We start from the raw sequence: 72,089 nt of genomic DNA, 5'->3' as shown, positions 1-72,089 counted from the left end.
CCTCTTAAAATGTCAATCAGAATGTCATCCCTAGGAGATCAGAATGTTTTGCCAAAGAGCGTTGAAATATCACTGTCCACCACTCTATTAAATGATGGGTTCTTCGTTAAAACAAAATCTTGCCCTCACAAATACAAGAGGTCAGAATAAGAAGACAATGGAGTCCAAATGAGTGGACACAGTGATGTTCACAGAACAAGCACTATCATTGTGGTCCACTGAAGAGTATTTTCTAAGTGCTAGGTCCATGGCAGTGGCAGTCAGATAAGGATAGATTTGCCTCTGAGGGCATATTTGGCAATATACAGAGACCACTTTGATGGTCAGAACTGAAAAACTGGTGCTACTGGCATCTAGCAGGTGAGGCCAGGGATGCTGCTAAACATTCTACAATGCCCGTGACAGCCTCCACAATGAAGAAAGAACTGAGCCAAAATGTCAATAGTGCTGAAATTAAGAAACTCTGGTCTCTAGCAAGGGGCAGGCAAAGGCAATATTTAAGACACAACTCCTGCCCCTGATAAAGGCATATCTAATTAGAGGGTAAGATAATGAGCTCACTGTGTAATATGTAAGTGCTAATAACAAGTCCTTCGCCAAGTGTGCCTTGAATGGCATCATGTGCTCTAGAAGGAAAAGCTACTGCTGGGTTCTCCATCAGAGCACCCTTCATGTTAGTAGCAAGGTGAATGTAAAGATTGAAAGATTTGGACAAGCAACCAGAAAAGAATTTTTCGTGTAGAAGGAGGCAGAAATCCAGGGATGAGGAAGAGCAGTATCTTTTCTTTGAGTAACCAGTCTGGCTACAGGTGTGTGTGGGGAGCAAGTCTTAAGAAAAACATGCTTTCACCTGTCACTGGGATAATGTGGCCAGTGGAGTCATGGCTTTGCCTAGGGTTAGCTGGGCCGACACCGGTGTGCAAGCTGTAAAATTAGGATATCCCTTACCTAACAGTTATTGCTGCAAAAAGCAGGTACTGCTACATAGTAGAGTTCAAAGGGTGGCAGCTCCTAGAACAAATATTAAGAGACAGGTTGAGATATATTCCTAGGAGTATATCCCAAGAAATCAGAAACACCGATCAGAAAGGACATATGCACCCCTATGTTCATAGCAACACAATTTACAATAGCTAAGATTTGGAAACAGCCTAAGTGCCCATCAGCAGGTGAGTGGATTAAAAAACTGTGGTACAACTACACAATGGAATAATACGCTGCTTAAAAAAAATAAAAAAGAAGGAATTCTTACCATTTGCAGCAGCAAGGATGGGACTGGAGAACATTATGCTAAGTGAAATAAGCCAGTCAGTAAAAGAAAAATACCACATGATCTCACTTATTTATGGATAATAAAGAACATTATAACCCGATGAACAAAAAGATAGATACAGAGGCAGAGAAGCATCAAACAGACTGTCAAACTACAGCGGGAAGGCTGGGGGTAGGGGTGGGGTGGGGAGGTAAGAGATCAACCGAAGGATTTGTATGCATGCATATAAGCATAACCAATGGAAGCAAGACACTGGGGATGTGAGGGCATGTATGGGAGTGGGGTTGGGGGGGGGCAATGGAGGGATATGGACACATATGTAATACCTTAATCAGAGGGAGGAAGATAACGGCGATATAGGCAGACACGTCCCAGGTCGTGTCCCGGAGCAAATGGAGTGAGCAGCTGAAACTAATAACACCCACCCCGAATTGGCGAAATTGCTTAGCTGGTGAGACGGTTTGCAGCCGGGAAGGGCAGAACTCCCCTGGAAAGGTAAAAAAAAAAAAAAAACCCAGGGATTTGGGCAGGAAAGTTTGCCAGACCTCTGAGCCCAGAGGGTCGGAGGGAGACCGCGTGGCAGACAGCCACGTCCCTTGGGACAGGCACAGCCCCTGATGGGGGGAAAGGAGATCTGCAGGATTCCTGGCGCTGCCGGGGGATTTGAGAGCTGGGTTCTGTGATCACGGAGGACTGAGCCTAAAGGGGGCAGCCTGAAGAGCTGACCAGACCATGCAGTGCCGGTAAGAGAAGAGCTTACAGAAACCAAGCCTTCCGCATTTCCGCGGCCGGCGTTTGTTTGTTTGTTTTCACTGAATCCTGTTCATGGGACATTTCGGATACAGACACTCACCTGTGCTGAAGAGAGGGAGAGTGTGCGGAGGAGTGGAATCTGGGGAGAGACTGGGGAGAGAGGGGGAGTCGGGAGAGGTGGCAGCGAATTGAGTGCTGAGACACCCCTGAGCCCAGGACTGGGGCAGCCATTCTCTCCAGAGAGTGAGACTCCTCCCCTCAGCCCCCAGGCAAGGAGCACAGCCACACACAGATTCCACCCTGAACGAGACCAAGGATTAAAATAATCTGATCAGTCCCTGGGAGTTAACAGGGTCTGGCCTATAGAGGGATTTTCAATCCCAGCAACAACACAGAGCAGGTAACTATTAAGGAACCAGCTCTGGATAGTTGACCTCTCCAAATCAGTTTTAAGTGCGATAGAGAAGCCGTATAGCCTCAGAGGCCAACCCCAGAACACTGCCACCCAGAGGCTGACCCACAAACTGACTCTTTGCTAAACACAAAATAAGGCAGTCTGGGAAACAAATGCGGCCTGCTTTAAAATAAGGACTGTGGTTTACAACACAGAGGAACAGTGTATCGCAGGGAAACGCAACACTCTCCTGAATACCTGGCAGGTCTAAGGCGAGCCACACTGAAGAATAGAAGAACCGAAGGACCTTCACTACTGCAATTTTTTTTTTCTTTTTTCACCTTTTAACTAAGAAACCAATTTTTTTTTCTTTCTTCTTTTTTTTTTCCTTCTTTTTCCATCTCTTGATTTTACCCTTTTAATTACTACCTTCTTATTTTTAACCAGTATTATTACTGCTACCATTTTACCATTTTTTAAAGTGCCATTTTATTTTCTCTTTATTTTATTTTGGGATTAGTGTTCTCCATTCTATTTTCATTGTTATATTATTGGTTGTTTCTAGTTTGCATCCATCTCCAGGGAGCTGTTGCTGGAATTTGTTGGGATTAGTGGCGGTTCTATAGGAGTATTCTCCTCATATAAAAAGTCTCTTCCCCTCTTCCACTTCATTCTCTCTTTTCGCTCATTTTTTTCATTTCTTTTCTCGCTTTTATTTTCCCCCCTCCTTTTTCCCAATTTCATTTTTGCACTCCTTTTTTTGGTCCCTACTTTTCTTTTCCTTTTTCTCTTTTATCTTTTTCTCTTCCTTCTTCCTTATCCCCTAATTCTCTTAATTCGGGTGGTCACCTTTATTTGGGGTTATTAATATCGTGAATATATTTGTGTTTAGTGCCTGGTAGGTGGTGCCTTGTTGTGTTGTATTTTGTGCCTTTAAATCAACGCAGCAGATCCAAGCAACAGCAGCCTCCTGAGCACCACACCCTCTGCTGAGGAACAGCAGCTGTATGTGAAACCTCCCTCCACCAGCCAGAAGAGCCACCACAGCTGTGAACAGCACCCACCAGAGGAGCTGCTGCCAACTGAAGAGCAGCTGCAACCGCAACCGCCCGAAGAGCAACCACAGCCCAAGGAGTCACTGCCACCCAGAGAGCAGCCACTGAACGACTCAACGTCTAGATATGTCAGTGAGATCAAACATGAGTAGACAAAGAAACCCCCAAAGGAAAGAGAAAGAGGACTCTCCAGAAAAGCAGCTAAGTAATACAGAGGCATGCAACATGACAGAAAAAGAATTCAGAATAAGGGTCCTAGAGTGCATAAACCGGATGGAGGAAAAAATCAACAACTTCTGCAAGAAGCAAGAAGAAACAGATGAAAAAGTCAACTACCTATGCAAGAAGCCAGAAGAAACAGATGAAAAAATCAATAACATATGGAAGAAGCTAGAAGAAACAGATGAAAAAATCAACAACTTAAGTAAGACCCAAGAAGAAATGAAGAGTGATATAGCTGCAATAAAAAACACCATTGAAAGTATCAACAGTAGACTAGGAGAAGCGGAGGACCGAATTAGTGAATTAGAAGACAAGGAAGCAAAACACACCCAAAATGTACTGCAATTGGAGAAAAAAATTAAAAGACAGGAGGAGAGCCTAAGGGAGCTTTGGGACAACATGAAACGAAACAACATACGAATAATAGGGGTGCCAGAACAACAGAAGGATGAACAAGGATTAGAAAACCTATTCGAAGAAATAATATCAGAAAACTTCCCTGAGGTGGGGAAGAAAAAAGTCACACAAGTCCAGAGAGTCCCAAACAAGGTGAACCCGAAAAGATCCACACCAAGACACATCATAATTACCATGGCAAATGTTCAGGACAAAGAGAGAATCTTACAGTCTGCAAGAGAGAGACGGAAAGTTACATACAAGGGATCTCCCATTAGATTATCAAATGATTTCTCAACAGAAACACATCAGGCCAGAAAAGAATGGACGGAAATTTACAAAGTGATGCAAAGCAAAGGACTGAATCCAAGAATACTCTATCCAGAAAGGCTATCATTCAAACTTGAAGGGGAAATAAGAAGCTTCACAGACAAATAAAGGCTAAGGGAATTTATCACCACCAAGCCAGCAATGCAAGGAATGCTAAAGGGACTGGTATAAAAAGAAGAAATAAAAAGCTCAGAAAGAAAACAGCCACACAAAAAAAGAAATGGCTACAAACAAATACCTTTCAATAATAACTTTAAACGTAAACGGACTAAATGCTCCAACAAAAGACATCGAGTGGCTGAATGGATAAAAAAACATGACCCATACATCTGCTGTCTACAAGAGACCCACCTCTTTAGAAGGGACTCACACAGACTGAAAGTGAAAGGATGGAAAAATATCTTTCAGGCAAATGGAAAGGAAAAGAAAGCTGGGGTAGCAATACTTATATCGGACAAAACAGACCTCAAAGTGAAGGCCATAATAAGAGATAAGGAAGGCCACTTCATAATACTAAAGGGATCAATACAACAAGAAGATATAACCCTGGTAAACATATATGCACCCAATGCAGGAGCACCCAAATTCATAAAAAAACTCCTGGAAGATATCAAAGGAGAGATCGACAACAATACAATCATAGTAGGGGACTTTAATACACCACTGACAGCACTGGATAAGTCCTCTAGACAAACAATCAGCAAAGATACAGCAATCCTAAATGACTCACTAGATCAGATGGACTTAATAGACATCTTCAGAACACTTCACCCCAATGCCACGGAATATACATTCTACTCAAGTGCTCATAACACATATTCAAAAATAGACCATATATTGGGTCACAAGCAAAGTATCCCCAAATTCAAGAAGATTGAAATCATAAAAAGCGTCTTCGCAGACCACGATGGCATAATATTATAAATAAACTACAATAAAAACAACCCAAAATACTCAAACACCTGGAAGCTGAACAGCATGCTATTAAATATTGATTGGGTTACCAATGAGATCAAAGAAGAAATTAAAAACATCCTGGAAACTAATGACAATGAAAACACAACAATCCAAAACCTATGGGACACAATGAAAGCAGTCCTGAGAGGGAAGTTTATAGCTCTACAGGCCTATCTCAAAAAACAAGAAAAAATGGTAGTAAATCATCTAACTCTACAACTCAAAGAATTAGAAAGACAGCAACAAGAAAACCCCAGAGTGAGCAGAAGGAAGGAGATAATAAAGATTAGAGCAGAAATAAATGACATAGAGACCAAAAAAACAATACAGAAAATCAATGAAACCAAGAGCTGGTTCTTTGAAAGGATAAACAAGATTGATAAACCCCTAGCCAGACTCACCAAGAAGCAAAGATAGAGGACCCAAATAAACAAAATCAGAAACGATAGAGGCGAAATAACAACAGACCCCACAGAAATACAAATGATTGTTAAAAAATACTATGGACAGCTCTACTCCAACAAACTAGACAACCTGGAGGAAATGGACAAATTCCTAGAAAAATACAACATTTCAAAACTCAATCAGGAAGAATCTAAAAATCTCAACAGGCCAATAACTATGGAAGAAATTGAAGCAGTCATCAAAAAGCTTCCAGCAAACAAAAGCCCAGGCCCAGATGGCTTCACAGGGGAGTTTTACCAAACATTCAAGGAAGAACTAAAACCTATCCTCCTCAGACTACTACAAAAAATTCAAGAGGAAGGAACACTTCCAAGCTCATTCTATGAAGCCAGCATCACCCTAATACCAAAACCAGGTAAAGACAACACAATGAAAGAGAATTACAGGCCAATATCCCTCGTGAACATAGATGCCAAAATCCTCAACAAAATCTTAGCAAATCGGATCCAGCAGTACATCAGAAAGATCATACACAATGACCAAGTAGGATTTATCCCAGGGATGCAAGGATGGTACAATATCCGCAAATCAATAAACGTGATACATCACATAAACAAATTGAAAGCAAAAAACCACATGGTCATATCAATTGATGCAGAAAAAGCATTTGACAAAATTCAACACCCATTTTTGATAAAAACTCTCAGTAAGGCGGGAGTAGAAGGATCATACCTCAACATAATAAAAGCCATATATGACAGGCCCACAGCCAACATCATACTCAATGGACAAAAACTAACACCATTTCCCCTAAGAACAGGAACAAGACAGGGATGCCCCCTCACACCACTCCTGTTCAACATAGTACTGGAAGTGTTAGCCATTGCAATTCGACAAGAAGAAGAAATAAAAAGCATCCAAATTGGAAAAGAGGAAGTAAAACTGTCCTTATTTGCAGATGACATGATATTATACATACAAAACCCTAGAGACTCCATCAAAAAGCTACTAGACTTAATACATGAATTTGGCAATGTAGCAGGATACAAAATTAACCCCAAGAAATCTGAGGCATTTCTATACACCAATAGTGAACTTTCAGAAAGAGAGATTATAAAAACAATCCTGTTTACCATCGCACCAAAAAAATTAAGCTACCTAGGAATAAACTTAACTAAAGAGGTAAAAGACCTCTACTCAGAAAACTGCAGGACGTTGAAAAAAGATATAGAGGAAGACATAAACAGATGGAAGAACATACCGTGTTCATGGATTGGTAGAATCAACATCATTAAAATGTCCATACTACCCAAAGCAATCTATAAATTCAACGCACTTCCCATTAAAATACCAACGGCATACTTCAGAGGTCTAAAACGAACTCTCCAAAAATTCATCTGGAATAAAAAAAGACCCCGAATAGCTGCAGCAATCCTGAAAAAGAACAAAGTAGGTGGGATCTCAATACCAGATATCAAGATGTATTACAAAGCCACTGTTCTCAAAACTGCCTGGTACTGGCACAAGAATAGGCATATAGATCAATGGAATAGAATAGAGAGCCCAGAAATCGGCCCGAACCAATATGCTCAATTAATATTTGACAAAGGAGGCAAGAACATACAATGGAGCCAAGATAGTCTCTTCAATAAATGGTGCTGGGAAAATTGGACAGATATATGCAAGAAAATGAAACTAGACCACCAACTTACACCAAACACAAAAATAAACTCAAAATGGATAAAGGACTTAAATGTATGACAGGAAACCATAAAAATTCTAGAAGAATCCAATGGCAACAAAATCTCAGACGTATGCCGAAGCAATTTCTTCACTGATACAGCTCCTAGGGCACTTGAAACTAAAGAGAAAATGAACAAATGGGACTACATCAAAATAAAAAGCTTCTGCACAGCAAAAGAAACCATCAAAAAAACAACGAGAAAACCCACTGTGTGGGAAAACATATTTGCCAATGTCATATCTGATAAGGGCCTAATCTCCAAAATTTATAGGGAACTCATACAACTTAACAAAAGGAAGATAAACAATCCAATCAAAAAATGGGCAAAGGACCTAAATAGACACCTTTCAAAAGAGGACATTCAGAAAACCAAGAGACATATGAAAACATGTTCAAAGTCACTAATCATCCGAGAGATGCAAATCAAAACAACAATGAGGTACCATCTCACACCTGTCAGACTGGCTATCATCAACAAATCAACAAACGACAAGTGCTGGAGAGGATGTGGAGAAAAAGGAACACTTGTGCACTGCTGGTGGGAATGCAGACTGGTGCAGCCACTATGGAAGACAGTATGGAGTTTCCTCAAAAAACTGAAAATGGAACTCCCATTTGACCCTGTGATCTCACTTCTAGGAATATATCCCAAGAAACCAGAAACACCAATCAGAAAGGATATATGCACCCCTATGTTCATAGCAGCACAATTCACCATAGCTAAGATCTGGAAACAGCCTAAGTGCCCATCAGTAGATGAATGGATTAGAAAACTGTGGTACATCTACACGATGGAATACTATGCTGCTCTAAAAAGGAAGGAACTCTTACCATTTGCAACATCATGGATGGAACTGGAGAGCATTATGCTAAGTGAAATAAGCCAGTCAATGAAGGAAAAATACCACATGATCTCACTCACTCATGGATAATAGAGACCATTATAAACTCTTGAAGAATAATAGATACAGAGGCAGAGCTGCCTCAAACAGATTGTCAAATTGCAGCGGGAAGGCTGGGGAGGGTTGGGGGGCAGGAAGTAGGGGGGTAAGAGATCAACTAAAGGACTTGTATGCATGCATATAAGCATAACCAATGGACATAAGACACTGGGGGATAGGGGAGGCTAGGGGACTGTCTAGGGCAGGGGGTAAAAAATGTACATATATGTAATACCCTTTGTAATACTTTAAGCAATCAAACAATTAAAAAAAAAAAAGAAAATCTCAACAACAAAAAATACCTTAATCAATAAAAAATTGAAAAAAATAAATTAAAAAAATAAAAACTGATAGCTAAAAAAAAATAAAAGAATTTAAAAAATAAAAAACCGGTACATTTACACAATGGAATACAATGCTGCTGTAAAAAAGAAAGAACTCTTACCGTTCACAGCATCAATCTCCTGAAAACTAGGCAGATACATCAACCTTCAGCTCTTTCCTATAGGCACAACTGGACAGAGCTGAGCAACTCCTGCTGCCTTTAAATGACTCCAGTTCACTACCCACTTGGATTTGTCTCATTTGTTTTATCCACCAGGCCCCTCTAGGTATTTGAGCTTGCAATTCCTGGTCTACTGGTACTATATCTGCTTTAATGACAATAACAATAAAAGCAGTAAGAAAAAATAATAGCACACTGAGCACTTAGTCCCAGGCCATTCTAAGTAAGCCACAACCAACTCACTATTTGAGGAAGTTACTACTGTTATACCATTTTACATATTAAAGGGCCTGCCCAAAAGTCAATAGCCAGCAAGTGGGATAGGTAAGATAACCCATACATAAATGTGCAGTTAGCCAAAAATATCCCAAATTAAACAGTAAGATTCTCTATGAACCTCTTTTTCTAAAAATAAGCCCCTCCACTTCAGCCACAAAGACTTGCGCTTTTCTGCAGTGGATGCACACACACACACCCCTGTGCGACTCTGTGTACCTATGCGAAACTAAGGCAACTCGAGTTTCCTCTCTCCACAAGGCATGTGGTAGTGGTAGACTAGTCCTTACCTTTATCTGCAGAAAACATAAAATGCACAGAAAGGACTAATTGCAAGAAATGTATGTTCTGACTGGAGAGAGGCAAGGCATTCAAAGGTGTTTTAAGATTTAAAAAGAAACAAGTGGATGGGTATAAATGAAAGTTGTAGAGCATATCCAAGGCTGAGGGGATGCAAGGAGCAGGACAAGGAGAGCCAGGAAAACATTTGTTGCAGGAAGGGTTTGGAGGTGTGCTAAGATGTGTCTGTTAAGCAAACAGAGGTTTCCCAGAGGTCACCCTGGGCACTCTGGGATATCTTCTAAATCATCACTGGCGTGAAAGTTGACTTGGCTGAAGAAACATTCAGTGGAATAAACAGAATGAGAGAATTTGAAAGATCAGAGAGTTATCTGACTACCTTGGAAAAAGCGAGGATTAAGGGGGAAGAAGCATGTGGGTCCTAAAGATGTTGATGCATGAAAGCATAAAAGTACGAGGCAATCATGAAATAGGAAAAAAATACTTGAGTCAAGATGGAACTGGCACAAAGTATTAAAGTCAAGAATGTGGCACTTACAGGCGAGATTTCAGAGGTGGTAGGGACGGTGAAGTCACCGTAAAGGGGAGGACCATGGGAGCAGGTGGCTAGGGATATAGTAGACATAGAGAAACTTTAAAGGCAAGGAAGTCCAGAAACTGAAAAATGATGAGGAATGTATGCAAAATATTTAGAACTCAGCTAATCTTTTAGAAATGCCAATCATAAAAAGTAAAACTTGGGCCCTGACCGGTTTGGCTCAGTGGATAGTGCGTCGGCCTGCGGACTGAAGGGTCCCAGGTAAGATTCCGGTCAAGGGCATGTACCTTGGTTGCGGGCACATCCCCAGTAGGAGGTGTGCAGGAGGCAGCTGAATCTATGTTTCTCTCTCATCGATGTTTCTAACTCTCTATCCCTCTCCCTTCCTCTCTGTAAAAAATCAATAAAAATATATTAAAAAAAAAAAAAGTAAAACTTGGAAATGTAGGCAACATATTTGTTGTCTGCATATTAGAAGGATCCAGGTGAAATTCTGCCTGACTGGCAGGCAGTGCACACGAACACATCGTATTAAATGCTGCAGAAACACGGCACAAAGGCAGATGGCAGTTCTGCACCCTCCCTTCACCATGCCCATAGGAGTTACTTCTGCTTGAAGGTAGTTAGGTATCTTGTTAACTACTTTTGTTAAAAGTAAATAAAACAGTGAGGAGCAAAAAGATCCAAATAAGTAGAATAGGGGGGCAAAAGGATTGGAGGAGGAGAGGATATTTCTTTATTTACATGGACTTTATTTTTACTTATACTCAAGCTTTTAAACAACAAAAATAGAAAACATTTTGAATCAGAGTATGCCTGAAAGCTAAACATTAAGATGGTGGCCCCACTATTTTTGAGCCCAGACGTGGGTTAAAATGGATTTTATGAACTTTTAAAGGGAACAGTCACAAGTAATCTACTTAGTAAGTAGGGTTAAATGTCTGTCAACAAATCTAAAATTTCAGACGCAATATTTTATTTCAAAAGTAATAAATAATATGGTCACATAATAAATGGTGAATAACGATGGAAACTCTTAAAATTCTTATAAAAACTTGTAATTATTTCACAATTAGGCTGTTCACATTTCTTATGACTTTATGTTTTCCAATGACATATTAATGCAGATTAAAAATTAAAAACCTTAATTCACCAACAGTGACATAACTTCAAGGCTGAGAAAAAGCACTAGTCACAAAGAATTTCAAGTAAACATTAATCTAGCAGTCCAAAAGGAGCTATTATCAATGTGAGAAGTCCTAATTATAAATAATATAGCTGTGTATTTGTCTAAAGACCAATATAGACCTAACTTCAGCAAAACACTTGTGAAAAAAATTATATATACCTCTTTTGTTCAAGACACAATATAAAACTTGAAATAATTCCTCTATTTAATAAAAAAAGGAGACTCCTCAAGAATGTTCATAGCATCTCATTAACAATGCAAAAATGTTAAACTAAAATGGCTTATTTATTTTGGTCAGTAAAAATTATAACAGTTCTATGACAAATGGAAACATTATCAGAAAAAAATCTGTCAATGAAAAAAATCACTGATTCAGTAAGTATTTAATCATTTTATTAACAAAATATATGCCAGAAATACATTCCTCTCTGGTGAAACTTTTCAAATAATTTTATGTGGAGAGCCTTGAGATGTATCAATTATATAAACCATATTAAAATGAAAACATTTTTAAAATGTACAATACAAACCAGTACTTTGTACAATTCTCTATAAAGTTCAATAATCAATGTAAAAAATAATTTGTTTCAACTGAATATAAGGCATGTTCAGTTTCTGTAATTTTGTAGAATTACTTTTTTTGCTTTGTCGGAGACTTTTCTCTCCGCCGGTCCTGATTTTTCTTTGATTCTCTGGATTGTTCAGAGTGTCTGCTAGATTTTTCCCACCGCCTCTCAGCACCATTCTGATACCTATCTTCATCGCTTCTAGAGTCTGAATGTTTTCTATTCTTTTCTCTTGACTTTGATCTGTCTTTTCTTCTAAATTTTTCACTGTCCTTATTTCGGTATCTATACTCATTTTCAGAAAAAGAATTTCTTCTCTCTCCTCTCCTCTTTTTCAGATCACCATACTCATTTTCCAAATCTAGATGCATTTCTTGGTCTCTATCATTCATGACTCTACTGTAACTATTTCGTTCAGAAGGAACACCTCTGTCTGAAGTGTATTTTGTTACAGGATCTCTCCAATTTGGATCCCTTGAATTTTTATCTCTGAGTTTTTCTGATCTCCTTTCTCTTTCAGTCCTTGTTTCTTGGTGCCTTTGCTCTGATCTTCTTTCTTCTTGCTTCCTATCATTTATTTGTTGTTTCCTGATCAGTTTATCTACTTCTTTGCTTCTGGTGTTCCCTTGTCCTTTCTTTCTTATAGCTTTAGCTGCACATGTAAAATGAAATATAGTTAGTTTTAACTTGAATCTTAATTTCATGATTTAGCAATCACATTCATTAATATAATGTAGGTTTACTAATTCAGATAAACTGGATTCAAAGCTAAATTTATTGAATGAAAAGCCTAATGACAGAACATTTCACAAAATATGTGAGAGCATACGATATGTCATCATTAGTTACCAAAGTAATGTTTTGATGGTTAGACTCAAAATAGTGAACAGGAACTTTAATTACAGTAAACGTTGTAAAATCTTTTATGAAGTAACTAAAATAAAACATTTCCACTTACAAATTTTATTCAAAAACAGAAATTCCAGTCCATGTGAATTATTGATACAAAATATTATGTCAGATTTGGTACATAATCAAAATACTAATGATCGATCACACACACCAGCAACAATCACTTCCTAAGTGAGAGGAAGTGGGATGACTGGGTTGGCCTAACAGCATAAACATATGTATTTCAAATAAACTTCCTATAAAAACAAGTTTTGCTCTCCAGTGCTATTAGAGAAGCACCAGCTGTCCCAGTAGAAGAAGCCAGGGTAAGATATACAATCACAGGCTTCATATGAGCCACTATGGCTTGATTTCGAAAAAAAGCCTTGAACATCTTATTTTACTGATGTCATCACAAATATAAATGTTAAATAATTACAATAAAATAACTTGCCATTTTAAGCTATAAAACAAATTTAACTGCTTTATCTGTGTTACTTAGTTTGGGTACATAAATCAAAGATGCTGAGATGACCAAAATTTCTGTTGCATTCATATGTGTATAGAAAGAAGAAAACAGGGTGGAAGATCACCTACCCTTATCCTACTCCACCTAAATCTCTGTACCAACCTGTATTTCCTCGGCCAAATGCCTACCCTTGACAGTCAGTCGGTTTGCCACTAAGGATTTATTTCTCTGGTTCCTATCAAACAACTCAGCTGAGCTGCAGCTACCCAAGCAGAAACCATCTGGCTCTGTGCGAAATCATGTCCCTCTGACCCTACTCCACACTGCTCTCACTGCTTTGTTGACATTAAAACCTGTGCCATATAATAATGTGCAATTTCTTCTCTCTTTGGTGTCTGCTTTACAATTTTCCAATTTGGGGGCAGTTCATATTGCTTTTAGGCTATATAATATTTTATTAATAAAACTGGAAGCTCTCTACTGAAATTGTAGGATGAGGCAAATTAATTTTGAATCAGCAAGCTTCCTTATTGCAGAAATCCATGCTGTGTTATCATCTGTTCTCAAAACAGATATCATGAAATAACAAATTCTTTAGAATTAAAAGAGGTGAATGTTAAATGAACAATGTTAGCATATTTCAATTCAAGAAGACTTCCCGTGAGCAAATGGAATCTTGCTCTAATAATATAAAACACTGAGAGTCCCACAGTTCTTGCTGCCATATAATATGTAAAATACTTTGAAGTGTAATAAGCCAGGGAATGAGAATAAAAGACCAAGCTTCCAACCTTCTAAGGCTATAGGGAAAAGTGCTCCCTCTCTGAAACAGAGATGAAAATACTATATGAGAGAAGACAGCAGAGCTGACCCTGCAGAAAACAATACAGAACTTTTCAGAAAATAGCACATTTGAAAAAATCCTTTACTATAGCACTTCCAGTTCCAGGTAGAATGAAGAAGGCTGTAGACCAGTTGAAGAACAACTAGAAATGCTGGATATAAATTTAAAATCTCTGCTTAAAGGAGGTAAAGATCTTGAACTTGAGAGGCTATAAAGGAAGGCAGTGTCCTTAAGAAAAGGGATAGGGGTATGTCCCAGGAACACAGGAATCAACTTGAAGGAACTCCTAATTGCCAAGGCTGAAATGATTTTAACAGCAAATAAAATACAGTATTGGATTTTAACCCACAGAAAACAATAAACATCCATGAGTCCACAGTGATAAAATATAAAGTAAAATTATTAAGTAAATGGGGGAAAGGGACAACTCTTTCTTACAGAAGAAATTCAACTATTAAATGTAGAAAAGAGACAAGTAGAAAAATCATCATTTGGCAAACACCAAGTTCTTTACTTAAAAGCAATATTAAGTGTTCCAGACAAGATCCAAAGATGGATACTAAAAATGGAGAGTGAAAGTTAGAGATTTGCGTAGCATCAAATTATCTCCCTGCAAGATCTAATTTATAGAGAAAAATCTTTCCATGAAGAAATTCAACAGGCATCACCTTAACCAAGTCATCAAAGTCAATGTCACTAATAAGATACAGCAATATTATAAATTCCTCAATGAGATGCACTAAGAGCACATAATTTCTATGGTATTCTAGCCAAAAACGCACATTCTCTTTATATAGCTGTACACTTTTGAGATACACACTAAATGTGTGATACATATCAATAACTACCATAAAGTGTCACTATTAAAAATATTAAAATTTCTTAAAACATAAACGTCAGGAAGGCTCCTGTCAACTAGATTAGACATTATGAATGGTATTTCAGTCACCATTCAAATAAATATTTACCAATGAAACATCTTCATTTCTATGAAAAGGCTTCCAAAGGTAATCTTAGCACTGTAAATGTTAAAATTTACTATAGACTGCAACAATGGTCGATGATCATTTATATTAACTGTGGCTTTTAAACAACTGAACTCTAAAATAAATATAAAATGCAATTATTTACTTCTCTCATTGTAAACATCACCAGCAATATACTTGTTAGAAAAGAGCACGATGGGTGATGGGTTTCAATACCTGAGGCAGAGCTCTGACTGCTGGCGGATGAGGAGTCGCTGTCTTCGCTGGAAGACTCTGAGCTGCTGTCACTGCTGTCCGAACCAGAAGCAGAGGAGTCGGACTCTGCCGAGGAGGATGCGGAAGAGGAAGAGGAGGGGGAGGAATTATTTGGCTCGATTTCTGGTTTCTGTGCCACAATGACCTTTGGTGTATTTTTGAGATGCTCACGCAATTCATCCCTAATTAAAAATATAATGTTAGATTTTGCTTAGAAGGAAATTTTGAGATAATTTTGTAATTGAAAATAAAATTCTAAAAATAATCCTTACGTTAAACCTCCAAGACCTATAGAAGTAAAAAAGTTGATGGCAAAACGAGTGTTTCTGGGATTATCTCGGGGTAATAACCCTTCAAAGAATGGCTGTAGGGTTCTAAAAAAGAAAAGAAAAGAAAATGAACAAAAGAGAACAGATTGCTGAAAGATAAAGTTCTTTACTTAAAAGCAAAATTCTCATACAGTCACTTTTCAGAGTTTCTACGTATTAAATTAGTAAATAAAATACAACCAAGTAAATGATTTATATAACTTATTAGGTTAGGCTACATGGTATCTAATGAAATAAGTAAGGACACTCATTAATTTACTAAACTTGATTTCTATAATTATACAACAAAGGTTTAAAAAAACTTTTTCATATTTACACCAACACAGAGTAGATATATGTATGTAACATACAAACATATATCTATGTTCATATGTACATGTATATTTGTGAATGTATATACAGAACAGTAAAAAAATTCTCCATACACACACACACACACATACACACACACACACACAGCACTGTGCAAGGCACTGGGGGAAGAGAAAAAGTATCAACAAAAGGGAGAAATCATGTTTATTCAATGACCTATTGATAACATATCCTTATTATTTCTAGGAAGGGGCACGAACAAAAAATATTAACAATATGTGGTTTTGAGTACCATAGTGAATGAATAACCAGCAGGGCAGGAAAAAGTGTTTCATAAAAAAAGGTGACAAATAAGAATGAGAGTTTGCTGGACAGAACAAGGGAGGAATTCCCAGCTCTGGAAATCGAGGTAACGAGGCACGAATGAGCCAGACCTGCTTTACTCTCTGGGCAATGTTGGTGTGGCTGGAGCACAGTGCACTGCAATGGGCTTCACTAGGTGAGCCTGGGAAAGGAGGCAGGGACCAAGAAATGAGTATACAAAGCCCAGGAAAATGGATGGAATAACACAGAGAGCATGCAGAACCAGGACAGACCTATGGTGTACACTGGAGAGGCAGGCTGAGGATAAAGAGAGACTGAGAGGAGTAAGGTTGAATGGGAAGAAAATGAGGAGCCACAGTGAGCACGTGGTCAACTCTGTAAGTGAGGCTGAGAAGTCAAGGGACATGAGGACTGGGGAAGATGACTTGACTTGGCAAGCTGTCACTATAGAATTGAAAGGAGTGTGAATGGAGAAGCCAATGTGAGCAGCAATGGGCAACCTGCACAAATAGCAGATGAAGCTGGAATAGACGTTACATAATAGTCCTGGGACAAGACCCTAGTACAGTGTAATGATACATTACATATTCATCTGTATATATTCACAATTGTCAATGATAATAAAAAAGTTAATTATCATTCTAAGGCTCAAAATTAGGGTAAGAACTCTAAATACTCATTACTGAAGAACTCCAATGAGCATACGAAAGTAATTTTCTGGGTTTTAACTAAATTAAAAGAGGCATTAATTCTGTGTTTTTTCTACTGAACTAAAAACCATCATTAAAAACTGCATGTTGTCCTTGGCCACACATGAGATTCAGAATGGTAAGGAATGAAGAAAAGGCCTAGGGGCATAACTCTTGCTTTACCAGCCCAGGGCTGACATGTCACTGAAGTGAAGGAACACCCCGGAGGACAGTAAGAATAAAAAGTGCGTAATGATAAACTTACTCATCCTTTAATCTTGCATTAAGTTTAGGAAGACCCATGTATTCACACAGTTCTTGGAAAAATATTTTAACAAAAATCCTACTAGAGGACGTAGTGGTTTCTTCACTCAGTTTTATACATTCAAGAACCTGAAAATTAAATGAAATAGACAATTTAATTTTGTTTAAAAGATTATGACAAAGTGACCAATATTCATAGTCAAACTTTCTCTTGAAATGATGATTTAGTCTCATCTTCAATCAGAATTATCTCTGAATAACTTCTCTAGTGGTGATATGTACTGTTTCTTGGCAAAGTTTAAGACAATTTCTCTGTGCTAATTTTTAGAATGTTAAAATGCTACAGAAATAGAGTTCATTCTCTTTCTCGAGTACTGTGCTTTTTAGAGCAGGAATATATTGTCTTGAGTGTATAACGGTGCAGCAGAGATTACTACCTCCTAAGCCTCATCAAAATGTGTGTATATGAGGTTTTGAGGCAAAATGCCACATAGAGCGTTAGGCTATAGTTTTGTACAGCATATGTAATATGCGACAAAAGTAAAGACAGGAAGAGTGATAGTTCATCCTGAATAGTAAGACCGAGGCTTAAAAACTGAAGCTCATGCTGATGTTTTACAACAAACAAAAATAAAAGCAACCTCCAGCTTGTTGAGTTATGTGTTCTAGGAGCTCTGGTGCTTCAATTGTAAAATTTTAATTTCATTTTTCCCAAAGAGGGGAAAAATAAGTTTTAAAAAATTACGATTTGGCTCCTATGTTAGCTTACAAAATGCTATTAATGAAGCTGGATATACTTAGTACTTAAAATATTACAAAAATCTACCCAGTGTTTATAAGCTCAATAATGTTGCTTCATTCTTCCATTAGATTCTGGTAGTCAATAATGTGATCCTCTTCTTTCTTTCCTCCAGGATGCAATTTCTTTCTATTGCTGGCTGAATGAACAGCAGTTATATAATAAATGCCAGCTTAATGAATGCATTTCAAATTGTAATCAAGCGTACGTTGACTCATTAAGATACTTTTCCTTGTTCTAACTATGGTTATAAGAATTCCTCCCTAATGCTTACCCAAATTCATTGTCTGCTAAAAAGAACATGTCTTATTAGGACAAACATTTCTCTCATGTCCCTCAGGAAACAAGCAGTAACTCAGCAATGCATGACTACCAAACCTGGGTGCATATTAACATCAGTGTGTACATACGTATGTGTACAAAGATAAAAATTTACAATCATTTCCATGAAAATACTCACAGCCATCGCTATTAAAAAGCACCAACATGTCTAAACTTTTAATATCATCCAGAATGGTTACATTCATATATTTATGCACTTAGCTTTTTGATTTCATGTTATATGAACATAATCTCAAAGACAGCTATTATAATAAAAGTTTGCTACACATTTCATTTTAAAGTACATTTCCTACATAGGAAAAGTAAGGGTATATTATACTTAATACACATTTGAGAATAACAGGAAATTAGGAAGGAAGTATAAACACTGAGCTCCATCTACTTACACTCCATGGAAGTGAATCAGTGTATAGAAGATGAGCAAACATCTTAGCAACATTTCTCAATTTGTTTGTTTCCAAGCGATGGATGGTATCATACTGTTCTTTGAATATACTTTCAAAGGATTCCATGTACTCTTTCTTTAGCATGCAAAATCGCTATTAATTAAAAAAAATTGAGAATCAATACCATTATGAGCATATTAAATTCTTCTAAATTTATTGAATTAAAAGTAAATATTTTGTACATCTTTTTGTGCTATTTGATGAGATGCTCAAATAAGAAATGGGGTGACACTGGATCACAAAACCATATAGGTTTCAGTTGTACAATTCAATAAAACATCATTTGCATAGTGCCATGTGTGCCTGTCGCACTAAGCAAAATCTCTTTCCTTCTCCATTTTCCCCTCTTTTTGCCCACCTCCACCTATCTCCACCTCTCTTTCCCTTAAGACACTGTTGCCTTAAAAACAGCCTTAGTGATTCCATTAAATTCCAATAAGAAAAAGAAAGCTAGAACTCACCCCAGCTAATAAGCCGAAAAATTTCTCATATGTTCTTTGTTGAGCACAGCAATCCAGTATCATGTTGCAGAGTTCTTTCTATTTGGGAAACAAATAACAATAATGATTCAAAACACAACGAATTCACGTTGTATAACTTATCAATATAATAGAGACATCTAAAATTTTAAGTAAGATTTTTTTTAAAAAAAATTCTAAGACTGCGAATTTTAGTGATTAAGACAAAAAAATTAATCTATGCTAAGAGTAGTTTTTTTAAAGCCTTCAGTCTGGCAGACAGTTTCCATATGTCATTCATGCTAATTAGACTGATTATAAAATTCTAAATTTATGTAAGTGTGAATCACTTTAAGAGAACTTAGTATGTGCCCTCCTGGTGTGGCTCAGTGGTTGAGCATTGACCTATGAACTAGGAGATCATGGTGTGATTCTCAGTCAGGGCATATACTGGGAATTGAGTCCCAGTGTAGGGCATGTAGGAGGCAGCCAATCAATGATTCTCTCTCATAATTGATGTTTCTATCTCTCTCTCCTCCCTTCCTCTCTGAAATAAAAAATATATTTTTTGTTAAAAAGAGAACCTAGTATGTATATGAAACAGACATATCCAAAAAGATATTGAATAAACTGTATTCTAAAAAGATTCCATACAGAATTCTTTTAAATACAGGTCATCAATATGACATCTCACTAATACACCTAAAAATTAAGCTATACACCTTTTAAAGTTTTAAACTCCATTATTAGGAAATATATTTAGTTTAATATGGAAAAAGCAGAACATTATGAGTCTTTACAGAAGCGTAAATAGGCAAAAGTTTCAATATTTACTTAAATGACACACTGGTTAATAAAGAAAAAAATATATTTAAAAGAACAAAGAAAGAGATCTCTATGGCTGAATTTTCTAGCCTCAAAACAAATGTTTTACATACAGATCTATCTACAGCTTAATCTATACAAATAGATGGAATCATTTCATAACTGCTGGAATGATATATTGTTTAATCAGCTATGTATATGCCTTGAAAATTCCTCTGTGAAAATTCTGTTAAGCTAGCAAGTCCAAGACTAAATCCAGGATCAAGAAATATCTTTCTAAATTATTTATAATGAACAAATACTATTTATTAATTCCTGAAATAATCCTAATGAAATATGTATTGATTATAGCAATTTTATAGATGAAGACATTCAGGCAACAAGGACAAATCAATGGAGACAAAATAAAAAAGGCATAAATTCATTTTCTGACCACTGCTGTAGAATTGACTCATTTTTTTCTATAAAATACTACTTATTGGAAAGTTTAAAATTATACTTTTCAAACACAGTAACTGCAACATATTTGCTTTCTATAAACAGAAAGCAAGCTTATAAAATATAATATATAACCTTTCAGTTCATTTTTTTTTTACTTAATTTATCTTTATATTTTCAGTGAGCAACTTTGACATTTTGTCATATTTAATAGCATGAGCTGCAACCTAAGTAGATATTGTAAACACTTTAAAAATTAGGTCAATATATACTTACTACATCTATTTATGTACAAGGGAGAGGAAGGGGGCCCTGGAGAAGCACAGAATACACTCTAGATTGTTCTGTCCAGGAGGGTAGCCTGCAGCCACATGCAGCTATTTAAGTTTAAATTATTTGATATTACATGAAGTTAACACTTTAGTTCCTTGGTCACACTAGCCACACTTAAAGTTTTCAAAAGCCATTTGTGAGTAGCGGATGCTCACTGGACACAGGAGAACATGAATATTTTCACCACTGCACTAAGTTCTTTGGGAGAGCTCTGTTCTAGAAGCTGATAATCTATATATAAAATAAGCTACTCAAAGGCCTCACTTCACAATACAGATATCTTTATACTGACAGATTATTTTTTAAAAGATTAGTCACAAGTTACCTCAATTAAATAAATGTATAAGTTTTGAAAAGATGTACTTTGTCAAAATTTAGAATAGTACTAAAAACTGAAAGATGTTTTTCTGACTTCTGCCTTAGTATGTTAATTTTATATATTAAAAGGCATTTTCGGCTTTTCTACCAACACTGTATTTTACAATAACATAAGAGTTAATCAGGTTGTAAACACTGTAATATGGTAATATGCTGATAGCATTGCTAATAAAGCCAGCACTAGTTATAAAACAAATTACTTTCTTCCCTAGACTAAATGCAATTACAAGAGTTATTCCCTGTGGCTTATAATAATTAAATATTTTAACATTTTAATTAAATGTTATAGCAGTTTTAAGAGAGTCTATTGAGTGCCTAAAAATAGATGCACTAAGACATTCATCCAAATGTTATCAAAATATGTTGAGGTTAGTCCTAATATTATCCTCTGGATTAATATTATTGACATTTATAATGACTCAATTATATCCTTAAATAATGTGACAAGATCATACAGTAATTTCAGTTTCAAGTATAATTTTAAAGGTTAATTCACAAATTTATTTATTTCCAATGACAACAATCAAGTGAACCTAGAGTATGAATAGGTACACTATTATTAATATACTAGAGGCCTGGTGCACAAAATTCATGCACTGGCAGGGTCCCTAGGTCTGGCCGGTGATCAGGGCCAATCGGGGCCATCCTTCCCCCAAGTGCTGGCTGCCTGCTGGGGCCTTCCTTTGTTGCGTGCTGCCCCTTGGTGGTCAGTGCACTATGTAGCGAGCGGTCAAACTCCCAGTTGGTCAAACTCCAGAGGGGACAATTTGCATATTAGCCTTTTATTATATAGGATTAGTAAACAAACTTTAAGAGGAAAAAATAATTTTTTTAATTTGAAAATAATAATTTATTCTCAAAATTCCATATTATGGCATTTCAAGAATAAATCTACATTTTAGAACAAAGTTTGGCAAAATTTTTCTGTAAAAGGTCAGATAGTAAATATTTTACATTTTGGGGGCCATTCAGTTGGTCTCTGTTGTAACTAGTCAGTTCTACTGTTATAAGGCAAAAGAAGCCATGCACAACCAAAGGACATGGCTGTATTCCAATGAAACTTTATAAAAATGGGCAACGGCCTAGGCCACAGTCTGCCAATCCCTGTCACAGATCATATTTAAAGCCTTAAGACATACTCTCTCTCTCCCATTTGTTTTTGGGAGGCAACCTAATTTTTGGAGGCCTTGCTTTGGCAAGGCTGAAAATAAAAAAAGCCTTAAGACAAAGGACTTACAACTAATGGTAACTTAGCTCAGATAATTAAGATCTTTTTGAAGAACTAGAAACCAAACAGCCTGTTAGACTCTAGCATCTGTGCTGGGTCTAGCACATGTAAAGCAAGGTGTGAAAAACAAAACCGCAAAGCCTTGGTTCAGGTTTCAAGAATCCATCTGTAATTCTGTCAACAATAAATATATAAATAAAGTTTAGAGGGACTGGGAGTAACATACACAAGAGCACAACTAGAAAAAAGTAGCCAAGATAATCTATTTAGTCCAGTCTTTATTATCCTTAGCATTAGAGTTCTATGATACTTTGAACAGTGAGGTATGCTCAGTTATAAGACTATATAAGTCCTAGGGGCTAAAGGGGGTCTAATATGTACTTTATAGATATTAAATACCTGACACTTTGCAGAGTGCCTGACAAAGTGTATATGCTGAATACAATTTGTTGAATGAATGAATGAAAAAACTGATATAGATTCTCTATAATTAATGTAACACCATGTATATATTGATCTTTATAATTTCTATCTGAAAATAATGTTTTAGTACATAAAGCAGATAGACCAGATAATTTATTAAAGAACAAATTTCCTATTGTATTTAAGCCACATTTTGATTTACAGTAACCACTCAGAAATTTATGTAAAGTGTGGTAACCTCCTCCTTTTCCCACATCGCATTCAAGCAGCCAATTTAATTCACTAGGAGTAACATATATGAAACACACCAGGACTCCTAAGTTTTGAGTTATTTTAAATTTTTTGAGTTATTTTACATTTTGATTATAAATTTTAGAAAAATCTAAATTTAAATAAAGATTTAGTACTAAGTTGTAATTTCAATTCATGAAACCTATTAATTGTCCTAAACATTTTTATAAGCAATATATTTCCTAATTGGAAAAAAAATTAACTTACTGTTTGGCTTTCAGGAAATTCCATTTTCAGCAATTTGTGAGCACATTCTTCAAAATCTAAACTGCAGAGATAAAATGCTCACAACCGTTAGGTTAAAAACTTGCAGCGCAGTTAAATTGTAATACTCTTATAAAGGAACTTACTTTAACAGTTGTATTAAATACTTTTTATTATAATTTCATATTATATTATACATATAAAAAAGACATAGCTCTTTACAAAGGCAGTACTGATAACATACTATAATATGGATAAATCTTAAATTATGCTAAGTGAAAAAAGTCAAACACAAAGGACCACATATAATATGATTCCGTTTATATAAAATGTCCTGAAAAGGAAATCCATATACAAAGAAAAGTAGACTTAAATTTTTATTACACTACTAAATTATTTACACTTCTCTCTAATCCAAGTCAGGAAATGGTAGAAGATGCTCCAGGAGCCCAGCATGACATCTAGTGCTTAATCACCATTTTTACAAGTTATCTTGATTCATACCCAAACATGGGGCTTCTACATCCATATGCTTCACCTACAACAGTGGTCGGCAAACTGCAGCTCACGAGCCATATGCGGCTCTTTGGCCCCTTGAGTGTGGCTCTTCCACAAAATACCACGTGCAGGCGGGCATGTACAGTACAACTGAAACTTCGTGGCCCATGCGCAGAAGTCGGTATTTTGTGGAAGAGCCACACTCAAGGGGCCAAAGAGCTGCATGTGGCTTGTGAGCCGCAGTTTGCCAACAACTGACCTAAGAGAATTAGCAAACTCAATGTGAACTTGATTCAGGAATAATGCTAATATATTTGGACTTTTTGTAGAATTTTCAAACCTTACTTATTTTGATAACAGTGATATCTGTATTTATCAGCTTCTGTTACTTATTGTGTTTCATAAGCACAATCCTATATAATAAAAGGCTAATATGCAAGTTGATTGAACAACGGAACCACTGGCTGCTATGATGAGTACTGACCACCAGGGGGCAGACACTCAACACAGGAGCTGCCCCCTGGTGGTCAGTGCGCTCCCACAGGGGGAGCACCACTCAGCCAGAAGCGGGGCTCATGGCTGGTGAGCGCAGTGGTGGTAGTGGGAGCTTCTCCTGCCTCCGTGGCAGCACTAAGGATGTCCGACTGATGGCTTAGGCCCGCTCCCCTGGGTAGCGGGCCTAAGCCGTCAGTCGGACATCCCCCAAGGGCTCCTCCCAGATTGTGAGAGGGTGCAGGCCAGGCTGAGGGACCCCCCCTGAGTGCACAAATTTCATGCACCGGGCCTCTAGTAGGATAATAACCCAAGATGATACAATGTAATTGAATTTTTTAAAAAAACTAAAGTGGAAATAATTTACTTTAGGAAAATTTATTTATCAGGAAATAACTTTTATAACAGATAATATTAAACAATATTTAGCACTAAGGTTAAAATATTTAAGTATAATTGACAAACTTTAATAACATAGAGATACCAAAAAGTATTTAAAAGGATGTGACATTTTCTTTTCTAATATATTATTTCTAAAATATGCCTACCTATTTATCCAGTAAAGATATACTACGGGCACAGTAATATATATTCTATAGTTTTTCCCTCACCTAACATTATATCAGACTACTTGCCCATATCAATAACAATGCTCCATTAGCCTAATTTTCTTCTCTTTTGTCATCCTCACCTGAGAATGTTTATCAATTTGAGAGAGAAAGGAAGGAGAGAGAGAAACATTGATGTGAGAGAGAAACATCAATTCATATGTGCCCTGAGCAAGGATTGAACCCAAAACCTAGGTATGTGCCCAGATGGGGAATTGAACCCATAACCTTTTGGGGCATGGGACAACACTCCAACCAACTGAGCAACCCGGCCAGGGGTAGCCTAATTTTCATGGTGGCATAAACTGGACATTTTGATTATTTGTGTCAAACAATAAGACTGTCTCCTTTTTTTTTTTTTTTTTTTAAACTGAACAATTCTGTATATAATTTCCTACCAATATGCATGCCTTTAGGAAATATAATGAAAAAGAAGGGACAAATGGAATGGACACTAAAACCTTGATTCATGTTACTGAAAGGCTTCACATAAAGAATTTAAATTCCCACTAGTAAGGCTTATATATATAATTCACTAAAATCATCATTAGTACTGAGTACTGTTGCTTTAATGAAATAAACCACTTCAGTTGTTTTAATGAGGGATAACATCACTTATTGGTGATATGTCTTATGACTAATATTTTTTATGTTTTACAATCCATTATATGAATCTCCCAACCATATCCTTGAAATACCTTTCTATCAGTCTTTGTGTTTCCTAAAATCTGTATGAGCTTTTAAGTATAATAACCTTTGTCATATATAAATAATTGTGACTAGGCATTTAGAGGCTGAGAACTCTTAACAAACACCAATACATAAGGCAGTAGTTACTATGATGGATATCACTACATAATAGTGGCTGTTACTGTGTCTTAAAGCTTTAAATTTGCCCTAACCAGTTTGACTCAGGGGATAGAGCGTCGGCCTGTGGACTGAAGGGTCCCAGGTTCGATTCTGGTCATGGGCGTGTGCCTTGGTTGCGGGCACATCCCCAGTGGGAGGTGTGCAGGGGGCAGCTGATCGATGTTTCTCTCTCATCGATGTTTCTGAGTCTCTATCCCTCTCCCTTCCTCTCTGTAAAAAAATCAATAAAATATACATTTTTTTAAAAAAATCTTTAAATTTAAGTCTTTTCTGTAATTCAGAGATTATTAAGGTTAGGTCAACTTAAAAAAAAAGTTGCTTTTAAATAACCTTTCAAAGAGCTCCACTATAACTCTTCAAAGTTAATGTTAACAGCAATATTAAAACAATAAATCTGTTTACAACTTACTACTGTTAATTTTCTAAAAATGTATATACAAATAAAAGGTCAAACTCCTAAAACAGTTATCTATAACAAAAATTCTCATCTTCCACTTTAATTCTGCATGAAAAAAAAAATTTAATAGTTTATTTTTCTTTCATGCAAAAGGCAAAGCAATAGGTAAGGATAAACCAAAAAATTTCTAACCAATGTTTGCTATTTAACTTTTCTTTTAGAAGATGAATCTAAGCCAAAGTTTTCAGACAGAAAAAAACAAGATGACTCCTACTTATGAATCATTATTGCTATTACATCATACTAAATGGAAATATACACAACCTAGTAACAAAGCAAAAGAGAGAAAACATTTCTCCTCCAGAGTAAAATGTAAACACTGCCCACTAAATCAATAGATTGCCGCACAAACAAAACAACAGATGTACTAAACATTTTACATTTTCATTTACTTTTCTTCAAAACCAAACTCACAGGCTTCAAAGGGAATAGGTTTTGTTTTCATAGCATGATAATAGTTCTTACTTAACACTGACTCAAAGGGTCCTAAAAACCTTCCTAAACCCAATTTCTATTTCTATACATTTCTATTTGCACAACAAAATCAGTGTGTAAGAGTTAACATAACAGTGCTTCTCTCCTTAAAACCAGAATTAGAAAACAGAAAAATATAAAATATTAAATTTCCACTACACAATTAATACTGTGCTAGTTCTATAATATAGACTTGTTTTTAGGTTTTTATTAGTGCTATCTAATTATAAGAAATGATATAACTAGCCTGGCTGGTGTGGCACAGAATTGGGCATCGACCTCTGAACCAAGAGGTCATGGTTCAGTTCTGCCGGGGGCACAGGCCTGCGTTTCAGGCTTGATCCCCAGTGTGGGGTGTGCAGGTGGCAGCCAATTGTTTATTCTCTCTCATCCTTGATGTTTCTATCTTACTCCTTTCTGAAATCAATAAAAATATATTTTAAAAAAAAAAGAAATGACATAACTAAAACAAACAAATAAAAACCCATTTAATTCTGTAACACAGTTAGGTCTTCCAAGTAAATAAAGATAATTTGCTTTTGAAGCAAAGAACCAAGAGTATGGACCTATCAGCTTGGCTTGGGATAGAGTTTGAGAATCAGTAACATAGTATCAAGTTTTCTATCATCAGTTTCTAAAAATCCCATCTCCTTGTTCATTTGCTATCAAAAGTAAGAATTAACTGAGATACAGTTATCTTACCTTGATTGAATAGCAAGATAAATTGTACGACGAAATGAGACTAGATTAATTTCTGTTTTGTCATGAATAGTCACTTTTTGTCCTGAAAGAAACAAGAAAATTATGCAAGTATGCAAATAAATGTGAAGAAGTGAAAATGTATTTCTGTATAATAATTTTCAAATTACATTTAGAATCTATGAGTTTAAAAATAACAATATTTTTTTTCTACAGTATAAATTAGTATTTGTAGAGTTCAAAGTAACTATTTCAAGTCTATTATCATATCTTAAAATACTTTAGTAAGTTTTATTAGCTCAAAGAAGTTCAGAACCAAGCCAGAAAAGCTACTTTTGTTTCTGTGTCACTTGCTCATTTAGACACTATAAAAGGCTGCATCTATGATATTGCTTAGTAAAACATTATTTCCAGAGCTCTAAAAAGTATCTTCATAATTTGGAAGAACTATAACTTATGGGTAGAAGTACAGTTTCAGAGAACACTGGGATTATTGTGACAAGTTGGATGGGTCCAAAATAAATATATGTATTTGTTAAAATTTTCTTGTATCTAATGAATGTTAAATATTTAATCAGTTTTATTTGAACAGTAACCTATATAATAAAAGGCTAATATGCAAATTGACTGAATGGCGGAACAGCTGGTTGCTATGACATGCACTACCACAAGGGGGCATATGCTCAATGCAGGAGCTGCCTCCTAGTGGTCAGTCTGCTCCCACAGGGGGAGCACCGCTCAGGCAAAAGCTGGGCTCACAGCTGGTAAGTGCAGCACTAAGCTATCAGTCAGACATCCCCTGAGGGATCCTGGGCTGTAAAAGGGTGTAGGCTAGGCTGAGGGACCCCCCCACCCCCGCCCTGCTGCCAGTGCACGAATTTCATGCACTGGACCTCTAGTTTCCACCTAAAACAAAGAAATTCTAAAGTAAAATATAGTACATGGATAGCAAGATGTTTTAAACAAATAAGACAATAGAGCAAAATTAAACTTATTTATAAAATATATTATAAAAAGCAGTTACACTTTAAGATAAGGCAGAACTAAGTATGTTATGCCTTAAAAGGGAAAGAGATAGTTTTAAATTTTCAAATATGTAATAGAAGTAAATAATGACCAGTGTAGGCATGTTCTGATGTTTTAACTGAAACTCAATCAAAGTAGTGAGCTAATTTTCCTGTGAAATATAAGGTAATCAAAGCTGAAGAGGAAGAACATCATGCCTATTTTTGTATAAATATAGATTTTGGCCTCCCAACTTTATTTTGTCAAATGAACAGCAAATATCGAGTCATTCTCATCTGTCACATTAATGCTAGGGGTACATAAATCATATGCACTCAACATGAATGTACCTTATTCATAGTTAATAATCAAAGACAGAAAATGTCAAATTAAAATTGTGCTGATGTTGAAAATGAATTTTCTTGTTTAATACTTGTAGAGTAAGTTTTTTTAACCTTGTCAATACTGACATGTTGAGCTGGATACTTGGTTGGAGGAGGGGCAGTCTTTTGACTTGTAATATCGTTTAACAGCATTCTTAGCCTTTATCCAGTAGATGACAGTGAAGAGACCCTCCCAAATCACACACACTGGGAACCATTGTTTCATTAGAATCAATTCAATTTCAGAGTATTTTACAGTACTATTTAAGTAAGCTATACTTTTACCTTCTTCGTCTTCTCCCTCTTCCTCCTCTTCCTCCTCCTCCTCTTCACTACTTCCAGCATCTTGATCTGTGTTTGAATCACTATCTCCTTCATCAAGAATTTCTAAAAAACCAAAGGAAATTTAGGAAAATATCAACAAGGAAGTGATACCCATTGCAGTTCCTTCTTCAAAGACAATTCTCAGAAATCTGTTTATCAACCAATACAGATAATAACAGAGGCCTCCTGTTATTGCCGAGGTGGTCAGAGAACATTATAACTAATTTGACTAGAAAGAGCCATGTGTCATTCTTCTGACAGACAGAAAGTGACCATGAAACAAGGGGGGATGAAAAAGAAAAAGTAGATGAAAGTTTTCAAAAGAGCAAGAGCATACTGGCGTCAAAATATTCCTAGTTTATCATCGGAAAGAAGACAGTATATTACAAAAAGCTTAATTCTTGATATAGAAAACAAGAATTTAAGCTAAGAATGTTTTATGAAAGACAAAAAAAATAAGAAACCGTTGCGTAATTTAGCATTCATTTTAATGAGATTTTTATTAAAATGTATACCTATTAAATAGAACATTACACTCAATCCAAAGACTTTCTATATATAAAACAAAAGCCAAAGTTTAAAAAGCCTTTAGGAAAACTGGTAAGATGAGCACTTCATTGGATTATCACCTCTTAAAATACAGCTCACACTCAGAACTGGGTGAAAATAGTGATGCAAATAAGAGACTATATAAAACAAGTAACAAAAACTAAAATTATATTTTGTTCAATCACATGTGTGCTCTATTAGTCTGATGAAAGGTTTTACAACCTGGCCAACATTTCATTTTCTCCATTTCTATTATGACCAGAGAATTTTTAATAAAATGTTTTGGGGCCAATTCATTTTTAGAAAATTTCTAATGTCTTTCTATTTACTAAGCAGTATACTAGTATATAACTCAGGAGGCACATACAATATTGAATGTTAGTAGAGAACTTCATGCAATCAGGAATAAATCATTGTACAAGCAGGGAGACTTGTCATTCAGACCTTAGCCAATATACAAATATCCTCAAGAATATTTGTAACAAGTGTTAGAAATAAACTGAAGTGTCTAGTTTATTATTATATAATATGGTTTTAGACAGACTTTTAAAAAGAGGAAACTATTTAGTATTCAATAGAAGGAAGACAGGCACTCCTGCTGTTTTCCCAAATGCTGCAAGACCTAAAACACAAGTACACCTGAGTCACTCTAAGGTGCTAATTACTAAAGCTGTGCCCACTTCCTGCTGTGACCATTTTTTTTATGCCAGCTCTAGAAGGATATTTTATGAAAGAATGAAGGTCAAATGAATTGTCTAGTCGTTTACATCATCCTCTTCTCATCTGTTCACTTTAGAATCTACTTACTGAAAGCATTTAGGCGATGACAATTAGATTTCATTAACTGGATAAAGCAGTGGTTTCAAAGTATAGTCTGTTAAGTCTCTGGGGTGGGGAAGTAGGGATGGAGGTGGGGAATCACTGATACCTGTCAGGTGGTCTGTGAGGTTAAAACTATTTTCATAGTATTGCTAAGACATCATCCACCTTTCACTATGCTGACATCTGTAATGATGGCCCAAAGCAACAGGGGTTAAAACTGGGGCAACCTGAGCACAAATCAAAGCATCAAACTGCACTAGCAGTGGTGTTCTTTGCTGTTGCCACACTCTTAAAGTAGGGGAAAGCCCGTTTCTCTTAACAATGACCCTGACAAATTATTGATTTTATTAAATTCCGGCCCTTGGTAGGTCTTTATAATAATCAGAGTAACAAAACATGAAGTTCATATATAGGACTGCTGTTAAAGACAGACATAAGATGATGGTTATCTCAAGGAACAGCACTTATGCAATCATTTGAGTTTCAAGATGAATCAGCTTTTTTCATTTTTACTTCAAAGAATGGCTCACAACCTATAGTTCTCCTCCTAGGAGCTTTCAGAGCAGTGAGTACTTTTCAGATAAAATCACAATTCAGGAAAATAAATCTATAAAGTTATCATAATATTATAATATTTAAGTGTGTAATAAAATAATATAAACATAATTACATAACTAGCCCTAACTATTAGCATTAGGAAATAAATGATAGAAATGTGAAACAAAATAGTATTATTGCCTAAATACTAGTTCTGTGACAATACAAAGCACTGTATTTTGTTTATCTTCACACAAACAGGGAACATTTACTCTTACATCAAATAAGTAACTCTTCCAGGTCACTTAACTAGTAATGGCAGACAAAATACAAACCAAATTCTGTCCAAAGTATCTGCTTACAATATATTAATGATGTACAAATAATAATTATCTATTTATTAATCACTGATATCTAGCACTGTAATTGATGTTATCAGAAGTCTATCAACCTGCTCTCAAGAAATAATAAAATAGAAGACTTGGAAACCAAGATGGCGGTATAGGTAAACACTGGAAATTGCTGCCTCGCACAGCCACTTCAAAAATACAACTAAAAGACAAAACGGACATCATCCAGAACCACAGGAAGGCTGGCTGAGTGGAAATTCTACAACTAAAAGGAAAGAGAAAAGCACACTGAGACTCAGAGAAGGTGCGGAAGTAAAGTGCAGAGGTATAGAGGCGCCCGCGCAAAGGGCTGGCAACTGAGGACGCGGCGCACGTGGAAAGGGCTGGAAGCTGAGGACGCGGCGCACATGGAAAGGGCTGGAAACTGAGGATGCGGCGCACGTGGAAAGGGCTGGCAACTGAGGACGCAGCGCATGTGGAAAGGGCTGGCAGCTGAGGACATGACGCAAGTGGAAAGGGCTGGCAGCTGAGGACGCGGCGCACGTGGAAAGGGCTGGAAACTGAGAACACGGTTGTCTTTTTCAATCGGGAGGGAGTCTCAAGCTCCTGACTGCAGTGAACTCCAGTTCCGGGCGAGTCTCTGGGGACCCAAACTCATACAGGAGAAACTGGACTGTCTGGCATCGGTAGGAACTCAACGGCAGCTTTCCCTCAGAGGTGCTTGCAGCGATTACCAGGACATTGAGAAGCAAAGCCTCTTAAGGTAGGACTTAGGAGCAGCCATAGCTGCAGCTCCGCCCTGTTGATCCCCAGAGACCCCGCCCCACCCAAGCTGTGTGCAGAGGCTTTTGCATATGAAAGGCCTGGACCTTTGCAATCTGAAAATTACCTAACAAACTGCAGCTGAGTCAGAGAAACCCAGAACTTCCAAAAGAAGGCCCATGGCCCCACAACAGCTTGCATTACTTCACAGCTGGGCTCTTGCTGGGTAGCCTCAGGCAGAGGCTAAATTAGCACCTCCTTAGAGATCCAAGAGCCAGTGTACGCAGTTGTCAGAGTGGGACCATCCAGATTACAACTCCTCAGATCCATAAGGGACACACTCAGGGGGCAGACTCAGTGAGCACCAAAGCCCCACTGAAGCAAGTCTTGCCGCAGAAGGTGTCTCCAGCACAGAAGTTCTCCCACTGCAGACACAGCTGATTCTCACAGCCAATTGGCCTGGAGGTCAATTCCTCCCAGTGATACCTACAACAAGACTGCGCACAAAGCCCACAAAGGGGTGCACCAAGAGTGTCCACCTCAGGTAATTGGGGAGGCTGAGCCACTGGGCCCTATAGGACACCTAACACAGAAAGCCACTCTATCAACACAGGAAAGCATAAAAAACGCGGAGACAAAGAAACAGGTCACAAGTGACAGAAATGGAGGAAAGCAAACTACTGGATATAGAGTCCAAAACCACACTCAGAAGGTTTTTCAAGAATTCTCTAGAAACCGCCGATAAACTCAGACCTTCAAGAAATCTAGTGAGACCCTCGAGGTTATGAAAAAGGACCAACTAGAAATTAAGCATACACTGACTGAAATAAAGAATATTATACAGACACCCAACAGCAGACTAGAAGATCGCAAAAATCAAGTCAAAGATTTGAAATATGAAGAAGCAAAAAACACCCAACCGGAAAAACAACAAGAAAAAAGAATCCAAAAATATGAAGATAGTGTAAGGAGCCTCTGGGACAACTTCAAACGTACCAACATCTGAATTATGGGGGTGCCAGAAGAAGAGAGAGAGCAAGATATTGAAAACCTATTTGAAGAAATAATGACAGAAAACTTCCCCTACCTGGTGAAAGAAATAGACTTACAAGTCCAGGAAGTGCAGAGAACCCCAAACAAAAGGAATCCAAAGAGGACCACACCAAGACACATCATAATTAAAATGCCAAGAACAAAAGACAAAGAGAGAATCTTACAAGCAGCAAGAGAAAGAAACCCAGTTACCTACAAGGGAATACCCATACGACTGTCAGCTGATTTCTCAACAGAAACTTTGCAGGCCAGAAGGGAGTGGCAAGAAATATTCAAAGTGATGAATGCCAAGAACCTACAACCAAGATTACTTTATACAGCAAAGCTATCATTCAGAACTGAAGGTCAGATAAAGAGCTTCACAGATAAGGAAAAGCTAAAGGAGTTCATCACCACCAAACCAGGATTATATGAAATGCTGAAAGGTATCCTTTAATAAGAGGAAGAAAAAGAAAAAGGTAAAGATACAAATTATGAACAACAAATACACATCTATCAACAAGTGAATCTAAAAATCAAGTGAATAAATAATCTGATGAACAGAATAAACTGGTGAATATAATAGAATCAGGGGCATAGAAAGGGAGTGGACTGACTATTCTCGGGGGGGGGGGGGGGAGAAGGAGTGTGGGGGATACGGGAAGAGACTGAACAAAAATTGTACACCTATGGATGAGGACAGTGGGGGCGGGGGGGTAAGGGCCGAGGGTGGGGTGGGATCTGGGTGGAGGGGAGCTATGGGGGGAAAAAAGAGGAACAACTGTAATAATCTGAACAATAAAGATTTAATTAAAAAAAAAGAAATAATAAAATATAGCACTTAATTGAATAATAAATTGCATGTCATTTGAAGTAGTAATTCTTAGGTGGTAGTGAAGTCAAATAAAGTGTACTAGTAATACATGAATATTCTTAAGAGGGCTAAAAATTAAGAGTTACACAATTAAAACACAGGGAAAGAGGAGATAAAAAAACTATGTAAATAATTTAGAATGAAATAGTACATTGGACAAGCATTAAACAGAAAAATAATGCATACAAAAACAATGAAGAATATGGCTTCAGTAAAAGGAGAGATTTAATTAGGCACGGTCAGTGATCTATATATATCTTTCTATCAGTATTATATAACTGCAAAAATTGCTTCAACTTATCCAAAATAAAACCATTTAATAAAATTCTACGTACCCTTCTTAATAGCTTTGTACTTCTCTTCATTCTCCATAAAATTAGGATCCATCTTGAAAACATCTTAAAAAAATAAATTAAAAGTTTAAGTAAGTTTTTATTTTCTGTGCTTACACCCTTTGGTGCCCTACTTCCCAACCATTACCCCCTAACTTACTAAGAACATCTTCTGGATTATAGTCATCTTCAAGAGGAAGCATATGGGTGAACTGATCATCTTCTTCCACTAAATCAAGTCCTTCTAGAATAACAGGGTGGTCCTTGAACCCATCTTTCCTTACAGCAAACATCACTTCAATCATGTACTGAACTCTTTTGTCTATTTCAGACTCATGGAGAATGTTTCGAAGGCGTTCAAATATAGCTAGGTTAAGCAGAAAGAAAAGACAATAAAATAAGCAATAAATATTATAATACTCAAACAAAAGCTGGATATCAAAACAAGGATATACACTACCATTGATTCCTCTTGGTGACACCTGTGTTAATTTGAGGCCACATTCCTTGAGAAAACCAATAGCTACTTCAACACTATCATCTGTTGGTCTTTCCAGGAGCAAAGTGAGCATCTCTAAGCATAAAACTTCATGTGCCTTAAATAGAATAAAGACATATGGAATAGAGAAAATGTTTTAACATTTATAAGCCTAGTATTGACAGTAATTTTAAAAGTTACTAAATCTGTTTTTTGCAGTGATAATATTGTATTAGCAAAGTTTTATAATGTATATAAAAATACTGCATATATGAAATACAATTATTCTTTTGCTTTCATTATGCATCTGTTAAGAATTCCCAAATGATTATTACAAAATTCCTAGTGTATTGCACTGAATAAAACTATATGACTTACCTCCAGGAGAAATATTCTTATACATAATATAGAAAATTATAACATTTATTACCAATAGGAAATACAATAATTAACCTCAAAATATAAATTAAAATTCTTTAATCTGAGATCTTTTCATAGTCACTATATTAAGAATAGTGATTCTCTATAAGCACAAATATTTATATCCATTGTCCATTTCATTTTATCAGCAACTATTAGATAGAAAATAATTCTTAAATTATATGCATAATTATTTTATCAGAAAATATCTTAATTTCTGGTATGAAATTAAAGTTTTAAATATATCTTTTATTTTTTAAACTAAATCAAACTACTTACACTGGCCATATTAAAAAAGTTAACACCTATAAACAATGCCAGGTAGAGTGGGAATAAAATTCTATTGGGAAGCTTTGCTGTGAAAAAGAACTAGAAATGTTCAAAAACACTAAACATAAGCCTTTCTGAAGTCGGACACTTATTTAAGATGGGGAGGGAAAAAGTCTAAATTTCAACTCAATACATTATTTTTTTTTGCATTGAGCACAAGATAAAAAATACATACTACTTTTTATGGGAGGGGGAAAACAGACTTATAAATTACAAGAAAACATCACCCTGTATCACAGTTGGGAAGAAAATATTTATCATTTTAACTGTTTTTGACAATGCCAAAGTATCTCTAATATAAAGTAAGATATACATTATAAAACTGAAACATATAGTTGTGCTGACATAGACATGTGAAGTTTTTTATAGTCTTAAACAGCATGTCATTATTGTTATAACTAATTAGGTTACAATCTAAAAGGCTTCTAAGAGTAAACACTGACAAGAATTTCACATAGGAAATAATGAAAAATAATATTTATGCTAGAGAAATAAGATAAAAGTGTGACTTTAAAATTGTTCTTATAGATACCATCAAACATGATAATACATATTGAAAAAAACTTTGAATGTGAACAAGAACAATTTTACTATCTCCTTCAAGTTGAAACAGAATCAAAACTCTCAAATAGTGATTAAATACGAAATAAACACAAAACTGAATAGATAATATTATTTGTATTGAAAATTACTTAATTTACTATCTACACTAATAAAAGAGAAACATGGTAATTGGCGTACGACCGCTACCCTTCTCATTGGCTAATCAGGGCAATATGCAAATTAACTGCCAGCCAAGATGGCGGCCGGCAGCCAGGTTGCTTGAAACTAACACGAGGCTTGCTTGCTTCAGTGACGGAGGACTCCAACGTTCCCTGCCTGCCTTGAAGGCCTCTGAGCCTACAGTTTCAAACATTGTAACAAATATAGACGCTAAAAAAAACACACCAGAAACCAGCTTTCAGCAAGCTGGGATCTCAGAGCAGGAGTTGATACAGAGTTTCGAGAACCGAAACAAACCAGATACCTGCTTTCAGAAGCGGAGGCCTAAGAGATGGAGCCTCAGAGCTAAAGCTGGCCCAGAATTACAAAAAAAAAAAAGAAAAAAAGGAGCAGTTGGGAGCTTCAGTCCCAGCTTGAAAACAGCCCTCAGCCTCTCACCCAGACTGGCCAGGCACCCCAGTGGGGACCCCCACCCTGAAAGGTGTGTGACCAGCTGCAAACAGCCATCATCCCCTAACCCAGGCTGGCCAGGCACCCCAGTGGGGACCCCCACCCTGATCCAGGACACCCTTCAGGGCAAACCAGCCAGCCGCCACCCATGCACCAGGCCTCTATTCTATATAGTAAAAGGGCAATATGCCTCCCAGCACTGGGATCAGCGGAGCTGAGAGGGCTCCCGGCACCGGGATCAGTGTGACAGGGGGCAGCGCCCAAACCCCCTGATTGCCCTGCGGCTCTGTGACAGGAGGCAGGGCCACAACCTCCCTATCGGCCCTGCTCTGTTTGTGACAGGTGAAGGCGCCCCAACCCCCTGACTGGCCCTGCTCTGTGTGTGACAGGGGGCGGTGTGCCAACTCCCCTATGGGCCCTACTCTGTGCGTGACAGGGGGGAGCTCTCCAACCCCCTGATGGGCCCTGCTCTGTGCATGACAGGGGGGAGCTCCCCAACCCCCTGATGGGCCCTGCTCTGTGCGTGACAGGGGGTGGCGCCACGACCTCCCCATCGACTCTGCCTTGAGTATGACGGGGGCGGTGTCCCAACCCCCCCAATCGACCCTACCCTGAGCGTGACTGAGGGTGGCATCGCAACCTCCAGATCCGCCCTGCTCTGTGCATGACAGGGGGCGGCGCCCCAACTCCCCAATCGGCCCTGCTCTGTGCCCGACCAGGGGCTGCACCTAGGGATTAGGCCTGCCCTCTGCCAGCCGGGAGCAGGCCTAAGCCAGCAGGTCGTTATCTCCCAAGGGGTCCCAGACTGCGAGAGGGCACAGGCCGGGCTGAGGGACCCCCCCCTCCCCCCCGAGTGCACAAATTTTTGTGCACTGGGCCTCTAGTCCTATATAATAAAAGCCTATTATGCAAATTGTCCCCTTGGACGATCATTCAACCCAGGAGTTTGACTGGGAAACCAGAAGTTCGACTGCTTACTATGATGTGTGCTGACCACCAGGGGGCGGCACAAAAATTGGCAGGCGTAAACGATACAGTGCTGGCAGTGGGCAGCAGTGGAGGCGCTGCCGGCCCCAATGGGCCCCGACGAGAGCAGGACCGGGGTGGAATGGTGGAGCAGGTGAGCGGGCGGCACCAGGCTAAGGCAGGATGCCAGGTGGGGCTGCCGGGTAGGGATGTGAGCTGGGGCCCAATCTCTGCAGGCCACCCCAAGGGACCCCACCAGTGTACAAATTCATGCATCGGGCATCTAGTATTTTATAAACTGACTAGAGGCCCGGTGCACAAAATTTGTGCACTTGGGGGGGCCCTCAGCCCGGCCTGTGCCCTCTCGCAGTCTGGGACCCCTTGAGAGATAACGACCTGCTGCTTAGGCCGGCTCCCGGGTGGCAGAGGGCAGGCCTAATCCCTAGGTGCAGCCCCTGGTCGGGCTCAGAGTAGGGCCGATTGGGGAATTGGGGCGCCGCCCCCTATCATGCACAGAGCAGGGCAGATCGGGAGGAGCTTCAGTTGCTCAGTCATGCTCAGGGTAGGGCCGATTGGGGGGTTGGGGCACCGTCCCCTGTCACACTCAAGGCAGGGTTGATGGGGAGGTTGCGACGCCACCCCGTCATGCACAGAGCAGGGCCAATCAGGGGGTTGAGGCGCTGCCCCCTGTCACGCACAGAGTGGGGCCGATCAAGGGGTTGGGGATCTCCCCCCCGTGACGCAGAGCAGGGTCAATCAGGGGGTTGGGGAGCTCCCCCGTCACGCACAGAGCAGGGCCCATCAGGGGGTTGGGGCACCGCCCTCTATCACCCACAGAGCAGGGCCGATCAGGGAGTTGGGGCGCCGCCACTCTCACACTCAGGGCAGGGCCGATGGGGAGGTTATGGCTCTACCCTGTCACACACAGAGCAGGGCCCGTGGGGGAGGGGAGCGGGGGGGGGGGGGGTTAGGGCGCCGCACCCTGTCACACACAGAGCCGCAGGGCGATCAGGAGGCTGGGGAGCTCCCCCCTATCAGGCACAGAGCAGGGCTGATCAGGGGGTTGGGGCACCTTCACCTGTCACGAACAGAGCACGACCGATAGGGAGGTCGTGGCCCTGCCCCCTGTCACACACAGAGCCGCAGGGCGATCAGGGGGTTTGGGCACTGCCCCCTGTCATGCTGATCCCGGTGCTGGGAGACCTCGCGGCTCCGCTGATCCCGGTGCTGGGAGGCATATTACCCTTTACTATATAGAATAGAGGCCTGGTGCATGGGTGGGGGCTGGCTGGTTTGCCCTGAAGGTTGTCCTGGATCAGGGTGGTGGTCCCCACTGGGGTGCCTGGCCAGCCTGGGTTAGGGGATGATGGCTGTTTGCAGCTGGTCACACACCCTTCAGGGTGGGGGTCCCCACTGGGGTGCCTGGCCAGCCTGTGTGAGGGGCTGAGGGCTGTTTTCAAGCTGGGACTGAAGCTCCCAACTGCTCCTTTTTTTCTTTTCTTTTTTTTATTCTGAGCCAGCTTTAGCTCTGAGGCTTGGCTCCAGCTCTTAGGCCTCCGCTTCTGAAAGCAGGTATCTGGTTTGTTTAGGTTCTACAATCGAAACTCTGTATCAACTCCAGGTCTGAGATCCCAGCTAGCTGAAAGCTGGTTTCTGGGGTTTTGTTTAGCTTCTGTTTTTGTAACTATGTTTCAAACTGCCAGCTCAGAGGCCTGCAGCGTCAGGCGGGGAACGTTGGAGTCCTCCGTCACTGAAGCAAGCAAGCCTCATGTTAGTTTCAAGCTTCCTGGCTGCCGTCCGCCATCTTGGCTGTCAGTTAATTTGCATATCTCGCTGATTAGCCAATGGGAAGGGTAGCAGTCGTACCCCAATGACCATGTTTCTCTTTTATTAGATAGGATAGGATTCTATGAATATATGACTACATATACTATATATACTAGTTGCAGGGATCAGGAATTTTTATTATTAGATATTATTAGGTTCTCATAAACACCATACCCAGGGGGAAAGAGTGGAGGAAATACCAACTTTATTGCTTTATAAAAACAAGTGCTATTACTTTCTTTGAAAAAATGATTTGTAGTTAAGTGAACATGAACAGAATTATGAGATCAATTTGATAAAACAATGTCTGGTTATTTTTCATATTAAATAATACTAAAGGCATTTATTATAGTTTTAACATTAAAATACTATCCAAGATACTTTTCCAAAGACTATAAAATCAAAACAAAAACAGAGATATGTCATTGAAGTGCATCAAGTGTGTGTGGTCTAATGTCACTACAAGGTACTAAGTTTTGAAGATAATTACTTACCACATTTTGGTTAATAAGATGTGCCACAAATTTTGAAGCAGTCAGACAAAGTTGCTGGTAAGTGAAGGTAGAGAAAAAGTTAATATATAAACTAAAACAAGTTTTCATTTATCTAAAAATCTACAGCTTACACACTCTTTAAAATATGTAATACACAGGATCATTTTTATATCGAAGTTAAAGGATAAGAACTAATAGATGTGAAAGAGTGCCATTTCTGGCAAAATAGTTAAAATTCCTGTGGCTCATCATTAGCAGCCAGAGGTACTTAATAGAGTACCAAAAAAGTTCTCATGAAATATGCAGTTTTAAAAAAGCATTCCTACATAGAAATCAACATTGCTCACTATTGTTGATACTGATTTATTAACTTGTCCTTATATGGCAGTTTACTTACAAGCCCATCATATATACCTTATCATTTCTTCGATAGCCTTTCCGAAAATTAAGAATTAACCTCTTGAGAATTAATTCCCCGATCTGTGGAAATTTTGAGTTGATAATAGCCACTAAGGCTGCATAAACATGGGTGAAGATTGGAGAAGCACTCTGTGCTTGCAAAACAGATCTGGACAGCAGGCCTCTGTTTAAAAAAAAAAAAACACAAAAAAAAATCAACAATAATCACCAATTTGATTAGAAGAATAAAATACTCATTTAAAATCCAGTAATATTATTCCTCTGTAAATAATCACAAATGCTAAATCAGGATTAAATTTATATTACTTTATTTGGGAGAAAAATTTATCTTTCTAACAAATAAAAACTGCTTTTGAGAAAATAAACTTCAATTTGTGCTTTCACAAAACAGATTTTACTACAATTTTTTCTTCAAAAAATTTTCTCTCACAATATAATTCCTCTTTTCCAATTTCTGTTTGTTATATCTAATTATAAATTTGAGTTTTTTTAAACTTCTTAGAAGTAATTAAACATTTGCAAAATAGTATAAGAAAAAAATACCTGCTTCAAAAGTACTAAACTTAAACAAAATAAGATTTCCACTACTGGACCATCATTTTATATAAAATTATGTGATTAAAGACAAACTTGGGTATTTCCCATCTTTAAGCCTATTTTCAGTACATTAAAAATGAAGATTGGAAGCAATGCAAGAATAATGCTAAAATAATGACATAAATATAAAAAGTTCTATGTTAACTCATTTTTAAAATAAGCATGTTTCTATATGCATTTGACAAGGAGAAAGATGCAAAGTTGGCTGAACAGTTATTTTTAGCAATATAATGACAAATAATTATTAGACTGCCAAAAGGCAGGAAAACATTGTCTTAGTAGTCATCGGGTTAAGGAGTGACAATTAAATCATTAGAGTAGAAAATGAGAAAAGAGAACTCAGCTAATAAGTGGTAAGATCTTAAGCAACCCACTTAAGTTCTCAGAAAATGAAAGAGCACTACCTACTTCTGAGAACAGTGGCTACCTTAGGTCACCTTTCTTTATCCTCACAACATGCTACACCTTAGTTCATATACCCAATGTTGTTTGGAAAGGAATCAGGGTCATGTGAAAATAGACTTCAGATTTAAATAATAAATAGAATGAATACAGGATATCTGTTTCCTGACCCTTTTCAACATCACCAACTACTTAAAACCGCAAAGAAAATGCTAAGTCATTCTCTTCTGCTTTTCTAAAATTTATTACTTATCTTCCTCACTTCTTTCACATTCTCACTTTGCTTTCATTAGAAATTAAACTGGTTCATGAGTTTAAGTTATTAGAAGTATTCCATACATAAATATCTTCAAAAATCATTATATCACATCAAAGCTTCTTAAAAGCAAAATCTCCATACAACCTTCAATTGTTAAGTACAGGCTATTTGTTAATAGTTACCTTTTTACAAAAATTGCATTTTAAATATCCACAATTACCTTTAAAATAAGGTAGTATAATAAATCAATAATTATGGTTCATGTAGGTTATGTTCCTTTGAAAAACCACTATGAAATACTACAAATAAAATAGCTGATGCTTACCTCCCTCTAACTATGTTTTCTTGAAGGAGTTCTTGAATAATAATACCTATATTAGAAATGTTGACTTTGTTGATAAGACCATTAATTGACTTCTTTAGGGCTTCCCAGCTCATCCTCTGGTATGCTAAGCTAAAAAGAATAGATTTTAATAAAGATTAAAATTCCATCAGCAATCACAATAACAAGAGGTTATTTGAACATAAAAAATACTTAGTGCCTTTATTTTTAACATTATTTCCATAAAATGACCACAAATGCAGTAAAATATTACTAAATAAACACAGATTATATCCTAAGCCAGTGGTCTGCAAACTGCAGCTCACGAGCCACATGCGGCTCTTTGGCCCCTTGAGTGTGGCACTTCCACAAAATACCACGTGCAGGCGGGCATGTATAGTGCGATTGAAACTTCGTGGCCCATGCACAGAAGTTGGTATTTTGTGGAAGAGCCACACTCAAAGGACCAAAGAGCCACATGTGGCTCGCGAGCCGCAGTTTGCTGAATACTGTCCTAAGCTATTTGATTTTTATGTACATATAATGCTTACACACAGACTGCTTCCCTTTAATAACATACATTTATTAAGGACATATAAGGATAATCATATATATTGCAATTTACAACATTTAATTCATTAATCAGATTCAATACATGGTTATTCTACATTATAACACTTTATTCAAACTTGTCTTTAAAAATTTTTTTAGATAAAAGCTATTATTTTTATTTTAAATTATAATCTGAAATACATACATATAAACCATAAAAAGGAAATTTTTATTATGCTCCATCTCCTAAAAGCATGAGAAAACAAAATTATTTTAAACTATCCTATATAATAAAAGCCTAGCAACCAAACGGCGGAATGACCAGAAGACCAGTCAACCAGTCGCTATGACACACACTGACCACAAGGGGGCAGGCCCTCAATGCAGGAACTACCCCCTGGTGGTCAGTGTGCTACCACAGTGGGAGCGCCACTCAGCTGACCGGGATGAGCGGCTGCTCTCGCAGCAGCTTAGAGGGCGGGTCCATAGCCACTCGACTGAGTGGCACTCCTATAGTGGGCTGATCCCTACAAGCCACACCCCCCACTAGTGCACAATCCTGTGCACTGGACCTCTAGTAAAGAAATAATAATTATAGGAAAAGGAAAGTCATATGAAATTGTGGGCTGAAAGACTGTTCTAAATATTTAAAGAACGTCTCTATATTTATGTAATAATCCCATAGCTATACCAGCTGAATGCCAGATAGCTATACTTTTTAACTAAAGTCGTAGGTAAATTTTTCAGCCTTAAAGTTTCTTTGGTTGAACGTGATAATGTCTAAAACCTTTTAAAGCTCTAAGATTCTATGGTTTTTTTTTGTAATTATTTCTTTGTGGAAATGTCATTTCAGATGCAGTTTTAATTTTTTTTTCTTACATATAAATTTTTGAGGAAGCTGATAGACTTCTTGGGATAATATTTACAAATGTATAGGATTACAAAGGATAGCAATCATACTGAAATATAGTTTTTAAAACATGAAAAGAACAAAAGTTTGATATAGTACTCTCTGTGCTTCTTAACACATTAAATAACAAGAACTGGTAGTAGGCCTAATAACTTCTTTAATTTCCAAATACCATGGCCATAAAAAATTATTATGAGATATTTGCAACTAATAGTCTATTAATACTATGGCCTGTTACCTACATTCCCGTAGAAAAAAAATGATAAATTTTAGTTAGAGATTAGTAAAAATAAAGATGCATTTCCCCCCATTTATGTTCATGAACTGCCTGAATTCTATTCATGGATCTCTTAAAGGTGTGTAGGTTAAGATTCCCTATTCTGGAGTGACTAGAGGCCACTTGCACGGAATTTGTGCAAAAGTAGGTCTTCCTTCCCCCGGCTGCTGGCACCAGCTTCCCTCTGGCACCCGGGACCTGGGCTTCCCTCGCAGCCCCGGCTTCATCTGGAAGGACGTCCAGTCTAATTAGTATATTATGCTTTTATTATTGTAGATATTGAGGAGGGATGGGGAGAGTATTTTATTACTGATACTATCCTCAGCAAACACTGAGGATACTAAGCACACTGAATTGTAGTTAATTTTATTGCTGTTTCTAAATTTGCTATAGATCATGTACCCCTTAGTGCCTGCACTCCCACTGTTCCTCAACCCCAACCTTTTGGTATGCTACTATCTCTAAAGAAATATATCTATGGCTTAATAACCAACTTGACCAATAAAATATTACTGATAATCACTTCTATTAAACTTTGATCAAAAAACTGTATCAAGTAAAATTATACTTAATTAGGAAGCCTACAATTCACCTGATTAAGTACCTACTAAAAGCAAAGACTATAGATTTCTCTTAGAGACGTAATTTTCTTTGTCCCCTTTACAGCCTCTGAACAGACTTCAAATATATCCTATCTAATAAAAGAGAAAAATGGTAATTGGCGTACGACGATACCCTTTTCATTGGCTAATCAGGGCTATATGCAAATTAACTGCCAACTAAGATTGACAGTTAACTGCCAACAAGATGGCGGTTAATTTGCATATGTAGGCACAATGCAGGGAGGCGAAAGGGAAAGCAGGAAGAAGCCCCCTGCCACTGACAGTGATCGGAAACCCAGGGGGAAGCTAAGAGCTGGGGGGCAGGGCCAAGGCTGCCCCCCAGCCATGATCGGAGAATCAGGCACCTTTGCTGCCCTGGCCAGTGATAGCAGGAAGTAGGGGTGGAGCCAGCGATGGGAGCTGGGCACGGTCGAAGCTGGCAGTCCCGGGAGCTAGGGGTCCCTTGCCTGGGCCTAAAGCGAAGCCCACGATCGCGGGGCCACTGCAGCTGCGGGTCCCCGCTGCCCGAGCCGGACGCCTCAGCCAGAGGCATTAGGCCTGGGCCGGGGCGGAGCCTGCAACGCGGGGAGCTGGGGGTCCCCTGCCCAGGCCTGACACCTCTGCCAGAGGCCTCAGGCCTGGTCAAGGGGCCAATCCGGTGATTGGTGATCGGAGGGTGATGAGGGTCAACTCCTCTGGCTGAGGCATCAGGCCTGGGTGGGGGGCGGAGCCAGGGATTGGGGGGATATGATGGTCCCCTTGCCCAGGCCTGAAGCCTGGGTCAGAGGCGTCAGGCTTGAGCAGGGGGTGGAGCCAGCGATCAAAGGGAGATGGCGGTCCCCTGCCCAGGCATGATTCCTGGGCCAGAGGCCTCAGGCCTGGGCGGGGGCCAGAGCCAGTGATCGGGGGGAGATGGGGGTCCCCTGTCCAAGCCTGACACCTCTGGCGGAGGCGTCAGGCCTGGGCAAGGGGCCGATCCTGCGATTGGAGGGTGATGGGGGTCAACGCCTGAGGGCTCCCAGTATGTGAGAGGGGGCAGGCTGGCCCTCACACACACACACACACACACACACACACACACCCAGTGCACGAATTTCGTGCACTGGGCCCCTAATATATATATGTATATGTATATGTATGTATGTATGTATGTATATATATACTAGAAGCCCGTTGCAGGAGGATTCCTGCAAGAATAGGGCTTCCTCGGGCCGATCGCGCCACCAAGCCCCTCCGCCCAGGGCTGCCCATGGGGGTCCCAACTGGGGGCGGGGCTTAGGTGGCCCATTTGCGCCGCCAAGACCCTCCACCCAGGGCCGAACATAGGGGTCCTGGCTGGGGGCGGGACTTAGGCGGCACACGGGGGCTGGATGGCAGCTTGTGCTGGCCCACCCTACCTGCAGTATGCAAATTAGCCGCCATCTTTGTTGGCGGTTAATTTGCATATTGCACTGATTAGCCCATGGGAGGCATAGCGAAGGTACGGTCAATTACCATGTTTGTCTATTATTAGATTAGATAAAATCATGTTCTAGGAATTACTTAAAATTTCATATATTGCTGACTGCCCACTTTATTCATAAGAAAAACTTGCATTAACAATTTTTCTTGTTTTTTACAATTAGGATTGCTTTGGGCTGGACTGGGGACAGTTAATACTTCTCACTAATGCTGCCACTACTGCTTCTACAAGAGCTAAACGCCTATGTGATCATGAAGCTCCCACAAACCACAGAGGCCATCTCCAAATCCCTCCTCAGCATAACACTCCAAGCATCACTACCAAGTGTTGGGACATGACATATGAAGAGAAACATACTTACCAGTTTTAAATTTAATGTCAACTAATATCCCTTTCTAGCACATAAGTTTTTAAGTTTTAACTTATCTCAAGTCTTTACACTTACACAAATGACATTTCTACTTCAAGCTCAGTTTTGAAACACATTTAGACTTCACTTATACAAGGTTATCAAGTACTTTCAAGTTGCCATTAAAATACCCATAAAAGATGCAGGAACACTCTTTCTTGACAAACCTAGAATCTTTTTTTCTTAAAGTATAGCTATCTTCTAGCCCAATCTTTTTACTACCTACCTAGCAACTGAGTGGGCATTTCAATCTTACACCTAGATGTTATCTCATCCCATGAGAGAAAACTTAACTGCACTTTCCTATATAGCTCCTCAACATCCCAATTGTTTAAAGGGAAGGAAAGGTATTTTCAGTGTGAATAGTCATATATAAATTTTGAATGTCTGCCTTAGTGTAGCAAAACATTATAATCCAAGATGTTATGGTCAAAGAAAAGGAGGGAAAAGAAAATTGTAAACTTAGTTCCATGGATTAGTACTGGGGTTGGCAAATTACACCCATGAGCCAAATGTGGCCCACTGCCTGTTTGTGTAAATAAAGCTTTATTGGAACAAAGCTGCTCATTTGTTTACATATTATTTATGGCTGTATTCCCAAGAGTCATCAAGTAGTTGCAACAAAGATAGAATAACGGACAAAGACTTAAATATTTACTGTCTGATCTTTTCCAGAAAAAGTATGCCAACTCCTGGTTTGGTAAAACTGAAGATTCATTTTAGATAAAAAACATCAATACTCTTGATTATCCAGGAAAAAGAGACACTACCAATAGGTAAGTATGCAACTATGAAAGAAATAATCTAAAATAGCTAAGTGTTATTTCCTTAAATTTTTAAATTCATACATGCAAAGAAATAAAGAAGTGCTGAGCTAATGTGCCAGGGTAGGACAAATAGTATGCAGCATTCCAATGAAGGTTATAGAGTGAAGAAGGAAAGAAGTCTAATTTGAGGGATCTATCATTGTGGACTAATGTAAATTCTCAACAGCCAAGGTTAATTAGACCGTAGTTGATTTTTGTTTTTCAATGAGAATATCATTGCCTTGTATAGTTAGTGATATTAACATGCCTGTTTTTATCTGTGATCTGTTCTTGCATCATCCTGAGCTTTGCAGGAGGAATATATGCTCCACCAGTACGAGTAAGAAGAGGATCCAGCTCCTCTTTCTTCTTCTTTGCAGTAGGCTCATCCTGAGCAGAGGAACTTTGGGTTACCGATGGTTCTGGGCTTCTTCTCCCAGGCGATGAAGATCTCCGGTACCTTTTCCGATCCACATCTCTTTCTCTTTCTCTTTCTCTGCGTTTCTCTCTGTCCCTACTTCTGTAACATTAAATTTTGGAAAATGGAGAAAAGACAATATAAAATACAATCTTAAGTGTATTTCTGCATATCAAATGAGTGAGACCATAAGTGGGCCCAATAAATTCAGAGAAGGAAAAGTGGTTTGGAATGGGTAGAAAGTACTTCACAAGAAAATGTAATTAAATTAACTTATGTCATCAAGGCTTGACAATTTATATTGGGGACAAGAAGACGAGGGGAGAGGGAAGGGTGAATGGCTTTCTGCAAGTAGTAGAAGACAAAATAACTAATGGAAAACTGAGCAAGGGTGTTCAGGCCAGAATGAAAAGAACAATCAGGAAACAATAAAGAATCATGTATAACAGTAGTTGGAAGTATGTGTTCAAGTCAGGCTGAAATTTTCAAAGACAAGCAATACACTTTAAATAGTTTCAGAGTGGAATAGTGACATAAAAAGTGTTTTAAGAAGACAAATTGGCTTGTGATACACATGATATAAACTATATAAAGGAGAAACCAGAGTTTATCATCAATAATGACAATTTAGGAGTAAGACTATCATAAAAATGTAACATTTGAAATTGTTTCTTGATATAACTGGTATTTTTATCAAAAACTTCAGTATACCAGAAGTTTCTGTTTGAGACAATTTTTAAAGAAAATCAACCATTTTCTAGCCACAATTACTCTTCCCTATTAATGCAAGTGAGTATTCTTTCTTAAGCTAACACTTTTAAAATAATTAGAATATTGCTCTCTGAAACTATCAAGAATAACAGGAAAGGGTAAATCCTTGATCTTTGCTATCTTTCCCCAGAGAAGAGCTTGTCCACTTACCTATTTTTTACATATACAGATACTGCCTTGGAAACTCAGGTCATTCTACTCACACTTTGTGCAACGATGAGTTATATGAATACAGTAAATAAAAACTGTTTTATATTATCTTATATGAAAGCAAGGGCTGCACAACCAGGAAACCATTGAATAGATTTTACCTAAATCTAGACAGCATATGAGATTACTGTCTTAATATACAGTAATGCAACCTAGAGACAGAGAAAAGCAGGCAGTTTGAAAATGATGTCTAGAAACCCCAATTAGTCACAAAGTCAGGTGCTCTGAAATCTAGGCACTGATTTGCAATGGAGTTGCTTCCTGTTATGAAGAAAACATGTTCCAAGAGAGTAGCTAACAGCAATGATTATGATTCTTCTGAGAACCACCGACTAAAACTACTAACTGGCTGATAAAATCGTCTCCTTATAATTATAGTGCTGGGTCCTTTAGAGTGCATGAGCAACACAGTCTCCTTTGAATCCAGATAGAAATATTTCTCTTCAAATGCTTTTGGACTGTTAGCCATTATATTCTACCTTAATATTTCAGTGTGACTGTGTGGGTCAAATGAGACTTTTTGTACATAAAATGGACCAAACACAGACTTACAGTGAAGTAATACAGTCAGGGATGATGAAAAATCATGGGCTTTAGAGTGAGAATTGAGTTCAAATCCCAGTTTCATCATCTACCAGACAGGTAACTGCCACTTCGGGTAAATTACTCAAGTCACTTCAAACCAGTCCTCTTTTCTGAATTGTGAAAAACAGTATCTAGCTTGTATGTGAGAAAGTATTCAAAATGCCTAGCACAGTGGTCGGCAAACTGCGGCTCTTGAGCTACATGCGGCTCTTTGGCCCCTTGAGTGTGGCTCTTCCACAAAATACCACGTGCGGGCGCGCATGTACAGTGCGACTGAAACTTCATGGCCCATGCACAGAAGTCGGTATTTTGTGGAAAAGCCACACTCAAGGGGCCAAAGAGCCACATGTGGCTCGCGAGCCGCAGTTTGCCGACCAATAGCCTAGCACACTAAATATGGTGATAGTAGTTGTTCTTATTAAGGTGTCATTAAGGTGACAGAAGATGGGATTGGCTTTTGGAGGTTCATTTAATCTGACATTTGAAGACTGGAGACATATATGAAAGTAAAAGAAGTGAAAAGGAAATTTGAGCTGCAGATATCAAATAATCCATTTAAGCACCAAATTGCAGAGTTTTGATCAAAATTCTAGTAGGAATACAGTTTTGGAAGTCATGGATTAGGTACTGACAGAGATATCAAAATCAGTAAGAACTTAGTGAACAATAAAACATGGTAGACAAGTTTTTGAAACTAGATGACTAATAAGGTGGGTCGTCAAGTTCTCCAAGACTAAGAATAATAACATATTTAGATTAAAACCACAGATTGGTAACTTCATTTTCAATGTTCATTTGCCGTTATGCAGGAAAGTAAATTTAGATCACTTTAGGTCATATAATATAAACAACTTCCTTTCATTCAGTAAAGAATCTCAAAACACACGAGCCAACTCCTCTTGCAGTACAGTATAATGAATAAGAGCTTTGGCTCTAGAATCAGACAGATTTGAGACTAACATGCTTCTAGAACACACACAAATGTTTTAACTTCTCTAAGCCTGTTTCTTTATTTAAAATTTTTTTGTTATTACATGTGTCCTTATCCCCATGTTACCCCCCATCTAAGCCTGTTTCTTGATCTATAAATAGACATAACAGCATCTACCATCATACACTTACTGCAACAGAACTAATTTACATGAAGTCCTTATTAAAAGATCATCCATTTAATGCTATTATTGTTTTTATTATAAAGAATAAAGAAAAGTTAAACTAATACACTCTTTCTATAGTTAAAATTTCCAATACTAACCGTGACTCCATGCTGCCATCATACGAACGTCCTCTTCTTGAACGCTCATTGTCTGACCTGCTGTACTCAAAGTAATCTCTATCCCGGGGGGATCTTTCTTGTTCTGCATATCTAACACAGCAAATAAGAAAACCAAAGTTGAAAACAGCTATGTTACACTTAGGAAAGCCATACACCGGTAATGTAAAGCAACTCTATGACTAAAAAATATCTTATCAAACTGTTTTACAGACAGCTCATTATTTGACACCCATTCATTCAGTCTTGATTATAAAACCTTTGTTGTACACAACAACAAAACAACTGCTGGAATTCACTTAACCAAACTTGTCATCCTGATTCACACTGTCCTTAGCAAGATATGTATCTGGATATCGTATATAGTCAGCATGAAAAACACTCATCCTGAAAATGACTTCTTTTGCTTAGTCTATAGCTACTCATTTTATCAAAACACTGAATAAATGAGATCAATGTCATCAGTTGGTGTCTATAAAGACCAGTTTAACTTCACTCCAAAAGACTTTATAAACTACTAGAGGCCCAGTGCACAAAATTCGTATACTCGGGGCAGAGGAGGTCCTTCAGCCCAGCCTGCGCCCTCTCGCAGTCCAGGAGCCCTCAGGGGATGTCCGACTGTCACGGAGGTGGGAGAGGCTCCTGCCACCACTGCTCCACTCGCCAGCTGTGAGCCTGGCTTCTGGCTGAGCTGTGCTCCCCCTGTGGGAGCACACTGACCACCAGGGGGCAGCTCCTGCATTGAGAGGGATAGTGCCAAAACTGGCTCTTCAACATCCCTTGTGGGGTTCCGGATTGTGAGAGCGCACAGGCCAGGCCTAGAGACCACAATGGTGCATGATTGAGGCTGGGGAGAGATGCAGGAGGTTGGCCATCCAGGGAGGGACTGCGGGAGGGCTCCAGAGTGTATCCAGTCATCTTGCTCAGTCCCGGATCGGCCGGACCCCAGCAGCAAGCTAACCTACAGGTCGGAGTGTCTACCCCCTGGTGATCAGTGCACATCATAGTGAGCGGTCGAGCAGCCTTAGCATATCATCAGCATATTATGCTTTGATTGATTGAATGGCCAACCGGTCGACTGGACACTTAGCATATTAGGTTTTTATTATATAGGATTATTCTTGAAACTGCATTTTTGGATAGCAGTGGCAATGGATTAAAATTACTAGAAACAAGGATGAATAGTATAAAATCTGCTATTTGAATGTTAAAAATCAGTAAAATCAGAGAACCTTAACAGAAGTTAAATACACACCCACATAATAAATATACATAGTAACATAATCACTATTTTATATACACATTTAAGTCTTTGTTTGGAGAGATTATTTTTTTAAATATAGAAAGTAGATGACTGATGAAAGGTAGTAAGTAGTTGCAAACCATGGCAATTAACTTGCCCATGAAGAAAGATTTTTAGCCGAGAAAGGAGATTTTTAGCAAGGAGAGGAAGAGATTAGACAAATGAAAGAAAGTTTAGAGGGTGCTTTTCCCTTCATAAATTATTTTTAATAGTCATGGTTTACTAAGTGAAATAACTTAAGTCCATATGAAAGCATGATGAATATAATGGTAATATTTCTGCATCTTTGATTTTAACATGATATATAAACAATACTAGTATTTTAAAGACTATAAAAACCTCTGTAAATGTAAAGGATAGTAGTAACAGCAAAAGCAGCACCTCGATAAAAAATAAAAAAATAAAAATTAAAAAAATTAAAAAATAAAAAAATTAAAAAAAAAAAGCAGCACCTCGAAATAATGTAATTTCAACTCAGTTTTCCACTTTATATACTCATTCTAGAGAGAGATATTAAAGTTCTTCCCTCTTACCTAAAAAATTACTTAAAATCTAGATTTATTTACTAGAAAGACCTATGTCAGTCAAGAATGATTCATACTCAAGTCCACTCAATATTCTTTATAAAACCATAAAAAAGAAGTCCACTCTAAAATTGGGAAACTAAGAGTTAAGTAATTTCTTAAACTTATAAAACATTTAAATTGAATTCAGAACACATAAAACTGTTTACCTGTCTTCTGGAGAGACGGTCCTTTGATATGAACTGTTGTTTTCCCTTCTGTCATGACCTGAAGAATGCTTCCAAAAAGAAAAAAAAGAAGGAAATATTTAAAAAATCATGTTAACACATAGCCAATGAAATATATACCTCATAAAATTGGAAATGCTTTAGAAATTACTTCAAAATATTTTTCAAAAATCTGTTTTCACTATGGAGCAAAAAAACCCCCAAAATTCAAGGTAGATGAAAATATTTCTCACATGCCACCTTGCTGATATTTTATTCCTATATATGTTATAAATGTATAGGATACCACTTTTATTTCACCTCTCCTGGTGAAAAATAAGATCAAAACTTTCTTTTGGTGAAAAACATGACTACGGGCCAGAGGTTTTCTAGCAAGAGCTCACTTTTGTGGTTATGCCCAAGACTTACTACTGCACTGGCCTTCTTATTTCCTTTGGCTTATAATAATCACAATTTTAGTCCAAGTTAATGAATCTAGATATAATAAATGGCTAGAAGAAACAAACTCTAATATATTTATGAAATTCATTCATTTGTGTTTTCAGCAAACATTATTCGAGTGTCTGATATGTATGGCACTACATCAGGCTATAAGGATTTGAAAGATATAACTTGAAAGATACAGCTCCAGTGTCAAATCCTTTTTAAAATAACAGACATACAAATAACTTCAATAAACATGAGATTGAAGAGACATGTCACATGAGACGGAGATATGAACCATCTAGTTTGAGAACATATACTAATTTAAAAATCCAAATATGTTTAAGAAGCCAAAATATTTATCTCTATAAATAGGTAAATTTTTATACCATTGATCAACATCAATATTGACAAGGTTTTTAAAAAGAACTAAAATAATTTTAATTAACCAAATTACAAGAAAAGAAAAACAGTATGTTTTTTAAAATATCTTAATCTAGAAATCTAAGAAAAGTAAATCAAATAATGAGTAACTTGTTCTGCATACTTGCCTTCTTAATGGGAAAAAGATATATATAAAAATAGAAAATTACTGCATAGAAATGTAAACAAATGCTCAAACTTCATCTTATTTTATGATTATCTATTTAACAGAAGTTGGAGTCTAACATTATCACAAGTAAATTTCCAATCTCATTAACTACTGAAGGAAGCATTTAAACTAGATTAATCTATGTAAGTAAATAAGCATGTGATCAAATCTGTAATTTACAGTAGCCATAGTTAGGCTGTTATTTTATACTCAGTGCAACCATCTTAAAACCCTGTTTCTAATGTGTATAAGAAAGTTTTTAAATTATTTCACTTAACAACACAATGAAGTAGAAATGTTCAACATCATCTGTAATAACAAAAGGGTAATATGCTAATTAGACCAGATGTCTTCTGGATGTCATTCCAGACATCCTTCCTGATTAAGCCAGGGCCTGAGGGGTCCCAGGTGACTGCGGGCGAGGGAGGCCAGCCCGGGTCCCAGGTGCCTGCGGGAGGCCTGAGGGAAGCCAGCCAGGTCCAGGTGCCCGTGGGCAGCTTGAAGGAAGCAGCCCAAGTCCTGGGTGCTAGAGGGATCTGGTGCCGGCAGCCAGGAGAAGGGAGGTCTACTCTTGAATGAATTTTTGTGCATCAGGCCTCTATTATATATATACTAGAGGCCCAGTGCACAAAAATTTGTGAACTCGGGAGGGGGGGTCCCCTCAGCCCGGCCTGTGCCCTCTCGCAGTCTGGGACCCCTCGGGAGATAACGACTTGCTGGCTTAGGCCTGCTCCCGGGTGGCAGAGGGCAGGCCCAATCCCTAGGTGCAGCCCCTGGTCAGGCTCAGGCTGATTGGGGAGTTGGGGCGCCACCCCTTGTCATGCACAGAGCAGGGCGGATCGGGAGGTTGCGATGCCACCCTCAGTCACGCTCAGGGTAGGGCCGATTGGAGGGTTGGGGCACCGCCCCGTGTCACACTCAAGGCAGGGTCAATGGAAAGGTTGCGGCGCCACCCCGTCACGCACAGAGCAGGGTCGATCAGAGGTTTGGGGAGCTCCCCCCTGTCACGCACAGAGCAGGGCCCATCAGTGGGTTGGGGAGCTCCCCCCTGTCATGCACAGAGCAGGGCCCATCAGGGGGTTGAGGAGCTCCCCCCTGTCACTCACAGAGCAGGGCCGATGGGGAGGTTATGGCTCTACCCCGTCACACACAGAGCAGGGCCCGTGGGGGGTGGGGGGTTGGGGCGCCGCACCCTGTCACACACAGAGCAGGGCCTGTGGGGGTGGGGGGGTTGGGGCTCCGCACCCTGTCACACACAGAGCAGGGCCGATCAGGGGGTTGGGGAGCTCCCGCCTTTCAGGCACAGAGCAGGGCTGATCAGGGGGTTGGGGCGCCTTCCTCTTTTACAAACAGAGCAGGGCCGATACGGAGGTTGTGGCCCCGCTCCCTGTCACATACAGAGCCGCAGGGTGATCAGGGGGTTTGGGCGCTGCCCCGTCACGCTGATCCTGGTGCAGGGAGGCCTCGCGGCTTCGCTGATCCCAGTGCTGGGAGGCATATACCCTTTTACTATATAGGATAGAGGCCTGGTGCACGGGTGGGGATCGGCTGGTTTGCCCTGAAGGGTGTCCTGGATCAGGGTGGGGGTCCCCACTGGGTTGCCTGGCCAGCCTGGATGAGGGGATAATGGCTGTTTGCAGCTGGTCACACACCCTTCAGGGTGGGGGTCCCCACTGGGGTGCCTGGCCAGCCTGCGTGAGGGGCTGAGGGCTGTTTTCAGGCTGGCGGGTGACTGAAGCTCCCAACCACTCCTTTTTTTCTTTTTCTTTTTTTTATTCTGGGCCAGCTTTAGCTCTGAGGCTTGGCTCCAGCTCTTAGGCCTCCGCTGCTGAAAGCAGGTATCTGGTTTGTTGGGGTTCTATGATTGAAACACTGTTTCAACTCCAGCTCTGAGATCCCGGCGGGCTGAAAGCAGGTTTCTGGGGTTTTGTTTAGCTTCTATATTTGTAACAATGTTTCAAACTGCAAGCTCAGGGGCCGGCAGCAGCAGGCAGGGAACGTTGGAGTCCTCCGTCACTGAAGCAAGCCAGCCTCATGTTCGCTTCAAGCTGCCCGGCTGCTGGCCGCCATCATGGCTGGCAGTTAATTTGCATATCGCCCTGATTAGCCAATGGGAAGGGTAGTGGAAGTACGGCTAATTACCATGTTTCTCTTTTATTAGATAGGAGATATATATATATATAGGTTTTAAAACCTGACATCAAGATCTTAAGCCAAATATGGAACACAAGACTAATTCAAGTCATGGTAACATCAAACATAGTATTTACTGATATTTATTATATGACGTAGGCCTTCCTGTGTAGTCTGGAGAATACAAAGGAAAACCCCTCAAGGAATTTATGATCTTGTAGGAGAGATGGTTATAAAGACTTCCACAATTAAACATATCAGATTATATGTTCGAGAGAGAGAGAGAGAGAGAGAGAGAGAGAGAGAGAGAGAAAGAAGAAGGAGAAGAAGGAGGAGGAGGAAGAAGGGGAGGAGGGGAAAAAAGAGGAAAGAGGAAAAGAAAGAGACACTAAAACTGCAAACTCTACTTTTTCCTTTACAAGGCACTGCAGTTACTTTTATTACATTAGGGAGATGGCCTCAATTCTGTGCTAATGATTTTTAACACATCTCCATAACATCTGTTGTGAGAAAGAGAAACCAAAAATATTGAAGTCGTGAATCGGGATTTCATAAATATGATGACGTTAACGGATGACTGGCACACGTAGTAAGTGCTAACAGGAGATCTTGAGTAGGGCACAACCACCATGGTACAGAGTACTGAGGGATGACAGTGAGTAAGGGGGACCTGAACTAGGCTTTAGTAGGTGAACAGGATTTCACTATGTGAAAAATTATTTTGAGGCGAGATCCAAATAATAATAACCAGAATTTCCCAATTTCCTCTATCATAGAGTTAGATTGCAAGTCAGAGCAATAGTTGAAAATAACTTATTGTCAAAATTACCTTTAAAAATTCTGTTCATTTAGCAAAACAAATACAGTATACCACGCAGCCACTTGTAGTCTCTAACAATGTAGAGAGAGCAGTACAAGGAGGTGAGTGAAGCAGGGAGCCTGAGTCCAAAGCTCTGGGTATACATTAGGCTCAGGGAGCAAGTCAAGAGCAAGGGACAGGATGGTTGGAGGTAGGGAGCTTGCTTATGGCTAGCTAAGGAAGCTACAGTAAAGCTCAATGGGAAAAGAAAGATCCTCAGCTCAAGCCTCTTGAGCCTAACAGATGAGCTCAGAACATCAAAGGAAGATCTGAGCTTCCCCTGAGGCAAGATTGGTTCCAACCGAGCTAGTGGACCTGACTGTGGCTTACAGGATAGAGGGAAACACACTAAACTGAGAAATGACTGGGAGGGTCCAAACCATGGCTCAAGGGATCACAGAGGACCCATTGGTAACACAAGAGGGAGGGGTGGAGAAGCATAGTCTAAGACAGTGGTTCTCAACCTTCCTAATGCCGCCACCCTTTAATCCAGTTCCTCATGTTGTGGTGACCCCCAACCATAAAATTATTTTCGTTGCTACTTCATAACTGTAATTTTGCTACTGTTATGAATCATAATGTAAATATCTGATATGCAGGATGTATTTTCATTGTTCCAAATTGAACATAATTAAAGCATAGTGATTAATCACAAAAACAGTAAGTAATTACATATGTGTTTTCCGATGGTCTTAGGCAACCCCTGTGAAAGGATCGTTTGATCCCCAAAGGGGTCGCTACCCACAGGTTGAGAACCGCTGGTCTAAGAGGAGCAGGAAGATCTGAGAGAGACTAGACCAGGGGTGGGCAAACTTTTTGACTTGAGGGTCACAATGGGTTCTTAAACTGGACCAGAGGGCCGGAACAAAAGCATGGATGGAGTGTTTGTGTGAACTAATACATGTTAACACTGCTGCTGGTGAAGGAGCGGAGGGGAGAGCAAGAGAACCCTCCGCTCTTTCGGCTCCGCGGGCCGGATAGAACAGCTGAACGGGCCGGATCTGGCCCGCGGGCCATAGTCTGCCCACGGCTGGACTAGACACTTCTCCCTCTGTAGAAAAGATGTCAGTCTAAATCTGAGTGCCTGGATGAGGGGCTCATGGCTGTTTTCAGGCTGCCAGCACCCCCTTCAGGGTGGGGGTCCCCACTGGGGTGCCTGGCCAGCCTGGTGAGGGGCTGAGGGCTGTTTTCAGGTGGGCCAAGCCTGCAACTGAAGCTCCCAGTTGCTCCTTTTTTTCTTTTTCTTTTTTATTCTGGGATTTATTTACCTTCTGTACTTGAAACTTTGTTGCGGCTCCAGCTCCCAGGCCAGCTGGCTGAAAGCAGGTATCTGGGGTTTGTTTAGCTTCTATAATTGCAACATTGTTGCTTAGAGTGCAGCTCAGAGCCCAACAGTGGCAGGCGGGGAATCTTGGCTTCCTCCATCACTGGAGCAAGCAAGCCTCCTGTTCGCTTCAGTTGCCTGGCTGCCGGCCGCCATCTTGGTTGGCAGTTAATTTGCATATCACCCTGATTAGCCAATGGGAAGCGTAGTGGAGGTATGGTTAATTACCATGTTTGTCTATTATTAGATAGGATACTGATTTCAGAGAGGAAGGGAGAGGGAGAAAGAAACATCAATGATGAGGGAGAATCATTGATTGGCTGCCTCCTGCATGCCCCCCACTGGGGATCAAGTCACAACCTGGGCATGTGCCCTGACCAGAAATTGAACTGTGACCTCCTAGTTCATAGGTCAATGCTCAACCACAGAGCCACACCATCTGGGCAGAGAAACAATTTTGAAAGCAGTTGGAGTTACTGACCCATTACTCATCTCTTCCTATGCTTCCTTTTTCATAACCTGTTCCAGCCAGACTGGACCACCACTTGCTGTTCCCTCTGCCTGGCACACACTTCCACCAAACACCTGCATGGCTAATTTCCTCATATCCTTTAAGTCCCTGCTTCAACGGCTACCTTTTCTTTACTTAATATATTTTATTGATTTTTTACAGAGAGGAAGAGAGAGGGATAGAGAATTAGAAACATCGATGAGAGAGAAACATCAATCAGCTGCCTCCTGCACATCCCCCTATTGGGGATGTGCCCACAACCAAGGTACATGCCCTTGACCAGAATCAAACCTGGGACCCTTCAGTCCGCAGGCCTACACTCTATCCACTGAGCCAAACCGGTCAGGGCAAATGGCTACCTTTTCAATGGGCCTTTCCTATTAACCCTTTGAGTGCCAACCAATATCCTAGGAACTATGCTAAAATTACCAAGACATTTTTGCTGATTTTACAGCAGTTTAGGAAAAAAATTATGAATCGCAAGTAAATGAAGTTACATATTCAAAAACTTAAGGAAACCTTTACTACATTTGTTTTCATCTTTGACTTATATTGTTTGCTGATTGTATTATAAAATACTAGTAGAAAAAAAATTTGAACAAAACATGTTAAAATAAAATTAATGTTGGCTTTGAATACATGAATGAAGATATTTTTTAACTTTTAATAAGATTTTGATAAAAAAAATCTAAAATATTTAGATAATAAAAGCAGATTTAAAACTGGGCGCCATTTCGAAGCTTTAGGACTACAAAATCTGAGTAAACTTCATAAAATCGTAGTACCTGTAAAAAATTAGGCAGATAAATGCCAGTGGTCAATTTTAGAACTACAAACATTTGGCATCATAAGTAATCTGCACTTAGGTACCATCTGTCAATAAAGAGTGAACTAGTAGCATCTAATAGTGACACTGCAGGAGGAGCGCAATAGCGCTCCCGGCACTTTTGGCGAAAAGACAGGAGGAGCGCAGTTGCGCTCCCCGGCACTCTAGGGTTAAAAACTGCAACCTCCAGTGCTACTGCTCAATCTTACCCTATTTCTTTTCTTCATAGCACAGGCAAGCACTTAGTACTCTACCAGACCATGTAATTTACTTATGTGTTAAGTTTATGATTTATTTTGTCTCTTCCCACTAAAATGCAAACTCCATGAGAGCAAGGATTTGTTTTGTTCACCCTTTTACCCAAAGTACCTAGAGCAGTCACTGAGACACAGTAAGAATCCGGTGAATATTTGTTGAATGTATAATGTCTAAAGGACAGCACAGGATATAGAGCTCATATATATAATGAACTATGCAACAAAAGGTTCACTTGTAGACAGACATGCAGGAACTACAACCATTTGGGCATCACAGTTCATTTCATGTGCATTAAGGATTTCCTGCCCTGTTATTTTTTTTTTCATGTGCCCACTAGCATGCACTTTCTTGATTCATGCACACACCCTGTATGTTCTCTCAACTGTCCTTTTGAATACTATTACTCCCACCTGACCAAGTATGCACATTTGAAATTGTGTTAGATGTATGCACGATGTCACTTTACTGTCTGAATTATATACATGCATTTTTGTTAAAAGGATAGGTAATTGACTACATGTTTATTTTTTTTATTACACGTTTCAAAGACTTACTTTTATCTGTGCCACACTACTTTTCATTTTCTGCTGCCAGTTGATCCTATCAGTCAGACTCCTTAAGCTGGTCCAAATAACAAGTCCCAAATGGTATGAATTCTCTGACAATATACTTTTTCTGTCTGCAAGGATCACCTATAAAATATACCAAAGAAAGCTCTGTTAACTTTGACCAATTTATTTTTCATAGTCAGTAGGCATAGATATAACCAATAATAAAAAAATCCTTAAATAGCTCCACATAATAATGTATAAAGAACACATATTATTAGCAAAGATTCTGAACAAGAGAGCAAATAATAAAAAGGGTATATTAAGGGCAATAAGGTATTTTATTCTTATGATTGAGAAGAAAAAAGTTAATTTAAAAACTAATGTCAGATAACTTTATTCAACTTGTTCTCAATGAAAGAAATATATCTACATCATAAAATAGTATTGTGACATTATAAAAAAACACACACAAAAAACAAGTGAACAGAGGAAACAATTATAAAATATCCAATGTTCCTGTAATAATGATCAATCAGAGATAAATATACTCTGCATGAAAATATAAGGTTCTATACTAATAGCATAATCAAGCTAGCTAGCATAATCAAGTCTCAAAGGCTTCAGGTATATGCACTTATGAGAACTAAGTATTTGTTCAGAATAAACCTAGTCATCAACATTAAATGCTAAAATTAAATTTCACTATCCATCTGTTAAACACATTTTAGGAATTTTTGAAAAATGCTAAATTGATAGTTATGTTTCCAAGTATTTTATTGGAGTTACATATATAAGTGATTTAGGTTTTATGAGAATTGCATATTTAAATCATTTATAATATGGTGCATAGCACAGAATTACAAAGACAATATGAAATAGAAAAACAATTTTAAGATAAAGAATCTAGAGAAAGAACTGTTCTCAGTACCAAAAAAACTGAATACAACTAGAAAAAATATTAATTTTAATGCAAAAATGTTACATATTATCTAGTACAATTTCTTCTTTTTAAAGATAAGATGAAAGTCAGATAATTCATTCAATGCCCTACGCTATGGTAGTTAGTGGTGGACCATAAGTAAAAACCTAGCCTGAGGACAGGTAAATAAGTATTCTTTTCATTAGACTATGTACACAAATAACCTTGACACTATAAAGTGACATAGAGCTGCTACCATTTAATATAGATGGGGATGTACACAATCACTAAGTCAAGGAAAGTTTCTCTTACGATAGTTAGCATGGTATCAATATTAGTAAGTACAATATACGTAATATACTTTATAAACTTATCAATATATAAAATATAATTTCAATCTAAAGCACATAACTATTGTGCAAAATTTAACATTTTCCTTTGATATTCCTCTTGGGTCTTAAATCTGGTCTCTCTTCTCAACCTACCAACACATTAAAAATAAAATAAAAAAGCAAATTTCTATGTATTTTATTTCAAATGTACCTTAGTTATTTAAATTTAATTAGTTTTCTTTCTGATCAGTGTCATTTCCTCTTTCTACCACCCTTCAATCATCACCACCAAATAAAATTCTGGCAATCAAGTATACCATGTCCCAAAATGTAAGTATGAAATTGACAATACTGTAAGGTAGACTGGTACTGCAGTTCTAACAACAACAACAAAATGTTTAAAGTATTATCACCATCCAGATTTATATAAATTTCCCTCTAGGGAAATTCTTAGAGTTCAACATGTACATGCTTGATATTTGGTCTAATTGGAAATTCTTGCGACGAGAGCAATTTATCCAGAGTTTATAGCTCTCACTGCTCTTTTTAGCACCACTATGAGGATTTTATGATGAATTATTAAATTTTCCTCTCCTTGTCACAAGTAAGCAACTCAGCAAAACCACACCTCCTTTCCTTAGCAAGGAGATTTTATAAGGAGATGTAGTTTAAAAATGATGACAATTTTTATGTCAGAAAGCAAATATTTAATAACATTTGTAAGAAGGACTTTAACTGGAAATGAATAAACTATAAATTCTGCAATTATCTCAAAAATTCAGAAAATGCAAATATATTCAACCAATGGCCAAAATGCACTGTTTTCTCTATTATTTCAGAACAACATTTCTACCATCATCCCTTATAAGTCCACAACCCAGGTTAGAGGAACTCACCAAAATATACTATCATAAAATTGTTAAAAGGGGAGTGGATTCCCTTGAGTTTGCTCTTCTGCATTCTACACAGTAACAGCAGACTGGACAAATTTCAGACATTTTAACAGTTAAAAAAATAAAAATATATAAATCCATAAATTATAGTTGTCCAGTGGGAATAATGGTAATATTAATCAATATTCAAAATAAATATAGTTTAAATTTGTTCTAAATGCAAAAAATATATAATTGGAGGGGGGGGGGCGGGGGAATCCTGAGGAAAATCCTCAAATAAGATCCAAGCCCCTGCCCCTTCTGAACAGTGATTTTACTTCTGAGGGAACAGACAGTAGCAGCAGATTGGCCACAGTTCTTAAACATTAACGACAAGATTGTTAGGGCCTTTCCCTGTTGGTACTGAAGGAAAACCATGCCGGGAGCCGGTCCGCCGGGAGCCGGTCCATGCTTGCTGTTTCAAGGGACCTGGCATATATGGCATACTGTTCTTAATATGTTTGCTCACCTTCTTGGCACTATGTGTTTTAACCAAGGTCACCTCTCTGAGAAAGGTTGTTTCCCCAGGTAGGGATTTTCCCCTGAAGTTAGGGAGGGAATAAAACCCCTCAACTAAGTGCCAGGCGGGTAATTAATCACTTTAACTACGAACAATCATGCTTAAACTACATAATCTTTACTCCCTGGAATGGAGATAAGAAACGCCCTAACCTTTGGAATAGAGATTGATAGGATTGGAATCAACTGGTATAAATACAGATGTAACAAGACAACAGGACACAGAACCTACACAGAACCTAGACACAGAACCTAGAGACAGAAGAACTTCACTGGAGAGAACATGGCAAAAGATCCTGGACAGAAACTGGCCACAGAACCTAGAGACAGAACCTAGCGAGAGAACATGGCAAAAGATCCTGGACAGAAACTGCAACAGAACCTAGAGACAGAACCTAGCGAGAGAACCTGGCTGGAGAACCTAGAGACAGAATCTGGCTACAGAACCTGGATAGAACATGGCAAGAGAACCTGACTAGAACCTGGTGACAGAACCTGGCTGGAGAACCTAGCGAGGGAACATGGCTACAGAACCTGGCTGGAGAACCTGGCTGGAGAACCTAGCAAGAGAACATGGACACAGAACCTGGCTGGAGATCCTAACCAGAACTTCGCTGGAGATCCTGACCAGAACTTGGCTAGAGATCCTGGCTAGGCTGCTGATCAACGGAACACTGTCTCTGGGTCACTCCTTCTTCGCCGACTCCGTCCACACCTTTGGGGACCCCTGGACCTGCTGGGGTTGGACCCCAGCAAAACCCCTTTGTTTAAGAAAACCATTCTATTTTTTTCTTGCTATTTTTTAAATATATGTACACTAGAGGCCCAGTGCACCAAATTTGTGCATGGGTAAGGCCCCTAGCAGCTGCCAGCCGGGGCCTCCCTTCCCTGGATGCTAGCTGCCAGCCGGGGCCTTCTTTTATTCCGTGTCGCCCCCTGGTGGTCAGTGCACGTCATAGCAAGCGATCGAACTCTGTCTCTCAGTCAAACTCCAGAGGGCACAATTTGTATATTAGGCTTTTATATATGGACATATTAGAGAAAACATCTGCCCATAGTATACCACATAAAGGAAAGTGATGTAATTTGATTTTAGTATAGTTCCCAATTTCAGGGGGGAAAAAATGCCAACACACTCCTACCCCTTTCAGGAAAAGTCACCAGGTATTACAGGGTGACAATCCCTTATCTGCAATTCTGAAATCTGAAAATAGAAAGATTTTTCTTTTTAAGCTTGTTGTAAACTCAACTGCCAGCAACTCTTGATATGCACCAATTTAGACTTTATGAGCCTCTCATTTGATGTGCTGCAAAAATATGAATGTGCTTGATTGGAGGACTTTGCCAGGACCCCAAAAGGGAGATTACTTAACATATTTCACTAAAATCTGCCCTAAAATTTCTTCTCAAAAATCTGAAAAATTCTGTGTCAAAACATTCTGATTTCAAGAATTACAAATAATAGACCTGTACTGCCTATTTTTTTTTCTTAGTCATTGCACACTCATAACCATTTCAATGACTGACTATTCCTATGTTCAAGTACAGGACTGGAAGCTGTGCAGACAGTATCTGGATACTGCTGGGATTTTGTAAGTGATGAGGAACAATATAAAAGCCTTTGACTTGTCTCTGGTCTGTGACTCTATGTATAGAGGAGTCCACACCAATTTGGGGACATCTCATGACAGATTCCGATGAGTTAAAACAACAACAAAAAACAGAGTCTAAAAGTTCTTATCTTTTTAATGAACTCAGTGACACCAATATTCATACTAAAAAGAACTCATAAACTGGGAATAACTATTCATTCATTTCCTATATCACCAAGACAGTCCATATTGGCTGGTATTTAAGTAACTAAAGAAATCAAAGTTAGTGATGTGATCATTTTGATATGCTACTTAAAATGTTTTAATAGTTTCTTAACTTTAGAGAGAGGGGGGGAGAGGGGGAGAAACATCTATGTGAGAATATAACCTTGATTGACTGCTTCTGCAGGCCTCCTGCCAGGAAGTGAACGGGCAACCTTTCAGTGTACTGGATGATGAAGCCCAACCAACTAAGCCACATTGACCTGGACACTACTTAAAGTTTTAAAAAAATATTTTGCTGTTACATAGGAACATCCTCTAATGTGCTCCTTTTTACCAGAATATAGGCTCTATGAGAGCAGGAATTTGTTAATTTTTGTTTCAAAATTTCTATCAGCTATTTCTTGATTTATAGTATTGATTTCCCATTGAGGTTTTTAAATATTCTACATGTTGAACTTATCATTGCATTTATGAGGCAAGTTCCCTTTACTCTGTCCACTCTCTAGTCCCATTCTCTTTATCTTTCCTTAAACAGCCAATTTTTTTTTTGATAAGTCTACACTTGATGCCTCCAATTCTTAACCACCCATTAACTCCACTTACCCACCAAAATCTGGTTTTCTATTCCCACTACAAAGTACTTATCAAGGTTACATAATGACCTCTTTGTTGCTAAACCCAGGGACCATTTCTTTTACCTGACACTAGAGGCCTGGTGGAGGGGGTCCCTCAGGCCCGCCTGAGCCCTCTTGCAGTCAGGGAGCCCTTGGGGGATGTCCGACTGATGGCTTAGGCCCACTCCCCGCCACTGCCGCTGCGCTCGGCAGCCATGAGCCCAGCTTCTGGCTGAGTGGCGCTCCCCTTGTGAGAGCGCACTGACAACCAGGGGGCAGAGCCTGCACTGAGCATCTGTCACCTGGTGGTCAGTGCACATCATAACAGCCAGTCGTTGCACTATTTGGTCGATTTGCATATTCCCCTTTTATTACAAAGGATTACTCTATAATTTGGTACTGCTAAGCTCCTCTTACTTAAGTTCTTGCTTACAGGGACACTGGGTTCACCTGGTTTTCCTCCTATCTCTATTATTCTGTCCACCCTCTAACATTACTTATCTGTAGAGCAGTGGTTCTCACCCTTCTGGCCCTTTAAATACAGTTCCTCATGTTGTGACCCAACCATAAAATTATTTTTGTTGCTACTTCATAACTGTAATATTGCTACTGCTATGAATCATAATGTAAATATCTGATATGCGGGATGGTCTTAGGCAACCCCTGTGAAAGGGTCGTTCCACCACCATAGGGGTCGGGACCCACAGGTTGAGAACCGCTGCTGTAGAGGTTAATCTTTGCTCATGGATTTTTGTCTGTTTTGTTCATTGCCATACTCCCAATATAGAAAGCTCTCAATACATGTTTGTTAAATGAATAGTCATTATCTTTTCTCCACAGTCCCACTGGAAGAACATCTTTACCACACCTTCAACTAACATTTATAAAAACCACTCTTACCCTGGCCCATGTGGCTCAGTTGGTTGAGCATCATCCCATGCAGCAAAAGGTTGCTGGTTCGATTCCCAGTCAGGGCACATACCCAGCTTTCCAGTTCAATCCCCAGTCGGGGTGTGCACAGCTTTCAAAGTGGGCTTTCTAAGTATTTAATTCAAGAGCCATTTAGCAAACCACATTCCAAGAAAATCTGGAGGTGGTAGCCTCCAGAGATTTATGAAGTAGCCCCTAGACACACAGCACTATGTTCCACTACAGAGGCTCCTGTCACCAGCTGTCCTGATAAAAAGGTGTCCTAATAAACTAACTCAGGGAAGAGCAGTCAAGGCAGCTTTTCAGGTGGAAGTGCTGAACTCTGCCTAGCCTAATACATTTATGAATTAGGCTCCAAGTCAAGTTAAACATAAATCTCCAAAGGGCCTCTCCTTCCCATCAGCTAACCTATTCTACATGACAGGAGCACATGTCCCTAGGCCAAAACAGCCCATATGATCTTTTTGGTATTTCTTCACTGGGAAAGACTTATTAGCTTGGCTACAAAAGGCAAAGGCTTGCTTTAAGCTTGCATTGCTTCCTCCTGATGTATTATTTTTGAAGAGAATGCTTTGAAACTTTGCCCTTCGTTGTAGGCATTGAAATGTCTCTTCCAATGTCCACTTGGGAAGCACACATACCGAGGTAAAATATTTCGGCTGTAGGTTTAGTAAGTCTGGAAGTTTGCGGAAACTCCTATGCCAGAGGCCTTCTGGTTCCACCACCCTTCCATGCTGAGATTCTCAGACTTGAACTGAAAAGTAGAGAAATACAAGAAAGCCCACCAAGTCATCAGTGGGATCAGCTCTATTACCAATAATCACTTTTTTCTTAAACTAGCTCTAGGCCAGCCATGACTTATACCAAGTTAAGGTTACACCAAGTAGTACAAAATTTAGACTAAATACAAGTGGGCAATAAACAGAGAATAATGCTCAAATTAAGGCACGGGCTTTATAAATACACAGCCGTGTCACTGTGGACTCTCTTAGGTGGTCTCGGTACAACAGCCACTGTAGGCCACTTGGCAGTGCACAATCACCAGCTTGGAGAGTTGACCTCTCACAATTCAAAAGCTGGGAAAACTGACAGAGCTCTGGCTGGTTTAGGAAAGACAGTCAAGCAGTCCAGGAAGTGTCAGAATTTCAGAAATGATAGGACTAAACTAGTCCAAGTGGGGAGGCACAGGCGGCATACCAGGGCCGTACTGGTTGGCTATAGATGAAATCCTTTGCAACAGGGAAGGCAGCAAACCTAATTCCGGGGGCGGGGTGGACCATAACAGATCCCTAGGAGATGGGCTAGAACAGCGGCTCTCAAACTGGCATGAGAATCACATGGGTGGTTTGGTAACAAAGACACCGAAAGATCCACCCATTCCGCGGTTTCCAAATCAACAGGTCTGGGCTAAGCTCAATAATTTACATCACTAACAAGTTCCAAGAAGATGCTAGTACCGCTGATTCAGGAGACCACATTTTCAGAACCACTGGGTCCATGTCCTTGGCTTCCCAAGTTTCAGAGCTCCAGTCAAAGGAAGTGGGAAAGGCTCCACGACAGTGGCATGGGCACACGAAAGAGGAAGGGCAACATTCAAAACCAAAGAACAAGAACCGAGACAGCGAATTCATCAACTGTGTTACAGCAGCAACAATAATAGAGCAGCTAAAACGGCACTGTGCACAATGCCTTCCTTACATGAGTTACTTTCCTTTAGCCTCAGAACAACCCAGTGAGGTAGGTATTACTCTTAACCACAACTTTCAGATAAGGATGCCGAGACTAAAGATGATAGGGAACCTGCCCCAGGAGAGAGACTTAACTAATCATGCTTAAAGCGGACGGAAATCTGTCCCCAGCACCAACACAAGTCCGTCTCCTTCTCCAGACGGTGCCTGAAACAATGTTGCTTTTCATCAAAATCACACTTTTAACGGCAATCCTAAATGTGCTTTCCAGGTAGGGTGGTAACTGAGGTTAACTCTCCAGCTCACAGACAATCCTAAAATAAGGCCAGGTAAGGAGGAGGCAGGGTGACGGTCTGCAGAAGCCCAAGTCTGCGTGGTTGTCCATTCGCTATTTCTAGTCGGGATCCCTACCCATGTAAAAGAAATCCTTACCACACCTGCAATCTCCCAGGTCTGGCATCTGAAATAGTCTTTCCCCCAACCTTTTCCCTCTTCGTGGATCTCAAAAAGCTGTCGTGAGGATTATGTGACAATAGGTTCCAGTGATGGCGAACCTTTTGAGCTCTGCGTGTCAGCATTTCGAAAAACCCTAACTTAACTCTGGTGCCCTGTCACACATAGAAATTTTTTGATCTTTGCAACCATAGTAAAACAAAGACTTATGTTTTTGACATTTATTTTATATATTTAAATGCCATTTAACAAAGAAAAATCAACCCAAAAAGTGAGTTCGCATGTCACCCCTGACACGCGTGTCATAGGTTCGCCGTCACGGGGCGGTGCTGCGCTCAGACTCGGTGACATTGGCGACTGTTTTCCTGTTACGAGCAAGCGCACTGTAGGGTCCGGGCTCGGGGAAGGCGGCGACTGGGGAGCCCATTTCGGAGCTCCCGGGCACTGGAGGTGGATCAACTAACGGGAGGAAAGAGGATGACGGAGGAGGGCAGCCCATACGGGGCAACAGAGAGGCCCCTCGGAGCACAATCATCGCGTAGGGAAAAGAAAGGACTGCGGACATCTGAGAGCAGCAGTCACCGGGCAATGACGACGGAGAGAAGCACCGGAGCGGCACTGCCACTGCTTCTTCATGAACTACAATGAATCCCACGCCGCGGCGCAGCCCCCGGAGCGGGGCCGCGAGCCCAAACGACTCGAGAGCCTCCAGTGGTTCGCGCCCCAAACACACCCCACACGGACGGCAAGAGCCAGCGCCGCTGCAGGGTTTCGGCAACAAAGGCCCTGCGGAGACATAGTGCCCACAACCTCGCTAGGAAGCTGGGTCCATCCGCGCAGGCGGACGGGCATTCACGGTCGCCCCTTACCCACCCGCTCAGACTCCGCCCGGCCGCTTCTCACCCTCCAACCTCGCGGGCCAGGCCGGCGCTCGGCGGGAAGGCGGCCGCGCGCGCCCCGGCGCCGCCGACAGCCCCCCCAGCAAACCCACACCCACCCCGGGGCCCGCTGATCTTCCCACCCGGTCCGGCAACCCACCACCCCCACTCTGGTTCGCCGCCGGTGGCGAGTCCACCGAGTTAGATAATTACCTGGAACTCCACCGCGCCGCCATTACACCGGAAGTACGTCACTTCCCTTTCCCGGCCACGGCAGGCGGAGGAAAGAGGAACGTGAAACACATAAAAACCTGAGGCTGCATTGCCTTTGATTCGTTCTCCTAGTGATTTATTTCAAAAATCGTATCAGAGCAGTCTATCCGGTCACTCTGTTCCCTTCCCCACACAGCGACAAAAGAGAAGCTGACACAAACTACAAAACCCAGCATCCACCGCCTGTGTGGACGGAAATGACGTAAGCAGTTGTATGTGACTGCCGCAATGTACGACGGGAATTGTAGTTCTTCTGGATAAGCACCAGAGAGTACAGTCAGGTGGCTCATGGGAATCCTGGTAGGGATTCATTAAGACGTGTCAAAATCTGCTTTAAAACCATTTCTTCGCATTTGCAAAAAAGTAAACGCTAGTAGTCATTTCTTGTGAAATTATTAAAAAGAGCAGACACCCTTTTTCAGACTTTTTCGGTAATTAGACGGAGAATCTAAGTAAAAAAATGTTACCAAGTGTGCCGTGGCTGGTTTGGCTCAGTGGATAGAGCGTCGGCCTGCGGACTGAAAGGTCCCAGGTTCGATTCCGGTCAAGGGCATGTACCTTGGTTGCGGGCACATCCCCAGTGGGAGGTGTGCAGGAGGCAGCTGATAGATATTTCTCTCCCATTGATGTTTCTAACTCTCTGTCCCTCTCCTTTCCTCTCTGTAAAAAATTAATAAAAAATATATTTAAAAAAATGTTATCAAGTGGTTACATGCGTTCTAAGTTCCAAGATTTGAAGCCTAAATGAATGGGGAAATATTGAACCGTAAGCAAAGTGTAGCAATGAGGAGAAACTATTTCTGTAGAGAGAAGATAATGCCTCTACATTAGGTCCTTCAGGAAGCTAACAGTGGATAGAGTTAAGAATGTGGAAAGGTGAGAGGAAAAGGCAGGAAACTGGATGGGGCTGGGGTGGGATAAATTGGTAGGGTAAGAGCCCCTTGTAACACAGTCCTGCTTAGTCATCGAGCTGAGCCAGCACAAGGAGAATGTGGCCTCAACACCTGAGGTGGACTTCAAAGTGTTAGCAGGTGAAGGCTGTCAGTGAAGAGGTATCTGAGTAGCATATCTCTGTGTCTGTCATGCTTCACTTCTTGCTCCATGGAGATTCACTCTCTATACACATTACGGGGACAGTGCTTTCTCTAGGTGTCTAGAAGTCACCCTGGCAGAGAATTTGCTCCACCCCCTTGGGTCCTTTCCAGAGTATTTAATCCTATATTCAAAGAGCATTCCCCAAAGTCAATAAACTCACCCTGTGTAGTATTATGTTCCAGTGCTCTCTGCCAGTGAAGTGTTGGGGTCCAACCCCAGCAGGTCCAGGGGTTCCCAAAGGTGTGGACGGAGTTGGTAAAGAAGAAATGACACGGAGACAGCATTCAGTTGATCAGCAGCCTAGCCAGGTTCTCTAGTCAGGGTCTCCAGCCTGGTTCTGTTCTTTATTCTCCTGTTACATCTGTATTTATACCAGTTGATTTTAATCCTATCCATTCTATTCCAAAGGTTAGGGCGTTTGTTATCTCCATTCCAAGGTCACTACTCTATTGTTCTGTTGAGCTACAAGGAAGTAACTGAAGGAGATTATCCTAAGTAAAGATTATGTAGTTTAAGCGTGATTGTTCATCATTAAAGTGATTAATTACCCGCCTGGCACTTAGTTAAGGGGTTTTATTCCCTTCCTTAGTCTTGTTAACCCCTAACTTCAGGGAAAAAATCCTCACCTTGGGAAACAACCTTTCTCGGGGAGGTGGTCCTGTTTAAAACACATAGCGCTAAGAGGGGGAACAAACATATGCCATATACGCCAGGTCCCTTGAAACATATGCTGTGCAGACGTTTCTTCCCTGCAGCGACTGTGTCAAGCAGCAAGGATGGACCGGCTTCCGGCAGTGAAGAGCTTTAGCAATTGCACTACCATACTGGGCCAAGGACTCATTGTGCCCCATATATCACTAGGGATGGTGGTTTTGTTTGATTTTTGTTTGTTTGTTTTTTGTTGTTGTGTGCATGTGTGTGTTGCCAGTCAGGCAGTGAGGGATTCAGTCTCAAAATCCCAACTTACAACTTTTTGGGGTCAATCCTGGTACCATTGGGTCCTCTGAGAAGTGAACAGAGATAGAGACAAAAGTAACACCTGTGAAAGGAAAAGGCAGGAAGCAAGATTGAGCAGGAATAGTCAACAGACAACAATGCAGATCTGACAAAGTCTCTGGAAGCCCAACCGAAAGGTCCAGCATGAGGATTACCGAGTAGAAGTGTCTTGTACTTGGCAAAAATCTCGGTCCTTGTAGCACCTCTTGCTTGGTCATTAGCAGAGGCCACCCCAAGAAGAGCATTGCCAAAACTCAAAAGCTGAGGCCAATTTGAAGGAGTTAATAGCCAGCGGCCACCAGTCCTTCCTTGAAGAAAAGTCTGAACATCTGAAGGGTGCATTTCTCTATCTGCCACAACAGTATTAGCACTAGAGAGATACTAGAAAAATGTAGGTTTGTGTGGTATGCTGCATATTTCTTAACTACCTCACCGCTATTGTAAGAATTGCATGGGGGAAACTTCAGACCAGAGCCTTCCCTAAGTTAAGTTCATTTAAAATTTTCAGAAATTGTAGATTTTACAGGAAGACCTTGGAAATTTTTCACTGCCCTCACTATCCATAATAGGTTCTTAGTTCATGGGAAACATTGATTAAACCCTTATGAAATAGCTCTTAGGCTATTTTTCTTTCTGATGTTATTGGTACTGTAATAAATTGACCACAGCAATTCAGTCTCATTATTAAGCAGGTTTCTGCTTCTCTCTG

The 72,089-nt window shown here is 39.5% G+C and overlaps 1 protein-coding gene across 1 annotated transcript; it reads right to left on the bottom strand.

Annotated features, from left to right (window-relative positions):
* Positions 1 to 11,654: 11,654 nt before the first annotated feature.
* On the bottom strand, positions 11,655 to 69,379 carry CWC22 (CWC22 spliceosome associated protein homolog). Its single transcript, XM_059703938.1, has 20 exons — positions 69,230 to 69,379; positions 59,938 to 60,075; positions 52,440 to 52,507; positions 50,386 to 50,496; positions 47,415 to 47,666; positions 42,132 to 42,260; positions 40,543 to 40,711; positions 40,129 to 40,182; positions 34,901 to 35,036; positions 34,601 to 34,807; positions 34,444 to 34,506; positions 29,144 to 29,245; positions 27,474 to 27,555; positions 23,376 to 23,436; positions 19,256 to 19,333; positions 18,735 to 18,887; positions 17,209 to 17,336; positions 15,562 to 15,663; positions 15,251 to 15,471; positions 11,655 to 12,496 (listed from the first exon to the last, which is right to left on the bottom strand). The coding sequence occupies exons 2-20, from the start codon at positions 59,962 to 59,964 to the stop codon at positions 11,910 to 11,912; spliced, it is 2,730 nt and encodes a 909-aa protein (XP_059559921.1). The 5' UTR covers positions 59,965 to 60,075; positions 69,230 to 69,379; the 3' UTR covers positions 11,655 to 11,909.
* Positions 69,380 to 72,089: the final 2,710 nt, after the last annotated feature.

Source organism: Myotis daubentonii, chromosome 7 (genome assembly GCF_963259705.1).
Source record: "Myotis daubentonii chromosome 7, mMyoDau2.1, whole genome shotgun sequence".
In the NCBI taxonomy this organism is placed as follows: Eukaryota; Metazoa; Chordata; class Mammalia; order Chiroptera; family Vespertilionidae; genus Myotis; species Myotis daubentonii.
The sequence above is the reverse complement of the archived record's forward strand: the minus strand, read 5'-3'. Positions and strand labels throughout refer to the sequence as shown.

Excerpts from the sequence above, each read along its gene's own strand:
- CWC22 (XM_059703938.1), bottom strand. The coding sequence starts at position 59,964 with ATGAAAAGTAGTGTGGCACAGATAAAA. Across the intron at positions 47,667-50,385 it reads GATGGCAGCATGGAGTCACG|AAGTAGGGACAGAGAGAAAC; the intron begins GTTAGTATTGGA and ends TTAATGTTACAG. Across the intron at positions 29,246-34,443 it reads GTACAAAGCTATTAAGAAGG|AAATTCTTGATGAAGGAGAT; the intron begins GTACGTAGAATT and ends TTGGTTTTTTAG.